Source organism: Eschrichtius robustus, chromosome 10, assembly GCF_028021215.1.
Source record: "Eschrichtius robustus isolate mEscRob2 chromosome 10, mEscRob2.pri, whole genome shotgun sequence".
NCBI classification, from domain to species: Eukaryota; Metazoa; Chordata; class Mammalia; order Artiodactyla; family Eschrichtiidae; genus Eschrichtius; species Eschrichtius robustus.
This window is the reverse complement of record NC_090833.1, coordinates 111,608,063-111,678,632: the sequence shown is the minus strand read 5'-3', so window position 1 is coordinate 111,678,632 and position 70,570 is coordinate 111,608,063. Positions and strand designations below refer to the sequence as shown.

Here is a 70,570-nt window from a genome sequence, read left to right as displayed (position 1 = left end):
ATAACACATAGTAAGCACTCAATAAATGTCAGTTATTATTATACCATGGCTTGAAAGTATATTATTTTACAGACCCCCAAACTATCAAGAAATATTTATATTTGTTTATTTAGAAGCTTGTGTGATTTGGGGGAAGATTTTTAAGTCTCGCTGAGCCTCAGTTGCTTTATCTATAAAATGGGGCTAGGGATATGTTTCCTGCTTGCCTTAAAGGATCAAATGAAAATCACTTAAATAATCTGTAAACTTTAAAGTACCATACATAATAAAAAATCTCTGTTAAGACCAAATAATAAAACCTAAAAATTTAGAACTGTCCATCTTCTAGACTATCCACATCCCTACTGGATAACTAATATGTCATCAGGTGGATTTCAGTGCAGTGTTTATTTTTATTTTACTTTTTTTCAGTGCAGTGTTTAGAGTGAAGTTTTGTTTTTTTTTTAACATCTTTATTGGAGTATAATTCCTTTACAATGTTGTGTTAGTTTCTGCTGTATAACAAAGTGAATCAGCTATACGTTTACATATATCCCCATATCCCCTCCCTCTTGAGTCTCCCTCCCACCCTCCCTATCCCACCCCTCTAGCTGGTCACAAAGCACAGAGCTCTTCTCCCCATGCGATGCAGCTGCTTCCCACTAGCTATCTATTTGACATTTGGTAGTGTATATATGTCAGTGCTACTCTCTCACTTCGTCCCAGCTTACCCTTCCCTCTCCCCGTGTCCTCAATTCCATTCTCTACGTCTGCATCTTTATTCCTGTCCTGCCCCTAGGTTCTTCAGAACCTTTTTTTTTTTTTTAGATTCCATATATATCCGTTAGCATACGGTATTTGTTTTTCTCTTTCTGACTTACTGAGTGAAGATTTGTACATGCTAACGATGATATTGATTAGACCACATTAAGGAATGATAATAAGTTCTGGAAAAGAGCTAAGGAAACACCCACCATGATTTTCTTGGGTGTTGGTCCCTGGGTCTGATTGAAGAACCAGTCGTCATTCATGGCATAGCCCATCCATCATCCTGGCACCCTGTTTCCATTACGTCACACCCTCCCCTGGCCCACAGCACTTCTTACAGCACCAATCACAGTCCTTTGGGCTTCTGTTTAATGCCTGCCTTCTAAATTAGACTTTGTGAATGCCTCAAGGGAAGGGGCTTTTTTTTTTTTTCATCTTTGTATCTTCAGGACCCATCTCAGCACTTGGAACGTATTCTAATATGCAGTAGAGCTTCCTCTTCTTTTGAATGAATGAATGAATCAGAGAGAACCCAAATATAAGAAAAGGCCTACTTATCCACTTCCCCCTAATATCTCGCTGCCATAAAGAGTAATCAGTTTAATTTACCAGGACTATAGTAGAAAGATGCCATTTATACCAAAAGCCAGTGTTATTCTATGTACTGATTATCGATCCCTATCCAATACTATGGGGTCAACAAGGCACATTGATCTAATGTTTAATATTGTATTACATCTAAGATGCCCAAAATGAAATAATTTACTCTTTTTTATTTCCCATATTTCAGGAAGTCTTTCCCCTTTAAGGGCTGCCAATTTTCAGCAATAATAAGTGGTTAACTTAGCAGAGATTCTCAGAGGAAGCAAGGAGACCTGAGATTGAATTTTGCCCCATCTTCTTGCCTCCAGGTACGCACGCTTGTGTTTAAGGAGATTCAGGACAGGATTACTAAGAGAGAAAGGAAATCAAACACATTGAGGAAGCCAAAGTCACTTAAGGGTGCCAAATAGTTTGTTGTTACTAAAATCATCTGTTTGAAGAGAAGAGGCCCCTTGGTATTCAGGAAATCATGGGTTGAAGTCTCCCACCCGTTGGGTTGAACTGTTGGGTTTGGTCTCTTGGATTTCAAAGTTTCTTTGGCTCCTTAAGCCTTGAGTGATAACATTTCCGTGTGATAAACTCAGCTCATCTCCTATGGTTAATTAACCAACCACAAATATTTCTGTGTCAGTCCAACTCCCTGGAGAGAAATGCAAGGCCAAAACATTTCCTCTTGTTGAGAACCAAGGATGGCCATAATCATGGCAGAGCCTCTTATTTGAACACATTCGCAATTGGCTTTGGTTAAAGAAGTAAAAAGAGAAGCAACTCTCCTAACCATAAGGCACTTTAGCACAATGGGTACGCACACGCAGTGCTGGCAGTGAGATAGGCTTGGGTTCGAATCCAAGGCTCCCCAGATGGGGATCATATGGTCACCATTCCACGCCTGGACTTCCGGTATGGAGACACAGATCTTTTGGATTCTTTTATTTCAACCCCAGACTCCCAAAAGGGGGTGGGAGGGGAGGAGAGAGAGAGAAAGAGAGGTCTGTTGTTTTTAAAAACATTTTGGGGGCCACAGCCTCCTTTGAGAATCTGACGAAACTACAGACACCTCCCCCCGCAAACACACTTATGTGCATACATGTCCAATTGTGTGCTCATTCTCAGGACCCTTCTTCCCCAAAACCCTCACAACGATTCATGGACCTCTGATTAAGAATCTTGGTTTAGACTATGGGACAAATGAGGCCAAAGCCTTGGGTTTTGTTTCCTTATGAATCATTTCATTTCACAGAGAGGAAAGTCTGTTTTCCGGCCAAGGACCACATCAGTAACCCTGGTCAGCGAATATAGTTGCTGACAACGAGGGAGCTAGATGAGAGGATGAAAACTCAGGCCACTATCACCACGGCTTCAAATGCAAGTCCAAGTCCACCCCACTCCACCCCCAAATAAGCATTCCGTCTCCCTATATAACTGTCGTTCCTTGGACGGACTAGGAAAGAATACTCTTTGGCTGACTGATGTAGTTCAGAATGACTTTGCAAGCTACATGTTATTTTGTTTTTAATCACAGCCCTCTAGGATGTTAAAAAAAAAAGGAAACTAAATGTCCAGTTTGAAATAGAGTTAACACAATGAGATATTATGCAGCTTCAAAAATGATCACCGTGAAGACATGTAGCCATGGGAAAGATGCTTATGTTAAGATGAAAAAAAGAAAGCAAGGAAAAAACCTCCAGAATCCAAAGGTCTCTGTCCCTTATGATTCCAGCAATGAGAAGCTGCATCGTATGAACCAAGACAAGCAAGTCTTGGGTAGAAATCAGAGGTTAGTGGAATTATTGATGGCTCATATCTATTTCCAAAAATTTTTTGGTATTATATGATTCTTATAGTTTTAAAGAAAGGAGGGAAATGATAAATCTGTACAAAATCAGCCTATTCTTCCAAATGGCTGTGGCGGATCTCCTGCTTCTAAGTGGCCCGGCCCTTTCTGTGGCTTCCCTTGTGAGCAGGTGGAGAAGGAAGGCCCCCGGCGGACCTGGTCAGAGCTCCGCAGACCTCACGGAGCACAAAACCCCAGGCTGCAACTGAAAGAGCAGAGAGAGCGCATCCTCATCCCTAGGCCTGGGTCCTCGTCATCCGAGTCTGGGCTGACAGGGAGACTGGTTCCCGCAAACGGCAGGAGGAATTTCAAGTCTAAATGGACGTGCGTGACCTTCTGCGTTTTAGATTCCCCCCACCCACAAGCAGAGTCGGAAGTAAAGGACACACCCAGGTGACAGACCACTCCCCTGCCAAGCTGGAAATAGACACAGGGTCCCTGCAGGGTCCGCGTGGGTCCTGGGAGTTTAGCTACTCTCACAACAGCCACCAAGAGAAAATTGCCAAGGATCTTCCTGCAGTGCAACCAGCTGGGGGGCGGGGCGGGGTGGCAGCAGCTTCATCAATAAGGACTTGACCTTCTTAAGGTCATGGTCAGCACACTAGTCATTAGCATGGAGGCTCCGCAGCCCAGCTCTGACCTCAGGCCTGGCTCACGTCCCTCAGGCGAGCTCCTAACCGCCTCCCTCTCATCTCTGCAGCCCTGCAGCTGGGGGTGTCGTGAACAGCGAGAGCCGCCATCACTGCATCCTGCACATGTGGCTTTTCCTTCCCAAAGCGCTCAGCACGTGCAGGGCTGCCCTCCTTCTGCAGCTCCTCCACCGAGGCTCTGCTGGCCCCTAGAGAGATGAGTGGCTACCTCGTCTGATGGCCCCGAAGCCCGTGGCAGGACCTGGGTGACAGCCCCGTCACAGACAGGTCAGATAGGGGTGGGCACAGTGGGTGCACATCTGACCTCACAGAGACTCTCGTTGCCGCGCCCTCGGGGCCTCGCATGAGTCTGGCTTAGCGCACGTGGGTGTGGATGCCAGGATGTGGCACCCTGACAGCCCTGACCAGGGGCAGAGGCTGGAATAAGACATCCCAGCAGCGGCCTGCGTGGATTGATGAGGAGGATCAGATAGGCCGCCTCAAAGGCCTGATTCCCTTGAGCTCCCCACCCCCAAACTTGGACCCAACCCTGGAGAAAGGGGGAGGGTGCTGAGCTCACTGGGGGTTTTTCCACTACCCAGCAGAAACAAAGATGCTCAGACTAGATGTTCTGTTTTTGCACACTGAGTGCGGCTGAGATTCATACCCTCCCACATGGGTCCACACTCTGTCCTGACCCCCCTGAGCCCACCAGACGTCCTTCCAGAGGCAGCAATACCTTCATCATAAACTTGCTCAACCCGTGCTGCTACCTTCTGTGGAGCTGGTGTCCTTGTCAACAATTTCAAAGGTTCCCCTTAGCGTCATTGTTCTCACAAGCAGGACATTCTTCTTCTTCTTTATTTGGGGGGCGATGATAAATGAGCCAAATACTTATTCCTGAGTGTTCCCAGGCTGTGTGGCCTTGGGAAGGTAAAAGAGAATAAAGCAAGGAGACAAGCTCAGCACTGCGCTGCCCTCCCCTTAGCTTGGCAAGCGCAGCATGGGAAAGCTTCAAGGCAGTCTTAAGGCCAGACAGACAGAAGTGAAGAGTGACGAGGTCCAGCCCGAGGGCCAGGACAGTCACCGATGATCTGTGTGACCTTGTGAAAGGTACTCTGCTCTCTGGGTGTGTGGCTGGGAGTTGGCGATACAACTGGGGTGTGTAAATGGGACCTGGGATGGAGACCGTGCCACCCAGCTTGAAGCCCAAAGCGCTTTCTCTTAAGCTCCCTGTTGGGCTCCATGGAGGGAGCCACTAGCCAGGCCCGGGCGGAGGGGAACGGCCATAAGAAGCTCACGAGATTTTAGAGCTGGACCTTCAAGGATCCACAGGGGCTCTCCCTGGGAAGATGGGCATTTCAGGCAGAGAAGAGGATTTAGCAAAAGCTCTGAGTTGTGATGGGCACAGGGAGCCCTCAGGGACAGGACCCCTGGGCCCAGTGAGCCTGGATGTGGACGCCAGGAGGGGAGCTGGGGAAGGAGACCCAGACTGTCTCGTCTCTGTTCTCAGGCATCAAGGAGCCAACAGAGATTTTACCCTGAGTGGTGACAGGGCCACATCTGACCTTTAGAAAGACCTCACCGGCCACATGCAGGAGGGACTGGCGTGAAAGAGACTGGAAGCAGACAGATGAGCTCCCAGGGTGTGCAGTCATCCAGGCTGGAGTGGGGGGACCTGCGCTAAAGCGATGGAGACCTGGGGGCGCACTTGAGAAGGAGAAGTCAGTGTGATCCCAGCGCTGCCCTCACACAGGGAAGCCTGGGGGAGCTCCGGCCGTCCTCGGCCTTTGTTACGACTCCTGCTTCCCCTGCACTTCAGGGCTCCTTTGTAGGAGCAGAGTCTCCTCCCGGAGATGCCAGGGGAGCTGGCCACCTTAGCGGGAGATGGGAGGAAGGAATGGCAGGGCACCCGGGGATTTCAGACCCGGCCTCTCCTGCGGAGTGTGGAGTCAGGCCGAGGAGCACCAGCCCCCGTGGACGGGTGGGCCTTGCACCCCCATCCTCCCCTCTGACCTGCCCACAGCCCAGTCCCAGCCCCGTGCTCCCACAAACACGCCGGGCCCGGCTCTGGGTCGGGGAGTGGTGGTGGGTGCTCTCGGCCCTCCCAAGACCCACTCGGAGCAGAAGAAGACATGTCTTGCCATCTGATGACAGAAAACATTGTGCGGTAGAAAGTAGGAAGCAGGAGAAGGACTTTGGGGAAGAGGTGCTCCAGCGACTAGATTTCTCCAGAATAGATGAGGCCTGGAGATCTCTTTATGGGGCAGAATGGATTCATTCACTTCTGTTGCAAGTGCAATTTGTTGTGCTGGGTGGTTTCTTGGTGTTGTTGACAAGTGTGTGTGTGTGTGTGTGTGTGTCTGTCCATGTGTACGTATGAGCCGGTGTGTCTCTGTGTGTGCTTGTGTGTCTGTGTGTGCGTCTATGTGTGCGTGTGTGTATGTGAGCACACCTACATCAACAAGCCCCTTGCCTTCAACAGATTTTCTTTTTCGTCTTTCTAGTATAAAATTCTTAAAACAGGGTCCAAAAAGGACTACCCCCCCAAACACTGCCTGCCGGCAAGGTCCAGCCTCCTGAGGCTAAAACGTCAAGGGGTCCTGTCTCAGGGGTGGGAGATGGGGGCACGCTCCCCAGTCACAGGGCCCCAGGGAGCAGCCATCACCACACGGGAAACATCTTTTGAGCACCTGCTCAGGGGAGATTGGCTAGTGGTCCCTCCCACCTGCAATGAGCTGAAAGTATTTAACCAAGAGAATTCATCAAAGACCTTAAAGATAAAACTTCTGACAACATCATACGCCTGGACAAAACCAGCTCCTGAGGCCCGTGTCTCTCTCCAGCCCTTCTCACACCTTTCCCTTCCCTTCATTGTCAAGGGCCTTTCCGATCAACAGGACGAGAAGGACCACACGTGGTGACGGTGACCCTTTCACAGGCAGGCAGCCTCCGCGGCAGTTCTGATGGCACACAAACAGACGGGAGGAGGGCAGGGTGCACGTCACGAGAGAGTGGCTTTCTGTGCAGGCTGCAGGTAGAGGTTCCACGCGCCAGGATGAATGTGGCGGAGCCATTTGCACGGATGCAGCAAATGCCGAGTTGCACCCACCTCGGTCCACCTGCGCGTCCCTCAAGGGGCCTCGAGGAGAAAGGTGTTAAACCCTCCCGACGCCACCAAAGTGTGACCTTCCTATGAGCAAACTCTTGTGCAAGCAAATGAGATCCTCCTAAAGACCAGAAGGAGGGAGACAGTCACAGGGCCTGTCCCCTCGGCTCTGGGCCAGGAGCCTCTCTGGGGGTGTTATTTTCGCTTCCCGTTTGCGAGTTCTCGGAGGGCACTTGTCTTGGTGACAATGTGGCGTGGAGGACCCTGGGAACTCCATCTGACCAGGAGGGGAGGGTGGGAGTGGGCGCCTCTCACTGGCTGCCCAGGTGGGAGCAGCCTCAGCGGGGGTCAGGCCGCGGCAGAAATATGGGCTCGATGAGCCCCATCCCTCCTCCGCACCTGTGACAGGGCCACCGGGCCCGGTTGTCAGGAGTGACATCTGCAATCTCAGCCTTGACCGCTGGGAGCCACAGCACTGTGTCCTGCACTGAGCCCCGGGCCCCTCTAGGAAGCGTCTCCGCCCACACTTCTAGGTGACACGAGTGGCAAAGGCCTCCCCTGCGGGGGCCACCTTGCCTCATTCTTGGAGCAGGTCCCAGGAGCACACGGAAAAGCTGCCTTCTCCCCTTGGAAGTCAAACAGAAGCCAATCCTTCCCGTGCCAGCAGCCCCAAACCTTCCTCCTTTGATGAAATCTGATGAAAGCTATAAACGATCTTTGCTCAAGACCTGTCCATTCCACAAAAGCTTGCATGCAAGTTCAGGGAGGTCACAGGGTCCATGAAACTCAGCAGGGGTCCATGATCTCCAAGACTTAGGTCGCCAGGTGCAGCAACAGGTGCAGAGACACGCCTGATGTGGGGAGAGGGTCTCCATCCAGGGCCCTGCACCCCTCCTTTTTCCCTGCCACCAAGCACACAGCAGGACCACTGGATCCCTGGGCTTCTTCTGCCAGGCTTGGGACTCAGGAGAGCCCAGGAGGCAGGTTGGTCTCTACTTGGCCCTGCTCAGCAAAGCCCAGATACAGACAAGGCGCAGATCTGTACTTTGGCACTGAGATATTATGCCTCTCAGGCAGCCATGTGCTGGAGCCAGCTCACGCTGGTTTGTAAGAGCCAGTTGTTAAATTTGGGGGGTATTTGTGAGCGGTTTGTTAAGTACATTGTTATTCAAAATTAAAATGTACAAAATTAAAATTACATAAAATATAATTAAATGACGTTAAAAACGGAGGTAATACACACTCAAGCCTCATCACTTCCTAGATATTTTACTCTTGTCTCTGCTCCAGAAGTTATTTATATCAGTTGTACCTGTAGGGTGGACACAGTATAACAGTGTGCTACCTCGCCTCTTTCCAGCCTCCCAGCTTCGTGTTCAGCCAAGTCACGTTGGCGGCCTGAAATCAGCTATGGCGAGAGTGTTTACACCACAGGAATAGGCAAGGGCTACACATCTGGGGTTGATCTGTTGCGCTGATTTTCCCAACTTAAGACAGTGATGGAGAAAATGTTGATAATGTTGATTTCATTTAAAAATATTTGTAGCTGTGAATAGCACCCCCCAAAATGGGGAAAAATTTTAAAGTAATAAAAAACTATTTTCCAATTTAGTAAAGAAGTGGGTCACCACGCAGACTAACAAGTGCAGTTCCGACACGTCTTTGTGGTTTCAGTCTGATCTTACTTCTTGGCATAAATGAAAATATCAGTGAAGTTCATGTGCATCTATTGGCAACCATAGCTTGACTTTGGATACAAGGGTTTGGCAAAAGTCCACAAAAGCATTCTATGGAGAATCAATGGGCTATATGGTATTTATAAGAAAGGGTATTGTATATATTAATGTTTGTAAATTATGCATCATACATCCTTCATACCAGTAAAACTGTTGATTAACTTATATGTGTGAATGTGTATATTTGCTTCACGGAAAGCTGGTGGTTAAGCATGTGCCAGCACGTCCCTGCTCTCAGCCCTGAAGATGCCTGTCTTAACCTGACACATCCCTGACAGCACTGACAGGTGCCAGGGAGTCTGCCAGACCGACCGACAGACAGACAGACGGACACCACAAAATAGAACTGGTTCTTTCTCATTAGGAAAAGGAGACTTCAGCCTTTCCCATATAGCCACCCAAATAAAATCATAAAATGGCTTATCACTCTTGGTCCTATCTTCAAATGCAATACTTTTTAATTTTAATTTTTTAATATTTATTTATTTTATTTTGCTGTGCCGGGTCTTAGTTGCGGCACGTGGGATCTTTGTTGCTGTGTTCAGGATCTTCGTTGCAGCATGTGGGATCTTTGGTTGCGGCATGTAGACTCTTAATTGCGGCATGCATGTGGGATCTAGCTCCCCAACCAGGGATTAAACCCGGGCCACCTGTGTTGGGAGCACAGAGTCTTAACCACTTGACCGCCAGGGAAGTCCCCAAGTGCAATGCTTTTTTTAAAAAAATAAATTTATTTTTTAAAAGTCCCATTTACTTTAGAAATGGTAGGAATAAAAAGAATCTTACCATGAAATAATTTTATATAATCTCTGTAACAATAGAGGCTAGAATAACTGTAAAAACAGACAGTTGAAACAGGCTATTTGTCTAAGTATAATAGACTCACAGCTGGATATCTCACAATAGATTGGCCCTCTTGTTAAAAAAATAAAGAAATGGCCTATGCTTTGTACACAGAGAGGGAGCTAATTCTTATTGAGTACCCTCACCATGCATCAAGCTCTTTCCAAAACACTGTCTTGTTTTTGTTTACTTATTTATTCATTTTCTGATGTTTCCAAAAAGATTTGGGGCCACTTATAAAAATAAATATGAAATAATAGGAGAGAAAAATAGACAAAGATATCAGACCAAAGGGTAAGTTAGGGCAGGAAAGCAAATTTGACAGTAAGGCAGGTTCACAGAAATACAGACCCTGAGATGGGGCTCCCCAACTGCTAATATGGTTAGATGGAAATTTGGCTCTAAGTGTCCTGGAGTCTGAAGCAGCGGGTGGGAAATGACCCGTTGGAAGAGTTGGCATCTGCTGCTCGGGCGAAGAGCGGGTCTCCCGGGTCTGGAGTCTGAGAGTAATTCTCCCAAGGCTCCTTTTAGGGTGGTGCTGAGTGCAGTGGTGGGCGGCGGTCTCAACAGCATTGTAGCAACGATGCCACAGTGAAGGGCCTGCCTTGTTTCTTACAGGAGCCTTGTGTCCTTGCCAAGCTGGGCGTCCCGGCCTGATTCAGGAATGTGGTTCCCTGAACAGCCCAGGCACTGAGATCCAGACACAAGCTCTCAGCCCAATAAGCTCGACACAGGGGGAGCACCCAAAGTACCTAGATTTCATGTTTCTCAATCTTATTAAACCCATTTCCTCTTTTGAGAAACCAAATCACACTCTCCCTTTTCAAGATTTCAAGATAAATGTTGTGCATACAAATAAATCTAAGAAGTTACAAATGTGAAATGTGCCTTTTCAAATTACAACGACTCCTTTTACACGGAGAATTGATTCTTCCATGAAGCATTGAATAGAATCTAGATGGAAATATTGTGTCCTCCTCAGCTTCAATTCACCAAAGAATTAGGGCTTTGGAGTTTAATTCTTATAACATTGTGATGTGCTATTGTCAACAAATAAAGAAATGAGACCTAAGGGTATAAGTCCCCTACTGAGATAGGTGAGGCTGGCAGTATAGTGTGAGGTCAAACAGTTGTTATTTCAGGAAGACATTTGGTGACATGCCTGAGGTCCAACAGCCAGGAAGCGGCAGGACTGAACCTTGAACTTGGGCCCTCCGTTCCACAAGCCCAGGCATCCAACCTCTCAGCTATAGGACCTCTCAGCCACGGCTGCTTTGTCTCTCTCCTATGCCCAAGTCCCTTCCCCTGCCTTGTACATACAGCACACTGAGATAAAATTAAATAATCCTTCCTAACCATCGGACTTGGAGAGTCCAAATATTTCAGGGTGGACGGATCCTTTTGGGAATCTGATGAAAGCCGTAAATGCTCTTTGCAGAAGAATGCATGCGTCCACACAGTTCAGGGAGCTCACGGATCCCGTGAAACCTAAGAGGGGTCTGTGGTCTCGAGGTCAGAACTCCTGACTTAATCCATTAAACACAGTGCATCTCATACCCGTGCAGACACACGTGAACATACTCGACCATCCCCTGCACCTGAGCGATCCTGAGAGGGTGAGCCTCTTTAAATTCTGTACCCTCGCAGCCCCACTTGCCTCACCCTGGTCCTGGCGCAGCAGCCCAGGTAACAAGGTGTGCAAAGAGACCAGCAGAGAGTGGCCTTGACAAGGCACCCGAGATAACTTCTTTCTACCCCCATGGTTTTAGGAAGCATCAGGCCTTTGGTGAGGGGGCACCCACAAGCCACACAGTGGCCCATGGGGAGCCGAGGGGCCATGGCAGAGCCTCCGTGCGCCAATCATCTTGTTCAATTTAGTTCTCACTTCTGTACCTGGAGCTGGGTGCAACTGTTCCCGCTTTACAGAGAGCTAGGTCATTTGCTCGACCCTCCCAGATCCCCCATAAGTGGCACAGCCTGGTCGCAGAGCAGGATTGGCTGGCCCCAAGGCCCAGCACCTTCCCCTGGTCTACTCTGCCTTGCAGGAGCAGAACACGCTGAAGACCTAGTGACACCCCATCTCCTTCTGCAAGGGCCCCCGTTAAAGCCCCGCTGTGGCCATGGTCCCGGAGTCCACTGTGACTAAGGGTGATCGTGAAATCTCACATGCTTTTCCTCCTTCCAGCTTTCTTCCTCATGTCTTAAGCTTTATTTGCATTCAAGAATGTGTCCTTGTTTCTCTCCCTCAAGAACCACTCCACAGGGAATTCACTCTGCGCCGGGCACTGTTCTGGGTGCTGGGACCCAGAGGGGAGGGAGGAAGGGCCTGGTCCCTGCCCTGGAGGAGCCCAGGTCCAGAGGCGCAGCAGACCAGCAAGCAAATAGCCCTAAGCATGTGCTGGAGGCCATGGGGACACATGGATGGGTTTGGGCACTGGTGACAGAAGAGAAGACATTGGTGCTGATCCTGAGAATCAGGACAAGCGGGACTTGCCTGGATGAGGAAGGGGGGAGGGGCCCCAGTCAGAGGGCCCAGCAGGAGCGTGGACCCGTGGAGGAGGTCCAGAAGCAGTGAGGGAGCCGGAGATATGACAGGGAAGGGACTGTAGGCCCAGTGGTAATCTCCGCTCTTTAATTTTGATCTTCATCTAAGTGATGTGATTTTCATCTAAACGCTGTCTCCCCACAGCTTCATAATTCTTTCTTCTTTCTCATCTGCTTCCACAGCGTTTCTCTAATCTGGCTGAGATATCACCTTCGAACAAGGGCACACCTGCTCTGCCGGGCCTGTGGGGTGTGCGTGTATGTGTGTGTGTGTGTGTGTGTGTTTGTGTGTGTGTGTTGGGGAGGTCAGGCTTCTCTGTCTCCCTGGTACCTTTCCAAACACCTGACCCTTACAAGCAAGGATGTCGCCCCTGGTGGTCTCATCTGAATGCTGCAGATTCTAGGGCAGTGCAGGAGCTGGCTCTTCAGGAGCCCCAGTCCGGCTCTGCATCCCTCTGGAGATGCTCTGCTCACGGGAGAGCGCTGGCCAGCACAGCTCACTGCTGCTTGGCTGACCACAGATTCTGTGGGGATGGCTGAGCTCAGGATGGCAGAGTTCATCGGGTATTCCATGCCGGGTCTGGGCCCTCCCTGGCCTCCACGCTCGGCCTCCTACTTCCTCACCGGTGAGGGGCCAGTTGTGGGTAGCTAGGCATGTGCTGGGGGGCCCAGGAGCCTGAACCAGCGCAGTGAGCTCTGCTAGGAGACAGAGGTGGGGTATCGGCCCTAAGTCCCCTGACACAGAGTGAGGGCTCAAAAAATGTGTGTTGCATGAAAAAAATAAATGAATCATGAGAAATACCACGCGGAGAGGGAAATAAGGAGCTTTCTGGGAATAAGGTGGGGAGCCGGGAGAGAGGATGGCAAAAAATGCAAGAGGCTTGCTGGGTTCCAGAATGCTCAAAGAGAGGATGGGACCCCCGGGCCATGGAAGCCAGTTTTCCTAAGCATGCTCAGGTTTTGACCATTTCTGCTCCAAGGCAGGATAAGCATAGTTTTGTTTTGTTTTGTTTTTTTAGCTTTTTACTTTGGAATAACTTTAGGTTTACAGAAAAATTACAAAGATAGGATAGAGACTTCCCATACATCCTTCACCCAGCTTCCCCTAATGTTGGCTTCTTTCCTAACCATGGTACATTTGCCAGAACTAAGAAAGGCACATCAGTACAATGATAGTCATTAAACTCCAGACTTTATTTAGACTTCACCTATTTTTCACTAGTGACTTTGAGGTTGTTGTTGTTCCAGAATCCAATCCAGCCCGGATGTGAATTCTGGATTTAGTTGTCATGTCTCCTTCCTCTCCTCTGATGTGTGACGGTTTCCCCATCTTTACTCATTTGTCATGACCTTGACAATCTAGAAGGTCAAATAGTCTGTAGACTGTCCCTCAATTTGGGTTTGTCTGATGTTTTCTTATGACTAGACTGGGATTATGGGTTTGGGGGAAGAATAGCACACAGGTGAAGTACTTTTCTCCTTGCAGACAAAGTTATGCAATAAATACAATATGTCTTATCCCTGGAGATGTTAACCTTGACTTTGTGGCCAGGATTCTCCACTATAGTGTTGCCGTTTTTCCCTTTCCATACACTCTACTAAGTCCAGTTCTCACTTAAGCTGAGGGGAATCAAGCTCCCTTCTGGGAGGGAGGAGTATCAACATATATTACATGGAATTCTCTATAACTACAGAAGCGCGGTGATAACTCTTTAGTTCATTGGCAATGTGGGCAGTTGAGGCTAAACACAGTGGTAAACACAGTTAGGAAATGACTAGAAAAGTTGTCAAAATCCTAGAATTTTTAAAATCCTTTCAAAATATGTTGTCAACTGTTCTTTCCTTTTCACAGTTGGTCAGATAGATCTCTTAGCCCAAAAGGTCATCGTTAAACCTATTCCATCACCCTACCCCCAAATGTCTGAAAAATGGAAAACCTTATTTAAAAAAAAAAACAACCAAAAATGAAACAAAAGCAACAGCCAATCATTGACCTTGAGCCAGACACCCCCGCGCATCACCGCTGGCCTCCATCAGCTCTGCACCGTGGTACCTTTACTCTCACTTATAGGGAGGCTCTTGCCTGGAGCCCACAGCTGCCGTGAGAGCCCACGCATCTCGCCACCACCCACCCCAGCCTCCTCCTGTCTTTCCTCCGTGGCACATTCACCACCTTTTCCAGCTTAGAAAGCCTGAGAAGCAGAATCTACCCTGGATGGATGAACTTTTATAAATCAAAAAACTCTCTAAAACAGAAATGAACAAACAAAAGGGCAATCTGTTCATAGCTGTGGCTCGGATCCTAAGAATGTCTTCTCTCTCCGCCCATAACCCCCATAGCGATGTTCCTGCCCGGTCTCCCACCCACAGGCCTCCGGGCACTGTTGGCACCATTTGAGGAAATGAGATGTTCGGGAAGGCGGAGACTGCATCTTACCTTGGCAGTGCTCAGCGGCCGCTCACCATAGCTCTTCAGGTCCCCGCGCCTTGTGGGGCAGTGTCCATCCAGCTACAGCCAGCAGCTCGGAAGCAATCCCAAAACAGGAGCCCATCCCAGGTGTCTCAATCAGTTCAGTAGCTCGTAGCTTCCTGCTGACGATGGCAATCACCCGGCCGAGGTGGCAGGCTCCCCGGTCTGTGGTCACAGCTGCCCCCAAGGAGCCCCGCCCCTCCCGCCAAGCCCTTCAAAAGCTTCCGTGGGCTCACTGGGTCCAGGAAAAAGCCTGTGAGGCAGGACCACAAGCAGCTGGTCTTTGTCTGGGCCTGGGCCACATCGGTAACAATGCCCCTCTGCCACTGGGAAATTTTCTCATGGGGTTTTGATTTAACAACACAGATGTTGTTTTTCCTGCAGCAAGCCTGGCAGAGTCAGTAACCTCCAAGCTAACTCTGCAAGGTATTGCGCTCTGCTTTGCAGCGTTTGTCTTCAAGGCAAGAAGGAGCTTGGGCTCTGCTGCCTTGTGCCATCTGGGTGAGCAGGGTGGCCATTCTGCCAGGCTTGCTGGTTTTTTCTTGTCTTCCAGATAGTCCTGATGATACCTAGCCCATGGGATACTAAGAGCACAAATGATAGAATGAGTGAGAGGCGGCACAGAATTAGCTAATTCCCTTGTTTCTAGCACCCTAGCCACTCCTTGATTTTGATCTCAGAGCCTCTTCAATTGTGCTGTTTCACTCAGCTATGAAAACTCAGAGGAGCAGAGAATGAAGCAGGTGATGGGGAAGGACCCTAACACCTAGAGTGGTGAGGTGCTGTCCTGTACCACACCGGCGGAGGGACCAATGGGACCAAGAAGGTTGCTGAGATGACCTCTGGAGACTTGCTGGTCCACCCAGACATGGTGAGCCACTGGTCACCTGCTTTCTGATGCACAGACAAAAGGGAGCCAATGGGTGGCCTCCTCTCCTGCCTGTATGTCTGGGAACCTCAGTGAGGGTGCGGCAGGGATAGAATTCAGGCAGGTCTGCTTCTACTCCTGCCCTGGGACCACAGTCCAGAATTTCAGCTTCCTTATGGAGTTTCTCTCCTTGGATTTTAGGACCAAGACAATAATTCTCTGTGAGCTCCTGGTAGGAAAGAGCTTTTGGACAGATGTTCATGGCATCAGCAGCGGCAACATGGAGTTCGTGGGTTCTAAGGCTCCTTGGAAACAGTCTGCTTCATTTCTCCCAAAAGGTTTTTTGTGAGAATAAATGGGTTAACATATAAAAAGTCTCTATAACAGTACTTAACACGTAGTGAACTTCAAATAACTGGTAGCTGATGCGAATATGCCTAATCTAAGTCCCAAATCTGATCTTTTAAAAAAACTGCTTTGTCTTCTTCCATCCTTGAGAGCAAAGGGCCCAGAACAGGGCCCAGAACCAGCTGTGCTGAGTGAATCATAGGTGTTATTATTTTTGTATTCACTTCCTGACACTTGAGAGTTGGATCTAAACATTTAAACACAAGTTCAAGGACTCCCAAGCTTATGATTTAAAAGTTACTATTTGAGATGAGATGATTCAGTCTTGTTGTTTCAATTCAGTTAACACAGCAAACTTTGGTGACTGTTCGCTCTAAGCACACACCAGAGGCTGGGGATACGGATATAATAGGCACGGCTCTCCTCTGAGGGACTCAGTCTAAGGAGCTTGGGAAGGGGTCTGGTAGACAGACAAGTATCATGGGATGTGGTAAGTGCAGCCATAGACGCCTCAACAAGGCACAGTATTAGAGCAGAGGCAGGAACAATAACTCCATCAGTGATTATTGGGGGGTGTTACCAAGGAGACGGCTTTGAACATGGTTTATCACTAAGGATCCTGCAAATTCTCAGAGGCAGACACCTGGGTTGAGTCTTTTACTAACCAAGGGTCCAGTGATGCTGTCTGAATTACATCTAATTTTTTTTTTAATCTGTGGGGTTTGAATCTGTGAGTTTTGAAGAACTTTAAATACTTGGACCCAAGGATACAGAGAATACAGCAGGGAGCAGGAAATCCACCTTTCTAAAGAGAAAATCCATTTCCTCAAACTCCAGCTGATCTATTCAAGGTTAGGGTGAGAGGGGATGTGAGAAGTTTGCAGGGAAGGGAGTTTAGGTAAGCTGGGTTTTACATGATCTGGGAAAAAAAAAAACTTCACCTTTCTGTCCACCCCCAACAGACAGGGGTCGGAAAAAAAACCAAAAATGTATTCCAGCAGCCACTCAGAAAAGAACAAGGAAATGACCTTGCTCTTGAGTTTCAGTTGTCTAAGCAGAAGTGAAAGTTACTTTCTGCCACTTTCACCCTGACAGAGTCATAGAATCCATGAAAAAGGCAGAGGGAGGTAGGGGGCGAGGCAGGGCAGAAGATGGGCAGCGGCAAGATGTGTTAGGTGAGGCTAGGGGTGTCCTTAGAAGAAACTTTTGTTAGAGAACCCTGGAGAGGGCTCCCAGGGCTGCGCTGAGATTAAACCCCAGCTCTGAAACCCCCAGCTCGGTGTTCAGCCTCGCTGGCTCCCCCATTTATTTTTGCACATTTAAAGTGATTTATGCAAAATTCGGAGCTATCCTTCTATGTGTTTGCACCAGCCTTCTGACATCAGTACATTTCTGAAAAAATCAAAAGCTGTGGGCAATAGAATATTTGAAAGGAAGAAACATTGAAATAATCCAGTCCAAGATTCACTTAGGAATGGTTGTATGAGAAGCTGGTCAATTTCCCCCTGAAAAAAACAAGTAGAAAAACCAGATAAAGTTGTTAAAACCCACCATTTAAAGGCACTGGAACATGACCAAAGGCAGAACAACAAATTGAGAAGTGTTTAATCTTGAAAAACTGCTCTTGCATCAGAATGGCCATGAGTCTGTGGTCTTCTTGCTTGGAGTTTCTATCCCTCGCTCCCACACGTTAGCTTGGGTGATGAGAACCACAGCTTTACTTGTGGGAATGATGGACTTGTTTGAGGGCTGTTAGTGAAAACCAACAGCCAGGTGGAGGTGACAGATCTGATCTGGAATGGGGAGGTGAAAACCTGCCATTTATGGGTTAAAAGGTCATGGAATCAGTTCAAGACCAAAGTGAAAAATTGCAGCTTTTCTGGCTTGAGAATATAACTTCTGTTCAGAGTGGCCTGCAGATCACCCAGGAATGTAATGGGGGTAAATCCTGGAAGTAAGTTAAGACAGCCCCCAAAGGGCTGAAATAATAAACTCCCCACATGTCCCTCACTGACTCCTAAAATACACACGAGTCACAGAGACCAGAAAGAGTCCAGCAAAAAATGAAAACCAAAGGAAACCTAAGAACTTACTGTAGATTTGAATTTGTTCCTCCAATCATACACAGCTTGGGCAGCGGAAGGTAGAAGGCTCACATGTTCAATGTCGCTGAGCATAACCTCTCTCCAAATTAAATAGTGCACAAATAGGGAATACCCTTAGGGAGCCAGACTAAAAAACAGAGTAAATTACTAAAAGTAAAAACTACACAGTGATATCAATGGCTGCACACCATGGAGGAGACCAACTTTGCAATTCAAGTGCAGAAAAGTTAATAAAGCAAAACACATCTTTCAGGCAAATGAAACAGAATTCAGATATAAAACAGAATTCACTGCAATGTCCAATTTTCAGCTAGAAATTACTAGACACACAAAGAAACAAGAAATTCTGACCAGAAAAAAATCAACATTATGATGCCACATGGATCCAGATGCTGGATTTAGCAGACAAAAGCTTCAAAGCAGCTCCTATAGTTATGTTCGAGAAATTAAAAGAAAATATACTCAAAGAATTAAAGGAATTTATGCTAAGAATGTGTCAACAATAAGGGAACCTCAACAGAAAAATGGGAGTTGTAAAGAAGAATCAAGTGGAATTTCTAGAGTTGAAAACTACAAAAACTGAGTATTTGTTTTTCTCTTTCTGACTTACTTCACTCTGTATGACAGACTCTAGGTCCATCTACCTCACTACAAATAACTCAATTTCGTTTCTTTTTATGGCTGAGTAATATTCCATTGTATATATGTGCCACATCTTCTTTATCCATTCATCTGTCGATGGACACTTAGGTTGCTTCCACGTCCTGGCTATTGTAAATAGAGCTGCAATGAACATTGTGGTACATGACTCTTTTTGAATTATGGTTTTCTCAGGGTATATGCCCAGTAGTGGGATTGCTGTCATATGGTAGTTCTATTTTTAGTTTTGGAAGGAACGTCCATACTGTTCTCCATAGTGGCTGTATCAATTTACATTCGCACCAACAGTGCAGGAGGGTTCCCTTTTCTCCACACCCTCTCCGGCATTTATTGTTTGTAGATTTGTTGATGATGGCCATTCTGACTGGTGTGAGGTGATACCTCATTGTAGTTTTGATTTGCATTTCTCTAATGATTAATGATGTTGAGCATTCTCTCATGTGTTTGTTGGCAATCTGTATATCTTCTTTGGAGAAATGTCTATCAAGGTCTTCTGCCCATTTTTGGATTGGGTTGTTTGTTTTTTTGATATTGAGCTGCATGAGCTGCTTGTAAATTTTGGAGATTAATCCTCTGTCAGTTGCTTCGTTTGCAAATATTTTCTCCCATTCTGAGGGTTGTCTTTTTGTCTTGTTTATGTTCCTCTGCTGTGCAAAGGCTTTTAAGTTTCATTAGGTTCCATTTGTTTATTTTTGTTTTTATTTCCATGAAATGACATATTTAAAGTGCTAAAAGAACTGTCACCTAAGAATTTGCTATCCAATAAAACTATCCTTTAAAAAATGGAGGTGAAAGAAATACTTTTCCAGATAAATAAAACAGAGAATTTGTTTCTATCTGACTAATACTATGGAAAAAACTAAAGGAAGTCGTTCTAACTGGAAGAAAATTATACCAGATGGTAACCAGTTGACAAAAGGAAATGAAAAGCACTGGCAATGGCAAGCATGTAAGTAAATTTAAGAATATATAATAATAAAAAAAGAATACATAATGATATATTATCTTCTCTTAACTTAACAAAAACATATGATTGCTCAAAGCAGAAATTATACATCATACTGTGGGTTTGTAGCACATATAAATATATATGCCAATAATAGCACAAAAGAGGGGGTAGTGAGAAATGGAGCTACATTGTGCAGAGTTTCTTTTTTTTTTAATTTTATTTATTTATTTATTTTTGGCTGAGTTGGGTCTCCGTTGCTGCTCGAGGCTTTTCTCTAGTTGAGGCGAACGGGAACTACTCTTCGTTGTGGTGCAAGGGCTTCTCATTGCGGTGGCTTCTCTTGTTGCAGAGCATGTGTTCTACGTGCACAGGCTTCAGTAGTTGTGGCTCGTGGGCTCAGTAGTTGTGGCTCGTGGACTCTAGAGCACAGGCTCAGTAGTTGTGGCGCATGGGCTTAGTTGTTCCGCAGCATGTGGGATCTTCCCAGATCGGGGATTGAACCCATGTCCCCTGCATTGGCAAGTGGGTAATTAACAACTGCACCACCAGGGAAGTCCCCAGAGTTTCTTTTTGTCACCAAAAAATCAGTATTAATTTAAAGTAGATTGTGATAAATTGAAGAGGCATACTGTAATCACTAGAGCAAACATAAAGGAAAGAAACTGAAGAAAGTTAAAAAAGTAAAGAGGAGAAGTGATCTCAGCAAGTTAGCACACTAGGAAGTCCCAATGCTTGTCCTTCACACACACACACACACACACACACACACACACACAAACTAATAAAGAACTACAAACAGATGAAATAGCATAGCACTGGCAGAGCTCTGAATGAAAGAAAGAACTTGCAGCAACTCAGTGGGGCACAAAACCCAAGGATGACTGCATAGAAAAGCGTAGGAGGCATCTTCCTGGGATCACCGCATCCCCCAGTCTGGCACAGCTCAGTGGCAAGAGGGATGCCCTCAGCAGGACCTTCCCACATGGGGGAGGGGAGATCAGGAGGACCACAGCAGCCCTTGTCACCACTGAGACACCAAAAGCTTTCACCACTGAGGACTTCCACAGGGTTTGCTGACACTGACCCCAGCAAACGGAGATGCTTGGAATCCATACTACTGTGTCTCCCTGGAGAAGAAGCCACTGCTGTGCTCCCTGCCTTGAAAGGAGCTGCCATTGCATCCCCCCCAGGGCCAGAGCTGCCATGTCCCCACTCCATCCTCCCCTCTCCAAAACAGTTGTACCCACGGCCAAGACCCTAGCTCAGAAGCCACTCTGTATACACTTGACATTGGCACCACCAGCACCACAGCAAGTTCACTGTGCCCTGAACCTCAGAGCCATAGTCACTCCATGTGTGCCTGCATCTTGGACACCAGTATCATTGTCACAGCAAGCACGCCTGCACCCTGGATCTGGAGGCCACAGCCACCCTGCACATGCCAGACCTGGTCCTATGACCACGGCACACACGACTGCACCTCAGACTCCAGTGCCACCATGGTAGTGAACATGCCTTCATGCCAAACCCAGCACCGAGAGGGATCTTCTTGACCACAACATCCTCCTGTGGGTAATAAAGAGAACCAGAGCATCCCAGCAGCCTTCTCCAAAGAGGACCCCAGCCAACTCTCACCACCACCAAAAACACCCACTGAGTGTTCAGCATGATGGATAAAATAAAGTATACTACTGCATCACAGAATTTCAGAACAATGAAGTAAAGAGAATACCCATCCACAGGCCTCCAGAGAGAAAAACAGGGGACAGAAGACCAATGACCAAAATACAATAGCTTTGGACTCCTCAAAGTAATCATGGAAGCCAGAAAATAATGGAACAATGTCTCCAAAATTCTAAGGAAAAGTTATCTCCAACTTAGAATTCTGTCTTAAGCCAAACTATTAATTAGGAGTGAGAGTAGAATAAAGACATTTTGGGGCATTCAAGGTCTCAAAACATTGGTTCCACGTTGCCTTTCTCAGGAAGGGACTCGGTGATGTGCACCATTAAAACGAAAAAAGAAATCAAGGAAGAAAAAGACTTGAGATCCAAGAAAGAGAACAGCCAAGATGAGAGAGGTGAAAAAGATTCCCAAGAAAATAATGAAGAGAAATCTCAAGAAAATAACTGTGATGCAGGCTTAGGAACAACCCATGCATTTTGGAGTAGGTCAGAGGGCCCTGGGGGATTTCTTCAAGAAGGTGATATTATCATGTTGCCCAATATATTCGAATGTATTAAGAAGAGACTTACACAACTAGGGACAACTAGCTTGGAGGGTTGAATTAATGATAAACATACAGATAATGAAGCAAATGAAAAAGTAAGTCAATTATATCCAGGGAAAGTTTATTATTGTGTTTGAAAAAAAAAGTATAGCATACTACATGGCTCAGCTGTGAGTAGAATTTTCGTAATCATAATACAGACACTGAACACTTATAAAAATTACATGGCTCTCCTGGAGAGATGGTGAGATAAGAAGGGTGTGCTGGAGAGATTGAAAAGAGCTAAATTTGCTTCATAATAAGAAATCAAAAAGTCATGTCTGAAACTGAAAAAAATCAAGAAGTAGCAATCTAAACATGCTACTGATATTTGGCGAAATGGGGGTAAATGTCACAAGCATCTGCTGAAATTTCTGAAAGTACGGGCTCTGGGGAGCAGAAAAGAGCAGGCAGCCGGCAGAGGCAAAGGAGACCTTTTTTCATGGCAAGCCTCTCTGAGTCTTCAGACTACATACATGTATGACCCTGAGAGACACTGAAACTAGATTTAAAAAAAAAGGAGAAAGAGAGAGAGAGAGAGAGAGAACAGGATGACACAGGTTATGGGGCGGGGGTTAGGGGGTGGGGGAGAGCTTCTGTACTCACAGGTGGACTATTGCCCAGAAGCAAAGGGAGATTCTGGGACGGCAGCCCTGAAAAAAATCTTGAGGCAGCAAGGAAATGTGATTTTTAGCAGTCATCCAGAAGTTCACCAAATTGCAGTCTTATCCCTAATCCTTGGGAACTCCAATAGGAAAAGGACTTGTTTTTTCAGAAATAGCTCCATTCAAAACTGGAGAGGGTACAGGGCCCATCATTAAGGCTTTGAAAGTCATAACCCCTGGGCCCTAGAGGAGGTGCCTGCAGACAAAAGGCCTGGGAAGCACACAGCAATGGCTTCCAAACTTTTTTTATTGTGACCTGCAATTTACATTACAACCCAGTACACACATGTAAATAACTAAATCCAAAATTTCACCCCAAATTACCTATTCTTACCTTTCATTTATTCTACTGTGTTCTATTCCTATCCCTTCCCCTTTCTTCTGTGTGCTTTGTTTTATTTCATTTTTTAAATGCTGGTTTTGACCTACTAAATTACTACCACTCAGACATCAAGCTTACAAAGCCCAAAACACTGGTGGGAAACATCTCGAAGGGACTTCTGTGAGTCTGGGAAGCACTGGTCCCAGAAGAGAGAGCACAGGGGCAGCTAAGAGTTAAAATCTCAGTGTTGTAAACTTGTTGGCTGTGAGATTCTAGTTGCATCACCTAACCTCCCGGGCCTCAACTTCCTTGTCTCTAAAACTAAGATAACAAAACCCAGCTCTTCAGGTTCTGGAGACGACAGGTCTGCAGAGTGCCTGGCCCTCAAAAGGTCCTCAAAGATGTTCTTTTCTTATAAGTCAAAGGCATGATGCCCCAGTAACATAGACCCTTATGAGCGAGTCCTCACGTGTCCTTGAAATAGCTTAGTGGTCGAGACCTTGGCGTCTGGAGCAAGACAGTCTGGTCAAACCCTGCAACAGACATTTAAAGCACAGACAACTGGGGCAAGTTGCCCGACCTAGCTGGGGAGGACAATAATACCTGTCTCTTAGGGTTTTGTGAGGATTCAATGAGCTGACATAGACAAAGCATTTTGAATGGTTCCTGACCCGTGAACGTCGTGTAGGCGTTTACCAGTATCACTGTGATCGTGTTGGCTGGACACATGAAACAAGTGACAGTGAGGCAGGCCCCACGGCTCCCGGGAGGGCATGAGCCTGGACGTGTGGCGTGTCCCCACGGGCACAGCTGCACTGTGGTTTGCAGTCAGAGACTACGCTGACAGCATTAAACCTTTGCACTTCATTTTCTTAGGATGGCCTGTTGTATCCACTGCCTCCCAGATAAAAATTGGATGTCACAGGAAGGCTCTCCAGGCACTTGTGAGCATGCGTTCTCCCAGCCAGGAACCTCACTGCAAGTTGGTGTTTAACAGTTCCATTCCTGGCTAAGGCCTTCCCCAAAGCCCCTGGCCTCACCCTGGAGGTGAGGAGAGCGTGGCTATGTCAGAAAAACTTAGCGCCGGATCCACCGCTGACGAGCAGTGGCCTTGGTCAAGTGACTTCAGTCCTCTGATTTCTAATTTTCTCCTTTTCAAAACGGGGTAGCGATCTCTAGTCTGAAGTAGGGCTGTTATTAAGAATAAATGTGAACGTTTGTAAAAAGCCCGGCACACAGTCAGAAAGCCCGTTCCCTCTCCTTATTCTGAGTAAGGAAGAGATTCAAAAACCAAGAGCCTCTATTACCATGACCTTCTCCTGCCTGTCTAAACATTGGGGCATCCCTGGGTGTGGGCTTTGCTGTTTACAAAGCATGTTTATGATCGTGATCGTACTTTGAGTTCTCAACAGACAGCCCAGCGAGAGAGAACTCCTCACCTACTTCTTACAGATACAGACATTGACTGCCCAATCCACGCGGCTTAGCAGGGCAGCCCCAGGACTCTGGCCCTTGTCCTGCACTGACTTATTCTGTGCCTCTGGACAAAAGGCTGCAGGACCCTGAGCTTCACCTACAAATTCCAGGGAATGGACTTGGTGATTTCTGAAGTCCTCCTAAAGTCTGCGTATTCTGTACATCTCAGAGTTCTGTGGATGGAATTAGTTTTTGGCTGAACTGTGTCCCTCAAAAATTCGTATGTTGAAACCCTAACATCCAGGACCTCAGAATGTGACTGTATTTGCAGATAGGGCCTTTACAGAGGTGATTAAATTAGGATAAGGTCATTAGGGTCGGCCCCAGTCTAATCTGACTGGCATCCTCATAAGAAGTGGAAATGTAGACACACAAAAAGAGACACAGGCCGTGCACATGCACAGAGGAAAGGCCACGAGGACACAGGGAGAAGGAGGCCGTCTGCAAGCCAGGGAGAGAGGCCTCAGAAGGAACCAACCCTGCTAACCTCTTAATCTTGGACTTCCAGCCTCCAGAACTAAGAGAAAATAAACGTCTGTTGTTGAAGCCACTAGTCTGATTTACTTTGTTATGGCAGCTGAGCAGACCAATGTCACTACTGTGACATTCAACTATGGATGGTCCCAGGCCAAGCGCTGTTGAGGTTAAGTTGACCACCACCGTCTGAGTCACTAGACTAAACAGTTTGGGGCAATCTGTGGAAGATCGTGGAAGTTGTTGTTTTTAGCTTTGCTTTGGTGTTTGTTTCGCTGGTTTCTATGTGCCTCCCCAGATTTCCCTTCCCTCTTCTTCTGGTAAGAGATGTGCTGCCCGGTCACAGGGAAGGGCGATGGCTCCTGGCCATAATACCCACCTTTCTGACAACAAAGATTGGCCTGCGGAGAGGTCTGGGGCCCCAGCACGGCCAACAAGAGCACCCCTGGGGTGGCCGTGCAGATGATGGTAATGACAGCTGACTTTGATGGCACGTTGCTGTGGTCACCTACTGTTTTTAGCCCTGTACAGCCATTATTTCCTTGCGTTCTCAGACAATTCTATGAGGTGGTTTATTTTCTATTCCTTGAGAGGCTAAGTGACTTGCCTAAGTCACAAGGTGGTAAAAAGGCTGAGCCGGGATGGATACGCAGAGAGTCTGGCTCCGGCGCCCGTGCTCTCTGCTGAGGACACTAAGCTGGGACCACTGGTGGGTGTTTTCTCACTGCACAGAGGAGGCCTGTTTGCAGTCAGAGAGGCTGGGTCATTCGGGGTGATTGTGCCCAAAGAACAAGGCAGACGCGCCATATTTGAAAACCGAATGGGAGGCAAAGGGATAATATTGGCCTCCTCTCTTCTCCACGGGCTTCCTCTGCCAGCACTGAGAGGGGACTGGCCCCTGGGTCCCCTCGAAGCCCCTCAGCGTGAGCTGTTCCCTGTGGGACCCTTGGGCAGGTCGTAGCTCACCTGCCCCCGGGCAAGGGTAAAGATCCCAACTCAGCCGACAGCCCCAGGTCCCTCCTTAACTGGCCTTCCTGCCCCTCGGTTGCAAAGGGAGATACAGTTACCCACAAGACAGAGTGCCCATGGGCTTTAACCACGAGCCCACGGTCTCCTATCGGGGAAGGAGCAGGTGCTCATTAGGGACCCCCATCATTTTAGTGCAGCTGAGACAATGGCGCGCCTTCCTTGAATTGCTAAGATGTTTCTCTATCCCAGAGTTCACCGACCCTGCCTGTATCACCAGAACCCAAACCTACACTTTTCACACCTGGGCCAAGGGTGAGAGCTGCCTTGCAGAGTCTCTGGGATACTCTGGGCACCCTTTCCCAGGGGCCAGCACCCTCTCTGTCTTCTAAAGCTCCCTCAGGAAAAGGGCTTTCCCCCGCCCTGGGAATCTCCGCACACCGGGATCCGAGGCCTCGAAGGGTCTGAACTGCTCAAAGCCAGGCCCCCAATCAAAACACCCAGCACCTCCATCTATGAGGCCTTTGGGCTGGGGCGGTGTCCGCTTGCCTCTACACAGCCACTGCCCCCTACGAAAGAGGGAAAAATGCCCGAGCAGAGAATAAGATGTCCAGAGTCACTGACACCTCAGTGGACAGTAGTCTGTGGCTGCGTCCCTACTGGTCAGCTGACTGGGAGCCAGGCTGTGGATCCAGGAGGTAACGGATGTGGATTTTGTGCTGAGAAGTGGGAACGGCCCCAGAGCCACCTGCAGAGGAAGTTTGGGGTCAGCACTGGGGTGCTCACGGCACTTGGGCGGGGATGGGGGTGTTTGAGGGCATTTGAAAGGGGATGGGTGGGTGGGAGGTGTGTAAAGAGCTCTGGAAACCTGCGTCCACACCTCAGGAGACCTTCACCGTGTGTGAGCCCCTCTTATCTGCTCTGCAGCTCGCGCCACGCTCCGAAATGGGGCGCCTGACTATCCTCACCTCATCCCCACTGGGAGTCAACTCAGGGTCTCTGACCTCACATGTCCAAGACCAGTATCTCAATTTTCCCTCCCAGACCCACTCGTCCCCCAAATCAATGAATCAACACCACCACTGACTCTGTAGCTCCATCCAAAATGCCCAGAAGTCATCCTCTCCATCTCTTTTCCCCAGTCACAGTGGGTCCTATGTGCTCCATTTCCACGAGATCTGGCATCTGCCCGCTCACGGCCACCCCAGCGCTCTCACCCCGCACAAGGCATCACTGGCCTGGACGGTGGCATTCTCTGGACACTCTCCCAACCCCGGTTCTCTCCCTGAGTCACCCTGTTTTGTTTTCTGGATGGTACTTATCTGTAAGTAAAGTTACCGTGTTGATCGGTTTATCTGATGGTTACTGCCCGTCCCCTTCGCTGACTAGAATACAGGTCAGCCCCACAAGAAAGGGCCTTACCGTTCTCGTCTGTCACTCCGTCCCCAGGGTCTCCAGCAGTCCTTGGCACACCGAAGGTGCTCGGTCATAGTTGCTGAATGACTGAAGAATCCTCGTCTGGGTCCTACCGTCCCCATTTTCCAGGGTTCAGAGAAGGAAAGAGATCTGCTCGGGCTGCCAGCTGGCGAACAGGAACACCAGGACTGGATCCCGGGGCCCCTGACCCACAGGCCAGTCCGCTTTCCTCTCCAGTGCACCGCCTCCTAGAAAACTCTTCCCAGACCTCCAACCCACAAGCCCACTAATGACCGGCTTGAGCTGAAAGCAGCTGTTCCGGGAGCTTCAAACCCTGAAGGCTGAGCTGCCGCAAATCAGACTCTCTCTGTAGTTTAAAGAGAGATCAGCAACGTCTGCAGCTTGGCAACTCGGGGCCCTCCCTGGACCCCTGAGGGGTCACCCCGGCCTGCTGTGGCCACCCCTGATGGGACACGGCTGAGTCAGTGGAAGGGCTTTTGGGGCTGAGTGCCCAGGACAGTCCTGGGCCCCATGCAGGACAGTAGCAGAAGCTGAGACCAAGCCTGGTGACTCAGTGGAACCCAGAGCAGGAGCTCGAAGGCCCAGGGGGAGCAGGGAGAAGGCACAGGCTGCCTGGGTCTTTGGGGCCCCAGCCCTCCTCCCAGGCTTCCAAGAGGGGGATCGCCCCTGCTCTGCCCTCAGTACCCTCCACTTAACTCATTTCTTTCCCCGGACTCTGGTCCTGCCTCAGCCCTGCCCCACATTCCAGCTTAAAACAGTCTCCCAAACAGGACACACGGGAGTTTCTAGCCTACTCAGGGGCCTACAGCCAGAGCGGCCTAAGTTCTCGCTCACCTGCTTCAGCATTGGGAGGGACCACCTCCACACACAGGACTGAATTCCAGGCCCAGAAAGGTACGGGGTAGGGGACATCTTGCATGGCTCTGCCCCTGCTTGGCACACACACTCCAGACACCCAGGTGCAAACACCTCAGCCCCTGGGCCTTGAGGAAAGGTGGGGCAGGTTGTGGAATTTTCCCAAGTCATAAATGGAAAACATTTTAATGTCCCGAGCTCAGCAGCCAGGTTCCCATGCAGGCTGTGGGGCACTTAGGGAAGTGCCCACTCTCTCCTCGGCCTCTCCATCTGCAGAAAGGACAGAGCAAAGTTGACCCTTCGCTGATTTCCTGCAAAAGGAGATGGTATAATCTACTACCGTCTTTTAGCTCCTGAGAAAAGAAGATTGATCACACAGGCCCTTTAATGACAGGGGAGAGAGAGCCCCTGCTGTCTTTCTGTAAGTCAGTGTCAGGGAGGCTAGTGGTAGCCAGACCACGTCCCAGGTGAACTAAGTGAGCCACGTCGACTCGTGCCTAGGACGGGAGAGGACAGACGACCCAGCTCTCAAACTACCCACCCCGTCACCAGCGGCCCATCCGGGACACTCTGGCATCCCTGGCTTAGTTTGTTGCCTTCCATTTCTTCTTTGGCAGAGGAAACTAGACACAAGGGTTTATAAGAATGTGTGCTCATTCATTCATTCATTTGTTCACTTATGCAAGCATCATTGATTAGTCACCCTCTGTGTCCCAGTCCTGTGCTGGCATTAGGAACATTTCCAGGGATGGAAATGAATAAGACACCACCCCTGACCTCGCAGGCTTGGAATCTATTAGGAGAGACAGACAACAGGTTGGTGACCTCAGAGTGAAGTGTCAAGAGTAGCATTTTGTCTCGGGTGACAGGGAAGCGTAGATGAGCGGTACTGATTCAGGTTAAAGGGGTGGTTACTGGGGAGAGGAAAGAGGGTAATAGAATCCACAATACACGTCGGGAAAGATTAGAGAATCGATGTATTCTAGGGCCTGCAAATAGGTACATCAGACCAGATTTATTAACATCTTCTCTACTCCCTTCCAACACTTAAGTAGATCATACAAGTGTAATTATCTAGCCCAGAGCCTAGTGTTTTGCAGGTACTAGATATGTTTGCATGGGCATGTTGGTATGTGAGCGGGTTTTAGAAAGCTAATGGTTCTTCTGAAGGCAAGATGTCTTTTGTAAAGACATAATGCAGAATAAGATGTTTGGGTTTTTAAAAAATATTTATTTATTTATTTATTTATTTATTTTGGCTGCACTGGGTCTTAGTTACAGTATGCAGGATCTTTAGCTGCAGCATGTGGGATTTTTTTTTTTTTTTTCAGTTGTAGCATGTGGACTTCTTAGTTGCGGTATCAGGGACCCAGTTCCCCAACCAGGGATTGAACCCAGGGTCCCTGCATTGGGATTAAAAGTTTGGATCACAGCTGTATTTTAAACTTGGCTTCTGCCTGATTTCTTTTGGGCTCCATCTGATTTCTCTTAGACTCTGAGTCCCATAAGACTGCATTGTTTGCTTAGCTGGACTTCAGGGTAAGAGGGGCCAGTTGGGTGGGCTTGGGTGGGGGGAGGATTTTATAGTTCCTCTAAGATGCTGTTCTCTCCCAACTGCCAATGCATTATTTTTCCCCCTTGGAAAACTTCAAAGATAATCCACCCCCTTCAGCGTACGAGTCCTGACTTGCAAGGATGCAGAAATGTCCACAGGGGAAACTGGCTTGGAAAACTGAGGTCAGGTCCAAGGAGAACAGGGTGGGTCCTACAGAGAGAGCGTAGTGAGTCTGCCTCACTCGGGGTGTGCCAAGGCAGGAGGCACTCGCTGCAGAATTCCCAGCCCCAGGCTGACCTGACCCTTCTTGTGACAGCTAAACCACCTGGCCTGCATGGACCACGGCCTTCCTGAGGGGCAGGGGGAAGAGTCAGGCTGTTAGGTGGTCCTGGTAGTGTCCTGGTCACTCACATAGCTCATGACTCCGGGATGCCAGGCCACTGAGGAAGAATATATCCCACCGTCTCAGTCCATTCAAGCTGTTCTAAGAAAATAGCACAGATTGCGTGGCTTATAAACAATAGAACTTTATTTCTCACAGTTCTGGAGGCTGGAAGTCCAAGATCAAAGCACAAGCAGATTCGGTGTCTGGTGAGGGCCTGCATCCTGGTTCATAGCTGGTGTCTTCTTGCTCCGTCTTCATGGGGCAGAAGGAGTGAGGGAGCACTGTACGGTCTCTTTATAAAGGCACTAATCCCATTCATGAGGGCTCCATCCTCATGACCTAGTCACCTCCCAAAGGCCCCAGCTCCTAACACCATCACAGTGGGGATTAGGACTTCAACATATGAGTTTTGGGGGGGGTACGTTCAGACCATAGAACCATTCTGAATATTTTCCTTCTCTTCTCTTTTCCTCCTTTCTTCTCCTCCCCCTCCTTCCCCTCCTCCTCTTCCACCTTCTCCTCTTTCTTTTCCTCTCTCTCCCCCTTCCCCCTTCTCATAAGCCTATGGCATCATCACAGCAACCATTTTCAAGGAGGGCTGATTCTGTTTCTAAACATTTTGATCCTATAATGAAGCATTTACCTGAAAGTGACTCACAGGGGGTTCTGCAGAAGTAATTTCTCTGTGTGTTCACCATCTGTCACCCGTCCCTTGGTTTCCCACATCCTTGAGAGCATTAGTAGGCCCATCTCAGGGTGCCTCTCCCTGTCTGCTGCCGGTCTGTCCTTGGACCAGAAACAGTCCTAGTCATGAGATGGTAGTCAGGGTAGTGGCAGGCTGCGTCCCCGCCAGGAAGTGCCCTGAGTCTGTGCCTGAGGACTGTGGCTGAACCACAGGGTATGTTGTTCTGCTCCGTGCTCTGTCCTATTTTCCTCGTGTCAGGTTCCAAACAGAGCTACTTCATGTTCAAGGAAGACAAACAAGGCAGCTAAGACATTCAGGAATCCTGCCAGCTTGATTGTTTCTTATTTGCTCATGCTGTGGTTTAGGCTAGAATGAGCAACACGCACGACCTTTCTCAGATGGGGCACAATCAGAGAATCAGTTGGCACACAGATATGGTAAAAAAACACATCATTTATTGGGTTCCTACTCTGTGCCAAACTTCTGTCAGGCATTTTATAGGCATTGCTTCTAATCCTCACTACGACCCATAGTGGGAGGCATTGTTACCCTTGATGTGTAGGTGAGGAAACTGAGGCTCAGAAGGGTTAGATATTTGCCCAAAGCAGCCCAACAGCAAGTGGCAGAGCCAGGATCAGACCCAAGGTTCCCAAAGCCCGAACTGGGCACTCAGTATACTTCGTCCCCTCCTGGCTGGTCAGGATGGGGTGGGAGAGAAAGTGTGTATCCCATTTGCTTCAACTTCTATGGGGACAGTCAGTTTGAGTTGATTTGGGGAGAGCAGTGAAGTATAAGGGAAATTAGGGAGGTCTGTCCTTGCAGTACAATTCTTGGAAAGGGGGTGAACATGAAGACCCACAGACTGGTTTCCCCCAGAATCCCTCCCCAGTGATGGATAACAAGCATGCCGTTACCTTTTTTGACTTGGCCCTGTTTCTGCCTCTAAAGCCCATGCTTATGGTCTAGGTCTTCTTAGTGATAGAAAGATCAACTTTATCCCTGTATGTGACAACTTCTCCTGACACCCATCCTTGGCCTCTGTATCATTAGAGATTGGCTGGTGGAAATGAAAAGAATAAAGTCATCAGCCACTAAGAGCACTGCCGAGTTCGTGAAGCAACTGGGAATCGGCCGTGCTTCCATCAGGGGCAGACTTCTGCGGCAGGCCCTAGACTTCCTCATCCTGCCTTCTGGTCGGGAGCACCTCACCCCACCCCACCCGCCAGATTAAAGCAAGGCAGAGAACAAGCAGGCGCTACCCAAGATATGGGGGTACAGCCTTGCCCGTGAGTGTCTCACCTGCTGGCTCTCACCCCAGCCTCATTGCAAACCCACAGGACTCTTTCTCTCTGTCTAGCTGGCCTTGACCTCTTGCTGACCCAGACTTGAAGTATCTGCCAGGCCCTGCCACTTTGCAGCTTCTGGTCCTGCCTTCTGCCCAGCATGATACATTCTATTTGGTGGGTGGGGAGGATCATGGAATCCTGGGTCAGGAGGTGCCAGAGCTTGAACCTCTCGTTCCAGTGATTTGACAAAGGTCTAATCAGTAACAGAGCCAGGACTGGAGCCGGGATCTCCCGGTTCCTATCCAAGGCTCTTTCCATCGTTCAAAGGAGGTGAGATGATGCTTAGAAGAATCTAGAAGGCTCTCCTCTGACCATCAGAGCTGCTTCACCGCCATCATTAGTGGCATCGTTTCTGCTTTCCTTCCAGAGCTGGGAGTGCCAGGGAGGGCTCATTCCAGCTGTCACTCAAATGTGCTGGTGCTGGGCCTGGAAATACTCTGCAGCATCTTCTAGATGGTGAGTCTTACAAATGTCCATAAGATAAAAGTGCAAACTCTGCAGGACAAGCCACGGTGGAGAGGAGAGTGACCGAGTGACAAGAGTTCACACTTGCGTGCAGTGTCCTGGGCTTCTTAAACAAACCAGCAAGCCGGGCCTGTAATCAGGCCCACCCTCAATGTTCGAGAGGTCTAAAGCCAACACATAAATGGAGGCCCACGTGCCATGTGTCCAAATATTTGAGAGTTGTAAACGAAGCTAACAAACTCTTAGACAATGTTTGTTCTTTCCTCTTGCCTGGACAAACATATCTTTATAACAACCTCAAAGGCAGGTTTCAATTCCAAATCCTTGGACTCCTGGAACGCCAGGGGCAGGGAGGTGAGGTCTCAGCCCCACCCGTGGCCTTCCCCCTTTCCTTTCTGACCTGAGGACCCTTGCGCTTATGCAGGAGAAGCCCCATCCTGAGAGTCCAACCTTCACCCACACTCCAGAGACCAGGAAAGAGGCCTGCACAGGCCCAGATGCTGGCCACTTGGGCAGGAAATTCCTGGATCCTGGATGCTTAGAGCACAGAATAGGGAAGGAATGGATTTGGAGTGGGCACGTTCTCTGGCCTCATGGCCCCCTTACCTGGAGGAGGCCCAGAGCAGGGCTCTCTAAAGCGTGGGGTCCAAGGCAGGCCCTCTTGCCCATGTATAAGGCTAGTACTACTAAAATGATTTCCATTTTACAGATGAAGTAACTATAACTAAAACTTGAGGGACGCCATACAGGCACACGCCAGTCGCAGAAGAGCTAGGGCTTCAACCTGAGCCTGCCGGCCTTCAGATCCCCTGCTGTGCCCCTTCCCCCAACACCGCTCTCCCCGCGGTCCAGCATCCCCTGGGAAACGCAGTGAGCCACTCCCTGCCAGGCTCTCAACACTTCTTGCCGCTAGCAAGATGGAAACAATCTCTTTATTGGTCTCCTTTCCTCCCGTCTTGTCCCCTCATCCATCCAGGTTTTCTAAGACACAATAGCCGTGACCCTCATCCTTCTTAACCCCCTGCCTTCAGGGTCATGTTCAAAGACCTCACCTTGGCCCATCATGCCCCCTTGCACTCTTCCTCTCAGCCATGGTCAAGCCCCTTCTGGCCTGAACACACTCTTGCAAATGCTGTTCCTCTCCTGCCACGCTCCTTGTCAGGCCTCCCTGCTGCCTCTCCTAGCCAGCTCCCTCGTCCTCCTCAGCTGGGCTTAGACGGCATCTGTCACCTGCCCAACTCCAGTTCTAAGGTGGATGCTCTTTGTTAATTACTTCCTACACCAATAAACGGCAGGCACCGCACCCGATACTTAGCACCGGCTGGTACAGAGCGAGCCGCCCATAAATGCTCATTGACCCCCCTGGGCTCCCTACAGGATGGCAAGCTGGTCCCCACGTCCCTTCAGTGCTTCTGCCTGAGTCAACCTCTTCTGAGAGATAAGGGCAGCAAAGAGCCATTGTCCTTGCCAACATCAATGCCTCCAAATGACAAACACTTCCTGGATCCTCTTAAAATGCCGGGTCCATGATGGAAAAGTCCCTCCCAAAGGCAGATGGTAGAAACTAGAGGACTCTGGCCGGGGACTTCGAGCTCTAATCGCTCCCTGGAGCAGGGGAGGGTGTCATCACCCTCCATGTCTTCCGGAAATAGAGCCAAACAGAAATTTCTTCTTTCCTTCCTTCTCTCATTCAGTGAATGGGGACCAAATTTTCATCACCAGGAGGGATACACAGGAGCCTCAGACAAAGGAGTTTGTCCCTGAGTAGCTTAAAAAGGCTGGTGGGAACAGGTAAGACTAATTTAGAGAGTGCTTTGTGCTGTGGGAGCTGAAGACAGCAGAGACCCATCCCAGGTGTGCATTCTTAGCATTCCCTGGGGGAAAGGCAAGTCCTTACAATGGTCTGTCAGGTCCATGGGATCTGCCAGCACCCCTGCCCTGTCACCTCCCTGGCATCATCTCCCACAACTCTCATCACCCACCCCTCACCCCCGCACCGCACTCCCGCACGAGGCACCCCTGCGCAGGCACGTGTGCCCACAAGGTGCCTTCGCATTGGCTGTTCCCTCTGCCTGGAACACCCTTCCTCCCCTCACCCCCTGACCAACTCCCTCATCTCCTTCAAATCTCTGCTCACAAGTCACCTTATTCATGAGGTCATCCCTGGCCATCGCACATGGATCGAGCGCATTGTGGTTACTGAGGCTGCCTTGCCCATTGCTTGGAGGGACCACGGGGTCAGCGCGGTGCAGAACAAAGTGCCCTAGATTCGGGGTCAGACCAGCTGGCTGACTCTGAGTAAGCCCCCTAACCTCTCCAAGTTCGGTGTCCTCACAGGTAAGGTAGGGAGAATAGTTCTTGAGTGCCCTATTTCACAGGACTTCTGCAGGATCAAAGGAGACAATGCCTCACTCATCTTGCCTCTTGAAGATTAAATTGGATCCATAGGACTGATCCAAAAGGCAACTTTAGAATCAGTGTGCTGTCACCAAGTCCAGACTCACTCTCCCAGGCTCGGCCCAATGTTCCCTGATCCGAAGGGCCACTGGAGGGGAAGAGCTCCCAGGTGGCCCGGCTGCTCTGGGCTCCAGCCCAGCCTCACAGCACCTCATATAAAAGACAGCTCCATTCAGAGCAGGAGACATCAGGTATGTACTCCAAACACGGGGCCATCTTCTCTTTGTCACAGTGTTTCTTGACATTGCTAATTACAAAAACTATTCGCTGCAGAAAATGTAAAAAATTAATGCAAGTCTGTAGAAGAAATGTAAATCCTCTGTTATTGTGCCATCCAGAGAAAAACCACAGCTAATATTTGCATATACCCTCCCAATCGTTTTTCTACACATATAAAAGAATTAGATATTGTTAGAATTAAAGCTTTCATCATGTCTTATTTACTTTGACATTCGATGTTCCAGTCTTATTTATTTAGCATGAGATCATTAGCATTTTCCTATGTCATCAAATTTTTGTTGAGAATGTTATTTGGATGGCTACATGCTATCCTGTGCTAGAGCGCGAGCTATAACACAGTTGACCCCGTCACATGGTTAGGCAGTAGACTTGAGACTGTTGCAGCAGAGATCGGGCTCTTCTTCCTCGTCTTGCTCGTCTCTGCCTTGCCGACTCTCCTGGTCCTCATCCAGGCCTGTATGTACCAGGAAGAATGGGTAGCAGGGGGCAGAGACCCTGCCTGCCGTGGACAGGCTGCCTGTCTATGTGAAGACAGAAGACAATGTACTCGCAAGAAGCAGGAGCTCCATGCCGAATGAGGGGCTGGGAGGGTGAAGATGGGAGAGAGCATTTCCAGAAGGGGTGGGACGGCTCCACTAAGGAGACACTGGAGCATTTGCCACATGCTGGGGCTGGAATACACTGGTGAGCAGTGGGGCAAACGCTGAGTATTCAGCCAGGGTCGTGTGGCCAAGGGCAGCCAGACCAGGAGGATGCCGAGTTCCTGAGTGGGACCACGTCTTCTGCCTGCAGACATGATTCCTGCCCCTCAAAGCCTACAGCCTCGGAGGCAGACAGATACTAATCAAATAGCCTCACAAATAAAGATAAAATGACAACTGGCCCAGGAAGGAGAGGATCACCTAGGTTCCCTCAGGAGGCAGAAGTGCGGCCCGCCCCGTGCCGGAGGAGCAGGTGTAGAAGGACCTGGAAGAGCATCGGTCTGGAGGGCGGAGCGTCAAGCTAGGCCAAGCCCAAGAGGTAGGCAGAGCCAGACCACATGGGCCTGGTGGCCATGTTGGGTTTTGATCCTGGAAGGGATGGGAGCTGTTGGGGGTCTGTAAGCAGAGAGAAGCCAGGATGGGCTTTCCATGCTGCAGCGTTTGCTCTGGCTATGGAGGAAGGGCTGGCTCAGGGGAAGAGGTGGGGAACCAAGAGCGGGTGCAGGGCCGTGAGCAAGGGGCTGGTGCTGGAGCTGGGGCGAGGCCACGTGAGCCAGGGCAGTGGCACAGGGGATGGGAAGAAGTGGAAGAATTGGATCCATATTTAGCAGCTAGAGTCCAGAGGCTGGGTCAATGCTGTGACTCTCCAGAAAACCCCTGTTCGAGTACACTTGCTGGTTTAGCACCACCAGCCCGTTCGCATGAAGAGGTGCTCCCATTAGTGGGATGCCTCCTTAGACAAAGTCCTTAGCGGACGTCCTAGAGAAGAGGGAAGGAAGGAAGTGGGACAGGGCCCAGATGGGGAGTTGCAGTGAAGGACACGGGCACCAGGGGGCAGCACAAGGGTCTCAGGCACAGTGGGGGCCGAGTCCCACAGAAAACAAGGCCAGCCACCTTGGGTCACGTCACTTTGCAGTGTGTACACCTACCCTGGAAATAACGACGCCTGCCCTGCACCCCCAGTGCTGTTGTGAGCATGGCAGATGAGATAACTTTGAAGGACCCTGCAAACCCCAAGAGTCTGGGAAAAGAACTTGGCCATGTCTAGGCTGCGGCAAGAGTAAGGCAAGCTTCCAGTAGTCAGCCCTGGGGGACAGAGGTCCCAGGAGGAAGCAGAACACCCCTCACCCCCTCCCTCCCCTACCCCCATCTGAACTGGAGTCCCCTGTCTGCCGTCAGAACTGATCCTAAAGGCCAAGCTGTGGTTAGTGGGGGAAACACACGGTCTGGGGCAGGCCCCCCTGGGCTACTCCCATCTGGTCTGGGAGACAGATCTGGAAGAACGTCTGTTTCTACTTCTCCTCTCTGAGCCTCAGTTTCCTCATCTGTAAGCTGGGGATGCCCACATCTGCCCCACCGAGTGGCTGTGACGGTGTTGTGGCACGTGCTAGGCACTCAGTATGGGCCTTGCTGCTGGCAGCTGGAACTCAAGCCGCTGGTGGGTGGAGTGTAGGCTCTCAGCCTGCCGATACCGCTGCAAGGGGGTTCTCCTGCCCCCTCCACGCAGGCAAACTGCTGACAGTGGCGAAGCCACGTAGGCACGTTTGGAGGAAAACTGCTTTGGTTTCGGTTTTCTGCGTTTTCGTTTTGCTTTGTTTTTTGTTTTTTTAAAGTCTATTTGGGTTTGGTTTCGTCTAGGGTTTGGCCATCGCGTGTGCTTTGATTCTACTTGCGGCAGGGCGGCTGCGCTGGTTCGGGTCCTGGCCGGGAACGAGTCGCTGGAAGGGCTTTAGGACCCGGAGCGCGTCTTCTGGCCTGGCGCGTCCCCGTCCCCGGAGCCGCGGGCGGAGAGACTTGAATGAGAGGCTGGAGGGGATCGCGACTGAAAGGCTCGCGGTGGAATAGCTCCGCCGTCGCCAGGCAACCGCCCTGACGCAACGCAAAAAAAAAAAAAAAAAAAATCCCTTAAAAAAAAGAATAGTGCTGAGAATTCCCAGGAGCAAGAGAGAAAGGGAGGCAGAAGCCGGCTCAGCCTCGAAGCGGGGGCCTTGGGCTGCGGACGAGCGGGGAGCCCGCGTCGAAAGGAGGAGGCGGGGACCTCGGTGACACCCCTGGATTGGGCCTCGGAGCGCCCGGGAAGGTGGGTTTGCGGCAGGGCGGGGACGATCCCAGGTCTGGGGGCCGGACCGGGGGTGATGTGTCTGTGGCCGGTGGCACTGCCAGGGGAGGGGGCTCGGGGCGCCGCAGGTCCCCAGAGCTGGCAGTGGTGGGGAGCAGCCCAGTCCGGGGCTGGGGGAGCACGGACCCCAATGCGCCCTGAAGCGGACACCGCCCCCCCCCACCAGCCCGCAGGAGATGAGGTCCTGCCTCACCCGCTCCTGGGGGCATGCTCCCCTCAGGGGGAGCGGAACAGCTCGGCTGGACTCCCATCTCCCATATCCTGGCTGGCCCCTTCCAGGGATAAGATCTGGGTGGAGATGTGAGGTTTGAGGTGTGAAAGGGAGGAGCCCCACTCAGTCTCTCCGGGTCTACTCCCAGACTGCTGGTCACCTCCAAGCCCACCTGGTCCCCTCTGCCTACTTCAGGCTCAACGATGTGGTTATTCCTGCCCCAAGGGTGCAATCCCTAACTCAGGAGAAGTGACCCAGGGCACTTGGGCCCGAGGGTGCTCTGAAAGGCTGAGGCCAGTGTGATCAGAGGGAACTGTACAGCCAGAAGGGCCCCGGGGAATGAGAGGGTCAGCCCTGCGGCTGGGCACCCAGGTCACTGGGAGAAGGCGGGAAGGTCTGTGGCCCGAGGCCAGGGGGCAGGTGTCTCTGTGCACCAAGTCGGATTGGCTGTTCTGCTTTTTAAAAAATCCCTTATTGCTTGTATCTTTCTTTCATTCCCTGTCCCTCCGGAGAAGATCTGGAAGGTGGGTAGGTTCCAGGTCGGTGGATCACGGCCAGCCACTGTCTTAAACCCATAGGCGCGTTCTCCCAGATTAAGTTTCCACCAGCTCCCAGCGGTTCCTGGTGAATCCCAGGTGGAATGAGCCCAGATCCCACCAACAGGGCAATCCCCAAAGCGCCCGAGGGAGGCGTGGCTCTAAAGCAGCTTCCTTCCCGATGCCCCAGAGACAGTCCTGCCTCCCACCAGGCGGGATGGAGAGTGGAGAGCTGGGCAAAGTCCAGGGAGAGCAGAGGTGGCCTGACCGCGTCTGCAGGGTGGGAGCTTCTGCTAGCGGAGTTTTAAGGGGCTGGCAAAGCAGCCGCAAGCTGTTCTCAGAGTGCATGACGATGAGGGCTCTTCTTTCCTGAGTGCACTTGCCAGTCAGGCACTGCTTGAGAACCCTTCACACCCGGCGGTCATTTGATTCCCACAATCACCCTTTGCGGAAACATTATACCCCCATTTTGCCAATGGGTCTCCGAGAGATTCAGTAACTTGGTGCAGCTCATGGGGCTGGTGAAAAGAGCAGAGAGATTCAGCCAACGTGCTGACTCCTAAGGCAGTGCTCTCAAAGGAAGGCTGCCTTTGGACATCTGAGCAGAGAGGCCAGAGAGGGGGAAGAAACCAGTCAGACCCAGACCAAAAGACAGCTGGGGGACGGGGCTTGTCCTGTGACCTGGGGACATCCCTGGCACCTCGAGGGCCCTGTGGAGCCAGGAAAGCAGCCAGGCTCTGCCTTCGACCTGGCTGGCTTCAGCCCTGCTCCCCTGAAGCCGAGAGAGAGAAGGGTCCTCCCTCACCCCCCTTTTCCTCCTTGAAGACCCCCAACTTCTCATGCACTCGCTCCTGTCTTGTCCTCCCAATTACATGCGTGGATTTCCACTAAATTAACAGTCCCACCTCCGTGTCTACCCGCTTGGTCTCCTTCCAATATGGACTCTGGCAGGGAAGTAAATTAAGGCAGCGCCTAACTATTGCTGAGAGACACCCACTGAGCCCTAGGCCAGCGAGGACGAAACTGCTTGTCGGGCTCCTCACCCACACACGCAGGCGGCTTTCTTCAGGTGAATTTTGCCCATGGACAACTCCCTCAGCCCCACAGGAGCGTCTGGAATTCCCAGAACCCTCTGGGAGCTGCGCTCTCCCCGGCAATCGCTCTTTGCCTGCCTGGGGCATAGAGCTATTTGCAAAGGTGGAAGATGAATGATAATCGGAGCAGCTTGCTCCCTGGCTTGTAGACTAGGGGGACAGAGTTCTCACTCACAAATTGGAGACCCTCTAGGATTAACCAGGATGGCTCTTAATAGGCGCATGTACCCTGGGATTTGGACTGGGGCGAGGAGAAAGGAAGGAAAGGCAAATTCTGAAGAAGACCTCGAAGAGGCGAGCATGGGCTAAACGGAGGGCAGTGGGCATGCGGACCCGGAAGGATCTGGAGTTGGGCAAGGGGTGTAGAAGGAGCTTTGCCATCAGCCTGTAGAGTTTGAGCCGCCACAGGGGGTCAAGTTGCCGACAAGAGTTAGGAAGACTGCAAATGTCAGCTTCTACGTGGCTAGGACAGCTGCCCTGGTGCATGAAAGCCCGGTGCTTCCCCACTCTGCCCCCCAGCCCCTCCATGCTTGTCTCTGGAGAGGTGTGGGAGCGGAAGGAGAGAAGAGGACAGAGAAATGGAGAGGAGAAGTTACAAGTGTGCGCTGCCCCACTCCCGGCTCCTTTCCTCCTGAATGCTACCCGACGGTCCCCCCCCAGCTATGCTCGCCCATGAAAAGCTCCTTAAGGAAGGGAACGCAGAGCACAGCAGCTGGCCTCCCTGCGGGCACACCCCTCCAGGAAGGTGGGGGGGCAGTGAGCTCCCCAGCGTCAGGGGCCGCTTCACTCCTGGCCCCTGCCCAGCAGCCTTGGCAGAGCCCTGGGGAGGGGTGGGGTTCAGCTTCTCCCGGGGCACAGACTGAGCTCCCGCTTCTTCAAGGCCGTCTCTCCAGTATGGCCAGAAATTCCCCTCGGGTATCCTGATACACATGTGGGAGCTGGTCGTGGGTTCCCAGAGACTTTGTCATAGGGCTCGTCCCTTGGGACCTGGAAGGCCCAGCCCAGAGCCGATTTCCAGGTACATAATGGGCCCAGACGGTGACCTCCACAGAGGCCACAGCTCAGGGCCCACTGAAGGCTGAGCTGTGTTTCCTCATTCCAGGAAGCCAGCAGGGCCTGAGTGTGAGCCGGGCACTTCAGCCGCAGAAGGCCAGCTGGGGTGGTCCAGGGTGATGAGTGTGCAGGAAGGTACTAGATCAGGATCCTTGAGCGGGAGGCCACTTCAGGCCCTGGTCGCCCCTGTCCATCATCAAGTTAAAGTGACACTATCTCCCTCGTCCTGTGAGCATTTCCATGTGCCTCACCCAGGGGACACCGCCTTACTGTACACTGTCCTACTAGTTTGGTCCAAACTCTTAGGTTCTGTTGTGTTGTTGTTTGTTTACTTGTTTGATGGCAGCCACTGACAACTTTGAGGAAGGTGAGAGCAAACCTCCCTATCAGGCCGGATGGAAATAAGCCTCAGACTGAATTCTGCCACACACCTAGACATTTTTTGAACACTGTTTATTTGCCAACGGGTCCAGCAGAGTTCACACGGCCTGTTCTGTGGGCTCAGTGAAGTCATAGCCATCTGTCTCTCTAGGAGCCCCGACCATATCTCCCCCCGAGGTCTCACCAGATGCTTTCACTCTGCTCCTTCAAGAGTCAAGAGTGTCTCAAAATTCGTTTGGCCCGCATATCTTGAATACCTCTGTTTTCACCTAGGAGAATGCGCTTCTAACGTTTACTCTGCCCGTTCTCAAATGTCTGGTGCTGAGCGGTAAGAAAGACAGCCAAGCGCTTCCCAGAGCCCCCTCTGCAGAGGGGACCCTACACCAGGCTGCCAGTGCCAGCCGGGGTTGGGGTGTCCCTCGTTGAATGCGGCTGGCTGCAGCTGGCCCGCTGATACCACACAGAACATCTCATGTCTGTGAAGGGTTTTAAGATCAATCATTGACATCCCACCAAGGAAGCAAGACAATGGCCCTGTCCTCAAGGAGTGCAGTGTCTGATCAGAGCTGCCGACGAGAAAAGACCACTCGTGCAGCCCAGAGTCCTGGACAGACAACAGAGTGATGTCCTGCGCATTCCGGAGTGCACAGAAACGTGTGGGCTAACTTTAGTGGTTCTGCAGCCAAGGAGAGGTCCAGCCAAGTGCTGTCATGGGCAGGAGGTGACCGTCCTGTTAGAGGCCTAACTAAGAATTCACATACACTCTATCTCATCGGATCCTTCCAAGGCTTTGCAGTTGATTCCACTATGATCCCAAGGTCATAGAATTAGTAAGTCGCCGGGCTGGGCTATCAACCCACGTCCACCAACACCCATCCCTGCCCCATCCCTAACCTGCTCCATCTCTTTCTCCGGCTCCCGATTCCTACCCTCTGTGAAGTGTGAACCCAGGCAGCTCAGCAGCCCAGCTACGTTCAGCTCAACTGACCTGAGAAGGGAGCAGGGGCACACACCCTACTTTCTGTTCTCCTTGGGCCCCAGAGGGGGTGCAGGGCTGCACTTTGGATGAGCTGCAGACAGAGCTGGAATGGCCCCTCTCTCCCACATCCTTACGACGGGCCCTGCCCAAACACAGGGCAACTCTGAGGGCCCTCCAACCCCCTGAGAGGTCAGCACGCCCAAACAGACTATGCAGGTGAGGTGACCTACATAAGTGAGTGAAACTTCTTAGGAAGTCCTAGCCAAACCGTTGGGCTCTGGAACTTTCGATGCAGAGTAAAACAGAAAGCCAATCGTCCCAACAGTCTCCCATTTGAGCCGGAGCTGGTTGCTTCTGCATATTCGAAGTTGGAGCCCGTTATTCTGTGGACTCGGACAGTCCTAACTCTGCCTTGGATGGGGGCCGAGACAAATGCCAATCAGGAGGCACTTTGGTGGGGCGGACGTACCCCACGGGGGAGGATGTATAGCCCCAGCGTCTTTAGCTGTGAAATGGTGCCTGAGTTTCGCTCAGCTGTGAAACGTTCCCTGTTCTTAGAGCCAGAGCACCGGCCCGAACTGCCTTCTGCTTTGATCTCTGCAAATTGCTTTAAAGGCCACTCTGTGTCTGCTTTCTCCGCCCTAATCCCCGTTGCCATGGCCTTTGGCCAGAAGAGTCCTGCGGTCACATGCAGCAGTTGGCCGGGCGGCGACAGGCTGCCTCACGCATCCTGAGCATCTGCCTTGTCAGGGTTCTCACGGAGGAGAATCTCTGCCTCGGACTCTGCATTTCCCATGGCTCATCCCCCCACTGCCCCCGTGGGACCCTCCGATTCTCAGGCACCTTCCTCCCGGCCTGTCGGGGTGGAGCAGCCCTTTCCCAGGGCCTCGCGGCCTTGGGAGGGACACGGCGGCGACGCCGGGTGACCCGGCAGGCCCCCCGCTCCTTTCAGCGAGGCAGTAAATTAGATCTGTGGCTCCTGGGAGCCAGGGCCTCTTCCCGACCCACAGGGACGCACAACTCTTTCTTGGCGGTTTTCTCAGCCACCTCTTTCACTGGGCGAAAACGATAGGGAAGTTCTCCCCATCCCCAGCCTCGCGGCAGGAGGCCCGCGCGCAGTTCTCTGCGGCAGGGAGCAGGGCCCATCAATTATTCAACGTGGACCGAGCACTTTGTGCAGAGGCCTTAACAAGTATTTTTATAGACTCTTGTCTCACGAGGTCCCAGAGAGACAGAGCAAGGTTTCTAGACAATGGAAGCTGCACTTGGAGTGCGAAGACGCGGGTCTAAGCCCAGCCAGCTCCCCGAACAGAGCTGTGTGACCCCAGGCAAGCCTTGCAACGTCTCTGGTTTGTGATTTCTCTGAGGTCTAACTCTCAGGAAAGCCGCTCCAGCCCAGGCCATCGAAAGTGGGGAAAACGTTTGTAAACGGCAGTGTGATTTCCTAATGTTTGTGATTGCTCCTGTGATTCCAGGTGTGGACGCGGGAGCTCTGAGTGATAAGCTGAGCCATGGCCATTAGCACAGGACGTTGCAAACCGAACTTCACCGAGAGGAACGCCTGAGAGAACGCTGGTGAGTGGGTTCCTGTGCCCCCTGCCCCCTGTGGGTGCGATTCCATGACGAGGTGACAACCCCAACGGGTGCTGTGGTCTAGGCTCTGTGCTTATTGGGGAGGAAGGAAGTGTCAAGGCTGTTCCACCCAAACCATGCATTTCACAGGGGAGAAAAAGAGCCCTGAGGGGAAGTGAGTGGCCGCAGTCACTGGGCTGGGGGTGAGCATGGGGTCCCTGGAGCTGACGCCCCGGTCAGGGACTCCTGTTTCCCACCCGGGTTGGGCCTGTCCAAAACGGTGGCCCCATTCCCCTTCCCTAGCAGCAGTGCTGGGACTCCTGGAGCAGGCAGTGGGGGAGTGAGAATCGCAGCCCCCTGGGCCTCTCACCCCCGGTATAGAGGGCTGTAGAATGAGGTGGTGTTTGAACTAGGCTCAGAGACTCATCAAATGCAAACCTGAGGCTACGGGGAAAGGCTAAAACATCAAGTTGAGACCAGTCTCCCAAACCACCCCGGCCCCCCACTCAGACTCGCTAGAAACATTCTGACCTTGAAGCTGCAGGAGGTCTTCTACTGGGCAGGAAACCATCTGGAGGTGTGAATTTGTTCACTAGCTCACAGCACCGCCATCCTCAGCATTTATTGAACGTCTGCTGTTTGCAGAGCCCTGTGCTCAGGACACAAAAGAGAAAGGAATGCGCTTCCCATCGAGGAGCTAGACAGTGGTCAGGGAGCCAGACACTCCCACGGTTCAAGGTCATACAGACCAGGGTGCCGTGTGCGTGACAGAGGCCAATGCTGGAAGCAGTCAGAGAATGGCCTGGAAGGTGGGGTATCCTGGAGGGGTTTGGCCAGCCCTCAGATGAGCTTCAAAGCAGAGCTGTAGACCCAGTGAGAAGGGAGTTCCCCGAAGGGCCTGTGATGGACAAAGGGATAAAACCGACTGCCCAGAAAGTCCTCCTTCTTTCATTCATCCAATCACTCATTCATTCATCCAACAAGTTTACTGAGCACCTACTATGTGCCAGGCACTGTTCTGAGTGCTAGGATCACAGCAGTGAACAAGAGAAAGTCACTGCCCTCAGGGGACTTACATTCAATGTGTAACATCCTAGTTCTGTGAGTGAGGAGAGCTATGAAGAAAAAGGAAGCAGGGACATCTCAGTGGGCTGGTCAGAGCTGGTCTCTGTGGAGGTGATGTGTGAACAGCTGCGTGAGATCAGGGAGAAGCCAGTTGATGGAGCAAGGCATGAGGGCGGGAGCACAGCCTCAGGCTCTTAGAGGAAATGGCTGGAGTCTCACAATGGTTTGTGGCAGGAGGAATGATCCAGGCAGCAAACGGGTGGCTTCCAGGAAGTGGAAAGCGGAGGGCTCTCCTGGTGGCAGCTCGCAGCCCCTGCAGGCGTGCCCTCCCCTGAGGGGTACATCACCGGTGCATGGGAGGAACCCAGGTACCACTCCACTTCCCTCACTAGCATCCCAGAGCACACACGCAACAATAAAGCCCCCCCCACACACACCCCCCATCCCAGCTCAGTTTGCCCCCGCCGTGCACGCACAGTTTGTACCCAGGGTCCTGTCTCTGCACCATGCCTTCCCCGCCCCCCCCCGCCCCCATCTCTGGCACTCCCAACACCAGCTCTGACCAAGACCTGGAATAAAGATGAGCTGGGAAAGATGATCTGTGAAGGGCCAGACCAGCGGGTGTCCCCTCCTGCTTCGGTCACCATGGCAACCTCAGAGGAGGCGAGCAAACACGTTCTCTGGCAGCTCCTGGAAGCGCCCTGGTGACCGTGGGCCGCAGGGCTTTGTCCCCCAGCCTCTCAACCCCGGTCGTTAGGGCTCCCGTGAGTCTACAGAACACAGATGGGATTTCACAGCCTCCATCGGCCACCGGAGGTCAGTCCTGAGGCCCAGCCCTGCGCGCTCAGTTTAAGATAAACATCGGGGTTTTACGATTAAACCTAAAAAAGCCTGCCTCGTCCCAGCTCCACCTCCTTGTCCCAGACCTACTGACCTGTCACCCACCTGGAACGAAGAGGGACTCACTGCTTTAGAAAAGGAAAGCAAAAGGTTCAGGTGTGAACCGTGGCCTGAGCCACCCTGAAAGCTTGTAAAAAGCAGTGCAGACGCTGGAGCCCTCTCCCCCCCGCCCGCTCTGACCTCAGCCCGGCGGTAGCTGCAGGGTGGACGCTGCAACACCTCATTTCGAAAGAGGGGCCGGCTGAGACCCAGACAGGCGAGGCGAGGTGACTCCCCAAGTCTCAGAGCTCCCGCCGGAGAGGGGCTCCGGTCCCAGAGGACAGACCCGCAGCCCGGGAAGCAGGGGTCCCCTTTGTCCTCAGCCCTGGCAGCCCCTGAGCCACTCTCAGGTCACGGCCTGTGGGTAGAAGGTGGGGATGCGTGGCCCTGCCGAGAGCTGGCAGGCGGGCCTGGCCCGGCTGAGGCCGCCGTGGGTGCCGTCCCTCCCTTCCTGCAGCCCCTGCTCTCAAGACGCTGGGCGGCCCCTGAGCCCTGGGCCCGAGTCCCTCCAGTGAGCGTTTGAGGCCTGGTGACACATGTAACACACCCACAGAGCGGCTCTCTTTGGGGGACTGATGGGTCGGGCCCATCAGCCAGGGGCCTGAGGCCCACAGAGGTAGAAGGCAGATGAGCTGGGGCAGCAGCAAGCGCGGCAGCGGACACAGAGCCAGCGGCCCTGCCCTCACACCCCCTGCCCCGGGGAGTGGGCCCCGCTGCTGGCTCTGTGTCCTGCGGGGACATTTCTGCAGTGAAGAGTCGGCTACGCTGTGGCGAGGCCCTCCCGGGATCTGAATTTCCTCAGCAAGGCAGGTCTGGCAGGGGTGGGGTGTCTTAAGGGTCCGTTCCTGCCTTTACCAACCCCGCCCGCGCCCCCTGTGTGTTACCCACTGCTCTGCTGCTGCGGGCCAGGGCCGGGCTGCACAGCGAGCCGGGCCTCACACGCGTGGGCAAAGCAGTCTGCGCTGCGTGTATCACCAAGCCTAAACCCAGGGCGAGTCAGCTTATGCATGAGGACCCACGGGTGGCACTTCTGCTGGAAGGAGCGACATACGTGTCAATTTATCCCTGTGGAAAACTGTTACTACATCCTCATCAAGCGTTGCCTGTAGTAGATCGTAATTTAAGAAACATATCAGGGACTTCCCTGGTGGTCCAGTGGTAAAGAATCCGCCTTCCAATGCAGGGGACGCGGGTTCCATCCCTGGTCGGGGAACTAAGATCCCACCTGCCGTGGGGCAACTAAGCCCACGCGCCACAACTAGAGAGAGAAAACCCCCATGCCACAACTAGAGAGAAGCCCACGCGCCGCAACGAAGATCACGCATGCTGCAATTAAGACCTGACGCAGCCAAAAATAAATAAATAAATATTTTTTTTAAAAAAAGACAAGAAACATATCAACTATGAATGTAGATGGACTCTTAGTAAAAGCTTCTTTGAGTCCACAATGGTCATCCGCTCTCTGGTTCTCAATTGGAGGTGGCACCCTCTAAGGGACACGTGGAGATGGGGGGACGGAGCCTCTTTTGGTATTCAGGTTGTTTTATGACACTGCTTAGCTCTCACGTCATATGCTTTGCCTCCCCAAATGAACTGTATGTTCCCCCTCATTTCAGTCAGCGCTCTTGGCTATAAGCAACAGAAAGCAGTGTTATCGTAAGGTGTACACAGAATTGGCAGGAGGTAGAGACCCAAGAGAGAAAACAGGCAGAATTGGGGCAGCTCAGAAAACCGAGAGGCGAGAGGGCCCGTAGTGATCTGTCTGAGACCCACTCATCGGGGCACTAGGTTTTTATTCACACAAACACCCCCGCCCGGAACACTTCTGACACCAGATGTGTGAGTTTCCCACCCCAAACGATCCTCCAGTTCTCTGCAGACACCAACTGGGTGTTCTACGATTTAACTCAATTTTGACACTATCCACGTAAAGGTAGCGTCAGATCCCACAAGTTAAGGGCTCAGTCCCACAAGACTGTCCCCCACTTCACACACCAATTGCAAGTCCCAGGTTGTCACCTGAAATTCTGACCAACTGGCTGTAAACCAGGAATTGCCCACAACCCCTTCCTCAGATTCAGTCATCTGTTAAATAGCTCACAAAACTCAGGGAAGCATTTAGTACTTGTATTTACCACCCACATGAAGAGGTCCATAGGGGGAGGGGTGCAGAGCTCCCGTGCCCCCTCCAGGCGTGCCATCCCCCCAGCACCTCCGCGTGCTCACCAACCTGGAAGCTCTCAGAAGCCCTTCAGTTGGGGTTTTATGGAGACCTCACTGCATAGGCATGATTGATTAAATCATTGGTGGTTGGCGATTAGGTCAACCTCCAGCCCCTCTCTCCTCCCCAGAGGTCAGGGATGGGGCTGGAAGTTCCAACCCTCTCATCACGGGTTGGTTCCCCTGGCAACCAGCCCCCATCCTGAGTGGTTTCCAACAGTCACCTCATTAACATAAACTCAGGTGTGGTAGAAGGGGGCCTCTTATTAATAACAGACGACACTCTTTCCACCTGAATGCCCTGGAGCTGTTTCAAGAAGTGGGAAGAAAACTGAGATACTCTAACAAAAAATACTCTTATTGCTTTCATCATGTAGAAAATTACAAGAGTTTTAGGAGCTCTGTGTCAGGAACCAGGGATGGAGACCAAATACATATTTCTCACTATATTACAATATTACCCTCCCACAGTCCTTCAGTAAGGATGGTTTGCCTAAAATGACGCCACATCCCCTGCACTTGACATCTTCCTCCAAGGCTCAACGTCCCTCCATCCTGGCCTCACATGCCCCAGACTCAGAATCCTGGGCCTGAGCATCTGATTGGCCAAGCTCAAGTCTCATGCTCAACTGTCAACAAATATCCACTGTGTCATTTTATGTTCTTTGTCCAACACACGCTTATGTTGGTTCCAAATGTCAGGAACCCGGTTCAAAGTAGGAGGATATATAAAGGCTCTATAATCAAGGTCAGGTGGAACTGCTTCCCACAGGGCCCAGTTGAGGGCCTCAAGCTATCTCATCTGCTTGGCTTCGTTTGCTAGGCAGACCCTCTCCCTGCGGTGAGCAGCGGGGCCACGGCCGGCTTCTGGGTGGTTCTGACACAGCCACCCAGGGGGGCTCTGATGGGCCAGTTTGAGTCATGTGGCCACCCTGAGGCGAGAGCTGTGACTTCCTCACAGGAAACAGAAATGCTCTTTCCAGGGGAGGGAGGGGACACTGGGCAGAAGTCACCTCACCTCACGATGCTGGACCTGGAGGAGGTGGCCGAGCTGTCCCTCTCCGTGTGCCAGCTCCCAGTCCTGCCACCTGATGCAGGGTCTCCTAGGGCCTGACAGCCTGTGTCCAGGCGCCCGAGGTCAGGGCAGGTCTCGTGAGGACAGGCGGGGAAGCCCAGCTCCCCTCTGCCTCGCTGAGCCCATCCAGATGCGGGGGGTGAGGCAACCGTGCTCTTTGCTTGTTCACTCACAAACATTTAAAGAGAGCAGCTTGGCCCCTAAGGGCTGGGGGTTCCAGGGTGCAGAGCCTGGTCCTCGCCCTCTTGAAGCTCAGAGTCCGACAGAGGAGACCATGGAGAAAGTTCCTGGTAGAAATGCTGTGGCCTGAGAGGGCCGCTGAGCCCAGCGTTATGAGCCAGCCTGGAGCCGGACTGCAGGGTTTCGAATCCCACCTTCGCACTTAGTTCTGTGACCCCGGGCAAGCTACTCAGCCTCTCTGTGCCTCAAGTCTCCTCATCTGGGTCATGGAGACAAGAATCATATTGCCTCGTGGGGGCACTGTGAGGATTAAATGTGTTCGTGCACATTAGCTCTTAGAACAATGCCTGGAATGACCCGCTCTGAGTAAGCGTCAGCTAATATTGTTGGGATGACATAATTGTTTCCCCGATGTGGTCTCGTTGCATCCCGGGGGCACACACAGCTTGGGCAAGTCAAGGAAAACTTGAAGGGGAAAATCCCTGAGAACTGAGGCAGAGAAGGGAGGGAAGGGCATTCTAGGCTGAGGGAACAGCTTGTGCAAAGTCACGGGGGCCGTGACAGGGCCTGGTACTCAGTGTTGGAAGGATTGCGTATCATGGAGAAGAAACGAGAACCCCGTACTGGAAGGAGCAGGCCCGAGCCTGGGGATCCAGACGGGGAGAGAGTGGCTTCGAGTTTCTTAGGAAAACGTAGGGCAAGAGGGAGGAAGGGAGTGAGTGTCCCTTGAGAGAGGGAGGGAGAGACAGAGAGAGTGAGACAGAGAATGGGTCAGCGCATCCTTCCCTGCCCTCGGAGCCCATCTAGGAAGTGGGTTTGGAAGTTGTCCAAGTGGACGGATTAGGTCATGATGAGATAGGGTGTTGGCCGAATGACGGGGCTGCGCCCACCTGGCTCCCCCAGCAGCTGGGGGAATTAGCTCATGGCTGGCACGGCAATCTGCGTGGCAGCAACGGTGCGCCCAGAGCGAGCCAGGAGCATGTTTGGACAGCAGTCCTTGTGTGCTGCGTGGGTCCCGAGTGCTGGCACATTGCTGCTGCAGGAAGGCTGACGTGCCCCCGGGGGTTGTCTTCTGCTTCACGAATTTCGTGTTCCCCTGCAGCCCGGTGGCCTGCCTGGCGGGGCATGCCTGGGCCTGGTCGGATTACCATCTGGCCTTGTTTTTCCGGATGCCTCAGGCCCCAGGTCTGGCAGCATCCTGTGGCTTCCCTCCTCGGGCTCTCTGCCTCTGCCACGTCCCCAGTGAGTGTCACTTTGTCTAGGGCTTACTGTAGACCAGGCACTGTGAAGGACTCGATATTTGTCACTTTATGTAATATTCAAAATGACCTGTGAGGTTGATGTTATTACCCTGGGGCTGTGGCTTCGTGAGCCAGGGACCTGGGCAGCCCACAGGGCCCTTGAAAATCTTTTTTTCTTTTTTTAAATTAATTTATTTAATTTATTTATTTTGGCCGCATTGGGTCTTCATTGCTGCGCGCAGGCTTTCTCTAGTTGCGGCGAGCGGGGGCTGCTCTTCGTTGCGGTGCGCGGGCTTCTCATTGCGGTGGCTTCTCTTGTTGCGGAGCACGGGCTCTAGGCATGCAAGCTTCAGTAGTTGTGGCTCACGGGCTCAGTACTTGTGGCACACGGCTCAGTAGTTGTGGCGCACGGGCTTAGTTGCTCCACGACATGTGGGATCTTCCCGGACCAGGGCTTGAACCCGTGTCCCCTGCACTGGCAGGCGGATTCTTAACTACTGCGCCACCAGGGAAACCTGAAAATCTTTTTAGTTAGTACTTTTTAACGAGGCGCCCTGATTGCATTTTGCACCAACCCCAGCAAATTGCATAGCTCGTCCTGGTTCTCCCCACTTGTCAGGAGAAGACACAGAAGCACAGAGTGGTCATGCCCAAGATCACAGAACTGGGACCCTGGGGGGCTGACCCCAAGGCCTATGCCCTTTACTAGAAAGAGGCTGACCCGAGTCCCTCAACCTTCCCAGCCTCGATTTTGCCATTCTCGAAATGGGGTGACCCCTCCTGCTTCTCGGGGCAGCTCTGAGGCTGGAGAGAGGACGTGCACACTCGCTAAAGCTCAGCCGATCAAGGATCAGCGCCGCTGATTCTCAGCGCACTGGCGTTCCCGCCAGTGTTTCCAAGCCATCCTGACGCCTTCTATGCAGGTCTTCTCTGAACTGATTTAGAAGCCACTAATTAAAATAAGCTCCCCCTGCCCCCCGCCCCCTGCCCAGGAGGCAGCTACAAGAAAGCAGTCGTAGCTGTCCCCTCCACACCGCCCCCTACCCCGCCGCACTGAAGGAAGGCCCTTCCTAACAGGTCCTCCCTCCCTCTGCAGGCAGGGTGCAGGTGGTGGAAAGGGGGAGGGAGACAGACATCCCAGAAGCTTCTTCTGCTCACAAATCTCAGGGCTCATCTGCGACTAGATCTTCTCCAAAAAGCTTCGCTGGAAATAACCAGCGCTCCTGGTCAGTGGAGGACGCCCTGTAGGTTAAAACCACCCCGGCACACTCCAAACAGACTCTGGCACCTCAGCAAAGAGGCAGACGGCGCCTGGGAGGGGCCTCAGACTGCGGCTAATAGGTCTTTAGATTTGGAGAGATTCTTAAGAGGCCTGTGTGACGGTGAGGCCGCACAGAAGACCCCCATGAGAATACCCCAGATTTGCAGGGCATGCTAAGCCTGCAGAGGGTACATACAAACCTTAGTTCTGCCGCTCCCCCAAACCTAGGAGGTTGGTATTATCACCCCCATTTTACAGGTGAGGAAACTGAGGCTCAGCAAGCCTGGCAGCACCTACGGCTGGACCATCTGATCCCAAGTCTAGTGTTTCTGTCTCAAGACCAGCGGTTCTCAACCCTGGTCATCTCAGGTTACTTGGGGAGCTTTAAAATATGCTGATGCCTAAGTCCGGCCACAGACTTCCTGAATCAGGACCCCTGGGATGGCCATGGGACTTGTGTTTGTGGAGGTTCCTCAGGGGATTCTCATGCGTGTGGCTGGAGGCAAGAGCCAGGTTTCTGTGCTGTTGGTTGGGGTGGAAGATTTCTTCTCATTCCCGGGGCCAGGCGCAGAGCATCCCTCTGGTCAGATGCCACTGCAGGAAGGGGTTGCAGGAACCATCCAGAAAGACAGCAAGCTCAGCTCTTCTTGAGTAGTTCCAAGCCTCAGTGAGAGAGGAGCCCACAGTCTCCCTGGTGGCCCAGCCTGCCCACCATCGCCCCATGCCTGGTCCCCATCACCCCAGACAAGCAATCACAACTCTTAGTTTCAGCTTTTCTCCTCAGGCACACACAAGTCAATAAAAATCTCTTCCTTCCCCGCCTTTTCCACACCAAGGGCGGCATCCTCTCCAGGCTGCGAATATATATTTTGTTTCATGTACGCTTTATCTTGGACATTGTTCCAGACTGATTCAGTCTTTTTCACGGCTGCACGCCCTCAGCACAGATTTTTAAAGCTCACCCTGAAAGCCAAGGGCTCCTCTCCTTGGCCCAAGTCAAATGTCTCCTACTCTGATGGCCCATCTCCACCTGCCGGACGCCGTGGGATATGGAGGCTGGGAGCCCAGGGCCTAATTCTGGCTCAGAGCTACTCCTCTGCCTTGTGACTCCTAATTATGGGGCAAGGGCCTGGCTCACACCTCCTCCCAGGGGGTGGGAAGGCCAAAGCGGATCAGAAGACTGCAGCCCCGGCCGGGGAGGCGCTGCTGTGTGGGCGTTTTAGGTGAATGTGAGAACCATCTTTCTAGAAGATGAGTCACCGCCTCGCTCCGTTTAACAATCCGCCCGAGTGCAGTCGGCTCTCCCTCAGCTGCTGCAGGTTTACTTGCTTCCTCCTCTGACGAGGTGAGAGATAAGGTGCTGTTCTTGGGGAAGGAAGCTGGGAGTGTGCAGCTGGGAGTGTGCAGGAGGACTTGCCCCGAAGGGCTGGAGCCTAGGACGGGGCTGTGGTGGACGGGGCGGGGCGGGGTCGGGGGGTCCCTGGACCCAAGGCTCACCTGCGTCTGCATGGGGACCCCCTCCGCCCCTCCAGACAGCCTGCGCTCAGAGAGGCCTGAGACCGGCTCTGTCCTTGCTAATCACTGGGAGCTCTTGGGTGAGTCATTTAACCTCTGGAGACTCAGGCTCCTCGTGTGTAAAATGGGGACAAAAAGAAGTAATTACAGACTTGCAGTGAGGAGTAAATGAGATAATAGAGGTGGAAACATTTCATAAATGGTGAGACAGTGTACAAAGTCAATACTTTTATGATTAACTTTTTTGCATGGACTTAGGGCGTTGAAGTAGCCTCTCTTCCAGTCCTGAACTAGCAGCCAGCAGCCCCGTGTCTCCCTGAGCCTCAGTGTCGCCTTCTGAGGCCGCATCGAGGGGAGGGATCAGCGCTGACATGGTTCCAATCCTTCCTGCAGGCCTCACACCAGCCAGCAGCTTCTCGCCGCCTGCCCTTCCCTGTGCAGAGGGGGCTCTGTCCCGCACCCCCTCCAGTCTTCCATCTGCCTTCACCTCCAGCACTGACAGATCTTCTTGGCAAAGCTGCCTCCAAAGATTCCTGCTAACGCTTGTCTGTTCCTGCCTCTTGCAAAGCGTGGCGCCCACAGCATCTTAAACCCAGATTGTCTGCAGCTGCTCCGGTGGACACTGCAGCTCACCCTTCCTCCCTCTGGACTCCGGGAGCTGCGCCCGTCCTAGCGATGCCCTCGGGAGCCTCGGCCCCAGCTGGATGAGACCCTTCCGGAGCAGGACCCGACCTTGCCACCCACCAAGACTCCCACGGTGCCCTCCACCACCTCCCATGTCTGGCTGCCCAGGCAGGTTCTAGCATGTCTGTGCCCCAGATCCGAGTAGAAGACGCAACCAGTGGGGAGGAAGGGCCGGCAGGAGCAGCCCCGCCTCCCGACGACCACCTCCGGAGCCTGAAGGCCCTCACGGAGAAACTGAGGCTGGAGACCCGCAGGCCCTCCTACCTAGAATGGCAGGCCAGGCTGGAGGAGCAGACGTGGCCCTTCCCGAGGCCGGTGGCCGGGCAGCGGGGCCGCGTGGAGGAGGAGCCCTCGCTCCCCCCAGGAGCACCCAGGCGGCACCCTCCACCTAATGGGATGGCCAGCCAGGATGACGGGGCCCCGTCCACTGGCAAGCTGGAGGGCTTTGAGAGCATCGACGAAGCGATAGCCTGGCTCCGGAAGGAACTGGTAAGTAAGTGGCTGTCCCTCCAGGGAGCCCCAGAAAAGATGCCGTTCTCTCTCTGTCTCTGTCTCTGTCTCCACCCCTCTGTCTCTCCGTCTCTGTCTCTCCCCCATCTCTCCCCCTCCCAACTGCACATTTTCCTGTTTAGTCAGGGGTGGGCCTCATTACTGTGTGGGTATATGTGGTCCATGTGCCCGTCAGCCCCCAACCAAAGGTCCTTGTGGAGAGCCTGAGCCCGTGTTTTTTATTTTTAATTTTTGGCCACGCCTTGCAGCATGTGGGATCTTAGTACCCCGACCAGGGATGGAACCCTCACCCCCTGCATTGGAAGTGTGGAGTCTTAACCACTGGACCGCCAGGGAAGTCCCCCTGAGCCTGTGTTTTGAAGGCGTCCCCAGCCTTCCCCAATGCCACTCCTGGCATCAGAGTCCCACGCACTCCTTCCTGGATTGTGACTGCGCCCTTCCTCTCTGAATGCCTGTCGCCCTGCCACCTGCCCAAGCTGCCGGCCGCTCCTGTGGCCTTTCATGCAGCAGGCAGCCCCGCCCCACGGCGCTGCTCTGGGCAGCGGGGCTGCGTGGGGCAAGCACAGGGCAGCGCGGGCGCTGCTGTAAGTAGCTCGGGCTCAGCCCAGCAGCGCTCTGCCCACACTGACGGGTGTACAGGGAGCTGCCCAGGGGTAGCGTGGCTGATCAGGCCCGGCGGGGGGGAAGGCTTTGGGCTGAGGCTCGGAGGCTGAGTAGGAAACTGCCCAGAAGTTAGAGCTGGGAGGGCATCCAGGTGGAATAAGTGTGAGCCCTGAGCGTGCGTTGGGAGCTGGGGCCAGCAGCTCGGCCTTTTTTCTGCCCGCGGGCACGGCAGGCTCCCATCAGGGGCGTCGCTCAGCACATGAGAAGGGGGTTGGCGTGCAGAGCTGTGTGCCCGTCGCCCAGGGGAGAATCACTGGTCCTGGGCATGGTGGTGTCTCAGCAGAGCCAGCTGTGATGCTAATCATGTGCTTTCAACTCCTGCGCCACCCAGCCCATCACCTGCGGCCCAGGTCACAGCTGCCCAGTCGGGCCACTCTGGCCACAGGTGAGCCAGCAACCAAGGGCCAACCGCCTTCCAGAGCCTCCAGTAATTCCTGGTCCCACAGGGTAGGCAGAGGCCTGCCTGGTTTGCTGGGCAGAATCCTGAAAAATAAATCGCCTTGGGGGCCTGGAATTCCTTGTGAGTTAAGATAAAGAACTGGGGCCAGGAGGGCTCAGGGACTCAAGTATCTGATTAATCAGACATCTTTTTTGGTTTTAATCTTTGATGTTGAGGCTGTTTCTCAAAACACATGTCTCCACTATGTCTGTCCTGGTAACTGGAGTGTTAGTTGCTTGCAGAGAAGACACGGCCCCTGGGGGTTCGCGCCGCGTCTCCAGACTCCCCATTGCCACTGGGTGCTCTCGGGGCATGTAAGAGGTGAGGACGGATGGACACAAAGCTGCTCTTTAAATCCTTGAGGCTGCACTGCTTTGATTTGTTTTCATAAAGAGGAACAAAAAAATAGTCCCATCAATCAAGGATTCAGTTTGTTGGCTTTGGGTTCATTTGAGGTTTGATTGCTTCTGGGAGTGGAGGCTTTTACTTTCTAAGTAAGTTAGCATCCCTCGTGGGTCCCCGTTGGGGGTGGAAATCAGAGAAGGAGTTTCCTGGGTGTGAACCAGTAGGGCATTCTCTCAAGTTGTCGCCCACCTCCTCCGGATGAGAGCCGCCTCTCAACCCTGGCTGTATGTTACACTTACCTGGGAAGCCTTGAAACCCCCAAATCCCAGACTACACCCCAGACCGGTCAAGCCAACATCTGGGGGTGGGACCCGGTGTCAGTAGTTTTTCAAGCTATTCTCAAAGTACAGCCTGGGTTGAGAACCACTGCCATAGACCTACAGGCCGTGCTCATTTTTCTTGCCAAGCCCATTGCAAGCCAAGCAGCACGAACTGCCCCGGCCGGAGTGCACTGGCTGAGGGGAGGAAGGTGGACCAGGCCAAGGGCACCCAGGGGTGACGTTTGGAGTCATACTCCACAGGCAGGGAGAGGAGTGTTAATCGTCGGGACTAACGTGGCTGCCTAAGGCTGTTGTAAATAAGTACAGGGAACATTGGCATTGTTAATAATGCTTTATATTTGCATATTTCCCCCCTTTCCATGCCACTTCTCTGCGCTACCAAAGGTGGGTAATAAGCATAATAATAATAATATCAAGATTTGTTACCAATTGAGTGATTACTGTGTGCCAGGTGTTTCACATGCATGACTTACCTCTTCTGAGTGTCACATCACCTTCCTGTTGCCCCGTTTTACAGAAGAGGAAACTGAGGCTCAGAGGGGAATGTAGCAATAAGTGAGAGGGTAGAAATTTGACCAGTGGCTTGTCTGGTTGCCTCACCCAGGCTCTTCTTAGCCACTGTACTACATAGCGTCTTCCAGAGGCCGTTGATTTTGTTCCGTGACTTCACAAAGATGTCGGCAGTCAATAGGTGGGGCAGAGGGAGAAACAAAGTTGAGAGTCCAGCTCTCACGCTGTGGTCTCTTTTGTTCCTACAGCAGACCTGTGCGATTGCTGTTATGTCTCCATTATACAGATGAGTAAACTGAGGTTCGTAGAGTCAGACGACCTGCCTAGAATAATATGACTAGTAAGTGGTGAACTCAGCCTTCACCTGTGAGAGTAGAGCTTTGGGGAGAAAGGCAGGGGGTGAGAGGTGTCCCTCCCACAGGGCCCCATCGGGCAGGCCTCCTCCAGCTGCAGGTAGAGAAACTCTCAGAGCAAAGACTCTCCAACTCTAAGGGGAAGATTCTGATCTTGTTAAAATGAAGATTCTGATCCTACAGGTCTGGGATGGGGTCCGTGATTCCGGATTTCCAACAAGCGCCAAGGTAGTGCTTGCTATACTGCTGGTATACTTTGAGAATCAAGGACTGAAAGGCAGGCAAGACTGGGGTCAGAGAACCAAGAAGGGACCTCAGAGGGAACCCCCAAGGGTCCCCAAGCCTGTGCCCTAAACCCCGTCCCTGCTGTAACTGTCCTTTGGGCTTGGGCTCAGCCAGTGGGCTCCGGGGATGAAGTCACATCATCCCACACCGAATGGTCCAAGAGCTGAATTAGTCCAGAAGACTTTAAGTCTGAGGTCAGAGAGGCCCAAATGCAAACCAGCAAGCAGGCCAACTGAAACGTGCAGTTCTGCCCGCTTCTGAGATTAAAGAGTAACAAAGGCAACCTATAAAATCCTTTGACTGACTTGAAAACAGAGTTGAACATTTGATCAACACGCCCATGCTCCTGTTTTAAGTCTCAGTCAAAACATTAAACTTCACATCATTGTTTTCCCTAATTCGTCATCTGTTAACTCATTGAAGGTGTCATTAAAAATTAACCTGTTTTTTAAAAATAGTGATTTCAAAAGTGGTTTCAAATAACCTTTGCTTTATTTTAAGCCCAGAGTCAAGTTTTCTCTATACCCAGGCAGGCTCTCTCTACCGATTTATCAGACCCATGTGCAAATTTGTCTTTTCTCTTGATGTGGCCAAGGAAACATGAAAAATCTGTAATTCAGTCAGCTGTGTAGCTGTTTGCTCCACATGATGCCAAACTCAATTGGCTGGTAGTTCGGGCTCAGTCGTGGGTTTGTGCCCTGAACGGGTCTCTGACCATCAAGAGCTTATACCGGAGCAGTTGATGAAACCAGCGAGGTTCACGTTGTCAACGCTGACCCTCCTAGAGGCAGGCGATGTCGGGTCTGGAGGATGGGTGGTCCACCCCTATCTCCTAGGAGGTTAGCTCAAAGGCAGAGAGTGACTGCCTGAATCTTGGCTTATTTCCAAGGCCAGAGAGGGTCCTAGCAGCTCCCTCAGGGTCCACCCTTCCTCTCAGCTTTCACTGCAGGGAAAGCGCAGTCGCTCCTGACACCCCCAGGGACCTGCAAGTAGAGGGTTCTCCTTCAGAGTCACACGTTGGGGGTACAAGGAAGGTGGGAATCCTTAAGCCCTGTTGGCACTGCTCCTCCAGCCAGAAAGGCTTGACCTTCATCTCCCTGTGTATTCAGGAAAGGTGTCACCATCCGGCCATGGCAGGCAGGGCTGCCGCCTCTGTGCCCGGCAGCTTCGGGCCACCTGACTCCCCAGGCTGAGACCCGGCATCGTTTTCTGGGGAGACCGACTCAGAGCCTAGTGAAGTGGCCCTCTGCAACTCTGCTTGATCCAGGCTGCTCCCGCTGCCAGAGGCCACAGCCTCCAGCTTTCCACCTTCAGGGTGGCCTCACTAGGTCCAAGTGGCCTGGAGTGGGGCTGGGGCAATGCTTCAGGAAGGGGTGAGCTAGAAAGGACTTGGCCCTGAAGCTGTGGGTCTCAGCCCTCTAGCTGAGCCTGAAATTCAGAACATATCACAAACCTCTGATTGCGTTTGGCCCCAGAGCTTGCAGCCCGAGAGAAAAAGGGACACTCCCTTCTGCCTCTCTCTTTAGTCCTGCTAAAACGCTCCCCTTGCCAACCTGAAGGATAAAGAAAAGGGAGAAATCGTCTACTTGGCCTGTGCGGTGCCAAAACTAAAACCAAAACAAAACATTCCAGCTTCCTAAGGCGTTGTCTTTGTGGCGAGAATCCGTGGGCGTCAACGGATATTTTTCTTTTAGCCTCATGCAGGTGTTTGATCCCCACAGACATAGCCCCCCGCCAAAAAGGTGTTTATGGTTGTTAGAAAAAGGGAAAGGAAACCTGACAAGTTTTAATTTTTCTAAGGCCTGCTGTGGCAGGAGGCCCGTAGCCCTGGACCCAGCTGGCCTCTCCGGGTTAACCCTCTCTTGCCTCTGCTGCCCGCTTGACAAGCACGTGACTGGTGTGTCCAGGCACAGCCCTCTGAGGCCACTGTTATCCACTGCTACTGAATGATAGCGGCCAAATGACAGTTCAAACTCACTGAGCATCTTCTGATGGGGATGGAGGTGAGAGGCGTGAAGGTGATAGCCACGTTAACCCCGCCCATCTGGGGGAGCATTTCATGGTCCTCAAGGCACGTTTACATACAGTATCTGAGTGAGACGGCTTGGAGGTATTTGCTATTCCCGTTTTACAGATCGGAAGACTGAGGCTCAGAAAGATGATGAGCCTGAGAGTCAGAGAGTTTAAGTGACTTGCCCAAGGTCATATGTAAGGGTGTGGCTAAGCCAAGACACAGACCTGCATCTCCTGGCTCTGGACCCAGATCTCTTTCCTTTGTACTGGGTACAGGTGCTCACATCAAATGTTCAAGTCAGTGGGCCCACGAGTTGTCAAAAAGCCTGCATTTAAAACTCTGCTGATTTCAGAACGGGGGGGGACTTCCCTGGTAGTCCAGTGGTTAAGACTCCAATCCTCCAATGCACGGGGCGCAAGTTCAATCCCTGGTCGGGGATCTAAGGTCGTGGTGCGGCCAAAAAAAAAAAAAACAAAATCAGGCCTTGATTTTAGAACGGGACACGTGTAAGCAGTCACAGAGAGTTATTAGCAACGCCTCATAACAACCCTATGGCAGGGATGGGAGCAGCCATGCCCGGTCCATAATGAGGATAATAACTTGCTCAGAGCTACCCAGGGAGCTGCTGGCTGAGCTGGGTTTGATGCACAAGAGTTTCTAGCCCTGGTGTCACTTTGCCCGAGGCTAGGTCTCCTCCATGTAGCTGGGGCTTTCCACCCATCCACTCCTGCAGGAGGAAGGCTATCTCGTTATTCTGGCCAGATACCGCCCTTTAGCGGTTACTAAAGAATTGCTAAACAAAGGGGCCCACAAAGGAAATACTCCAAAACATCAATGATCTTTATTTCTGGGAGCTGATACTATCCTTTGGACTTTTCCGTAGTTTCTGAAATTTCCAAAATAGAAATATATATGGTTAGGGAGAAAAAAAGATTATAAAAGTAAAAGACAAAAGACGGGAAAGAACTAAGCTCCTCTTCTTGCCAGTGTAATTGGCACACATGCCTCCCCTCATAGCTTCCAGATTAAATAAGGCATCGGATCTCCTAGAAAAAGATAAAAAATGAGATCTGCCATTGCCAGACATCCCCCACTCGGCATTAGGTGGGAACTGTTGACCAGTGGGATGAAGGTGGTTCCAAATCAGGAGATCCTGCCTGCTTTCCATCTCTTGGCCACCTTGCAATGCAGAGAAGAGGATGGGAGAGGGAAGGAGAAGACACCTGATGGCCGCACTTAACCAGAAGAGCAGCGCGAGGTGGTCCTGGGGCTGTAAGAGGCAGGCGGGCGTCCTTCGATCGAATTTGTTCGTTCAGTACGAGCAGTGTTGACAGAATGCCTGGGCTTAGGTGCTGGTGCCGGTGGGGACAGGGCCCTTGTCTTTATGGGGCCCCCCACTTTGTGGATGAGACAAACATGTAAACAGTGACACCGTGAGACAAGAGCTATGCTAGAGGAACAGTAAATGTAGTCCCCAAATGCTTTGGGGTGTGAGGCCCATGTTGAGCCATCACCGAGTGCCAGGCACGGTGGACTTTGAAATTAACCAAAGGGAAGTACACATCCCTAACTTCCTTAGCAACCAAATCCACGTCTCCAAGCCTTGACATTAGCCTTCTCCTTATTCCCATTCCCATTGTCCTGTAATAATTAAAACCCGGCTCCTTGGAGGGGCACCCTCCCAGCTGTGGTAACTACCTTCCAGGCTAGTGTGTCGTGACTGCTGGATCAGGCACCCAGTGCATTGGGTAAAACCACGGCTCCCTCCCAGCCCTCTGTGGAAATTCAGATGCCGTAAGGCTGGGACTTCACATGTGCCTGCAGGTGATTCTAATGTGACAGGGCCAGTAACCGGTCACAGGTGGAGTCAGCAAAGCATGCAGTTTGTAACTAGATTAGACGTCCCGTCAAGTTCTACCTCATCCTGGCTGTGTGAGTTTAGGAAACCCCGTTAGCCTGGCCCTGGGTTTTGTCATTGTAAAGCGGAGATTATACATCCTACCCGGCAGTGGGTTGTGACGGGACAGTGAGGAGGGCACAGAGGGCAGAGGGCACCTGCTGGGCTCCTGAGGTGGGCAGGCACTATGCACACACATCCATGTGCCTCTTCTATGGTGGCACTATTACTACCCCCACTTTATGGGTGAGGAAACTGAGGTAAAGTGACTCGCCTGTGATCAACCAGCAGAGCAGGGATTGGAGCCCAGATCTGCCGGCCTCAGAACCCCTGCTGCCCAGCCAAGGGCTCCCGAGGTCAGAAGAGGTGAAGGCGCTTCGTGGTTCACGAGGTTTTGGGCCGTCAAAACCTCAAACGTAGTTCATGAGTTGAGCAGTCAACACGCTGTCTCAACTCCTGGAACTTTGGGCTGTCGTTCTCCAGTGTTTCCCGATTCTGCACTCTTTCAGGCACTCTCCTGCCTCTGAGAAGGACGCTCGTTATCCTGACACAGAGGGTGGCACACAGGGCCTCGGGACTGTTCACGTCCGAGGTGCCCCTGGGCTGGACTGTCCGTTTCTGAGGGGTGCGTTATTTTACAGGCTCTGGACCCACCCTTGCCCTGGGGCTCCTCCAGGGGCTGAAAAGCCGGCACTGCCCCGAGGTGTCGGCTGTGTCCCCAGGCTCAGGCGTGAGCCAGACTCAGCCTCGAGCTGACAAAAGCCAGGGAAAGGCCACCGAGGCTCCCGCCAGGTGGCTAAGCCCTTGGCAGCAGGGAGATGGTTTCCAGAGCTGCACCGAGGGTCTGGCACTTGGGGGGCACCGCTCCCGGCCGCTGGCAGGGCCAGGCCAGGCCCCGAGGTGCCCAGGAGCCGGGGAGGGGCCCGGGTGGCAGGCGGCCCTGGCTTCTCTACCTCCCACGTGGCTCCCCCCCCAGGGCGGGTGCCCCCCACCTCCACCCCCCGGCACAGGGACTGAGGAGGACAAAGCCTCCTCCTGCCAGAGCAACTGCTTCTCGCAGTGCTGGTAACAACTATGGACGGAGCCATCGGTGCTCAGGAAGGAACCCAAGGGGTGGTGAGCCTTCACTTTCCAGCCAGAGAGGGAGATGGGTGGAGAGGTGCTGCGAGTGTCCGCTAGCAGCTGCTGCTCGTGGGCTCCCCCTGCCCGCTCTGGCCTCTCCCACGCTCCGGCCGGCGGCCCCACGTCGGTGCTGGCCACACTGCATGGCGCTCAGCAGTCCCCGAGGTTTCCTGAGCACCCAGGGTGTGCTCAGACTCACCCCCTAGCTCTGGCACGTGAAGCGGAGCCAGGTCACGGACACCCCACGGGCACAACAGACACCCTCCTGAGATGGGCCCTGAGTCCAGCCCAGCCCTGAGGCTGCTGTGAGGCCCCTCCCGGGATGAAGCCCAAACCATCATTCCCCCTAAGGAGGCAGGTTCCAGGGTAACGGAGTGTGAAATGACTTGGGAGAGCTAATGGCCTTGCTCACACTTGCAGAGAACAGATTTGCTTCACTTCCTTTTGAAGGCACAGGTGGGAATCTATATATAGAAACCGCAGGTGCAGGGGCGCCTTAATCACTCATAGGAGACCTAGTTCCACAGGGCTCGCTTCCTGACTCTTGGGCAGCGAGGGTTCCTGGCTGGTTCCTGGGCTCACTCGGTGTCAGATGTGAAACTCCCAGCCCATCCGTTTCCAAGCCGGGGAGCCCAGAACCCAAGAAAAGTCTAGAAGTCCCAACATAGGTGCTCCAGGGGTCTTCTGGGGGCTCCCTAAGGATGCCAGGCACCTCAGCCCTGTTCGATCACATTTGACAACGGCCCTGGCTAGAGCTGGTCTCCACGCAATCCCTTAATGAAGCGCTACTCCTGCCTGCGCTGGTGGGTGCTCCCTGCAGGTGGAAGTTCAGGAGGCAACCCAGGGAGCTCACGGCAGAGCAGGAAGTGCCGGGGGGTCTCGTCTCTGTCTACTCTCTCGCCTAGAGACACCCCAGCAGGAGAGGTGGGGGGCCAGCCCTCCCTGCAGTCTTGCTTGGGGCTCAGGGGGAATAGCTGTGCTGTGGGCCCCACTCCAGCAGCCTGGCATGGGGGGCACCATCCCGGGGCTAGCTGTTGCCCAGCAAGGCCCCCACTTGCTGTCCAGGGCAGCGGCAGGGAAGTTGGGGAAGTCCCCGGCCCACCCTGCGGGCCTGAACCCATCGTGTCCAAGCTGAGGACACCCCCGCCTGGGAGATGCCTCACGGCAAATGCTGAGGTGCTTCGGCGTTACTGGCTCTGTGACTCTGGACAGACCACTTGGTGACAAGATGCCAGTACTGCCCTACCAGCCCAGACGGCCGTACTTGGTATTGATAACAATGTGAAGGGCGACACAGGTGTCAGGTGTGAGCAATCACCCCCGAAGTGTGTGGGAAGCATGAGTTGGTGACTAGTTCTGCTCCAGGCAGTTGGGGAACAAAGGAGAATCACACTGTCCTCCAGAACTCCTAAACCTAGTAGGAGAGATAAGAATGTCGTATGGGAAATAAGAAAAAATAACTGACGGCTTAGCTCTGACTATGAAGAATGGATAAAGTGGAACTAATATTTGTGGAACCCCATGTCCCGGACCAAGTGTCTTATATATGTTTTATTTATTTAATTCTCAGAACAGACATTATTATTGAGCCCATTTCACAGATGAGGAAATTGAGGCTCAGGCAGCTTGAGCAACTTGCCCAGAGGGGCACCTCCAGTGAGTGGTGGTGAAGCACTTTGGACCCACAAGCCAATGCTCTGTTCATTCTACTCGAGGCCTCTCCCCAGGCCTGGAGGGTAGCCTGGGTGGGAAAGTCAGGGATGGTGTCCTAGGATTGTCCCACCTGTGGAAAATCAAGACCTGGCTCTAGGAGGATTGAATTCATTCATTCATTCATTCAACCAATGCCTTTTTTTTTTTAACTTAAAAAATATATTACTTTATTCCAACTTGTGTTTCCACCTCAGCCAATGCCTTTTGAGCACCAGGCCTGATCTCTCCTGCGTGTCTTACTGTCTGGTGAGGAGACAGGCAATGCTGTGTGTAGGTGTTGCCGTAAGAGGTATCTATGGTTGGGGTGTCACCCAGCCTGCAGGGATGGGGGGCAAGGGCTGAGCTGGGCATGTGGATGATGGCGTGGGAAGGAGTGGTTCTGGGGGAGGGGACACAGACCCAGCGTGGCTGCCACAAGGCGCCAGGGGCTCAGTATGGGAGTTCAAGGCTGGAGAGAGCAAGGGAGCCAGGAGGGCCGGCTGTACCTTTGACAGGTTTGAAGAAGGGGAGAAACCTGGCCTCTGGCCTCTTGACTGCAGGGCTGAGTGCAGAGAGTGGGAGGGGGGCAGGGAGGCGTGAAAGGATACCGAGGTGCGGGCTGACAGGTGAACGTGGGTGTGCTCACCTGGGCCTGTCTTTCCCGTCTCTCCCCTCTCACAGAATTCCTTTCTTGGGTGTACGGCTTCTAGGGCTCCGTCACGTCCAGGATGCAACCTTATGGGGTGGGGGGAGGTGACGAGCATCCTCTTTCCACAAAGGGGTGACATCTCCTGCCCCGGGCCACTCGTCTCCTTATAGGCTGAACTGGGACTGTCTTCATCCATTCAGGCCGCTGCAGCAAACTACCTCCGACTGGGCGGCTGATAAACCACAGACATTCAATTATCACAGTTCTGGAGGCTAGAGGTCTGGGATCAGGGTCCCAGCATGGTCAGGGGAGGGTCCTCTTCCGAGTTAAAGACTTCTCGCTGCATCCTCACATGATGCAGAGGGACGAGGGGACTCTCTGGGGTCTCTTTTATAAGAATAGTAATCCTATCATGAGGGCTTTACCTGCATGACCGCATCACCTCCCAAAGGCCCACCTCCTAATACCAACACACTGGGCTTTAGGGTTTCAACATATGAATTTGAGGGGGACACAAAGATTCAGACCAAAGCAGACTAGAACCCAGAGCCTCTGGGGACAGACCTGGGGGCCTTCAGAATGCACCACCCTGTCTTTCCCAAAGGTCAGCCTCACCTGTGCAGGTGGCAGTTTGGCCTAGGACCTTCCAAGTTTGAAAACCGAAGACTTTATCATATAGTATGTAGAGCTTGACTCTTGCCATTGGGGACAGAGAGTCCCTGCTGGGGCCTGAAGCACCCCCTGCTCTCTGTCCTGGCTCTGGGGCTCTGCTCTGACTTTCCCTCCCGGCAGACAATGGCTCCAGGGGCATCAGGAGAACCCAGATTCAGCCTGTACCTGCCCCAGCGCCAAGATTGGGGCTGCAGAGCAAGCGGAGGCCGAAAAACATGTTCCAGCCTCTGCCTGAGTCAACAGCATCCCCTGGAAATCAATTCACAAACCCAGTTTGGTTTCTAGGGGGTATTTGAAAAAAAAATTTAATTTTTCCCAGCATCTGAGGTTGTCATCCAGCAGCACACCTCAGTGACAACCCTCACTTTCTTTCCTCACAGCCTGACTCTGGCTGTTTCTCAGAGGCCAAACCCAAGATCAAATAATGAATCATGTTTTATCCAGGCTTCTATTTCTACACAATGCTGATTAAAACAATAACTGGACGTTTAGTTGAGCTAAGTCATGAGACAGGTTATGAAAACTCTTCCCATGGTTCAAGATTAAGTCTCATAGAGAAGGGCGCATGTTCTGAGAAATGGCCTGGATTTTATACCCAGTCTCTCTTCAGCATCAATCAGAGACTAACTGTAGCTGTCGGGCTGGGATAGCTTAGATTCCAGCCTCAGAAATCGGGATTGAACAAAATGCCCTTGATCACCTTGGGATTTTTGTTTTCCTGTCTGCCTGGATACTGTCCATTCCAAGAGCTGTAAGAAGCAAATAGATCATAAGTAATGCACCATATAAACTGAACAACATTGGCCAAAGAAAAGTAAGAATTTCACCACATAGGTCCTTTCTCTCCAGGCCTAGGTGCAGAATGTTGAAATTGGGCAGGGCCTCCCAGTTTTGAGCCTTTATGAAAAAGACTTAGACGCTGGCCCTAAAACCTGGCCCTGGTGACTCAACTATCAACATGAGTTTAATGCTCTCCCTGGCAAAGGCTCAGCTGTGGGATATGCCGATTTCAATCCCCCCTCCCAGGGTGGCCTGTTGCCTCTGCAGGATAAAGTTACTTGTAGGATTCTCAGAGGCGCGGCCTGTCACTCCAGCAATCCTCTAGTTGCGGTATAGTATTTGGTGAAAGGGTGTGTTCCCACGGGGTGAGAAAGCACAGGCACCACGGCGGTGGCAGCTGACCCGTGGCCCTGTTGCAATAGCTGTGCTGTGGTCAGTGCTTGGCTGTAGCCAACACACGTTTGATTCTCTGAGTCAGATAAGAACGGCTCTTAGGAGAGGCTGGTTGTTTCTAAGGTGGAAGGTGAAACCCCAAGGGAGGGAAGAAGTGACTAAAGGCAGTAATCAAGCTGCTCTGCAAGAGGAAGAGGGAGATTTCTTGGGTTTTGCTTGCAGGGATAAGGGGGCGTGAGGGGCGGTGAGGCTCTGAGAGTGGGGAGGGGCTAGAAAGGGAGCGTCAGGGAGGGTGGCGGTCGGGAAACTCAGGACAGAAGAATCTAAGCGTGTAAGTGGTTTGCTGTGATGTCTCTTTATCCGAGTCCCATGGATCACTAGTGATTTCCTGGAGAATTAAAAGAGGGGCTGACTCCTGCCTCTGGACTGACTGGAATAAAAACATTTACTGGCTGCAGTAAAATGGTGCAGAGAACAGTATGGCGGTTCCTCAAAAAATTCCGCATAGTATTAGCATAGGATCCAGCAATTCCACTTCTGGGTATACTTCCAAAAGAAGTGAAAGCAGGGACTTGAACACATACTGTGCACCTGTGTTCACAGCAGCATTATTCACAAGAGCCAAGAGGTGGAAGCGGCCCAGACATCCATCCATGGATGAAAGGATAAGCCAAATGCGATGTATACGTTCAGTGGGATATAATTCAGCCTTAGAAAGGAAATTCTAACATGTGCTACAACGTGGATGAACCTTGAGGCCATTATGCTGAGTGAAATATGGTAGTCACAAAACGGTAAATACTGTACTGATTCCACTTACACGAGGTAATTGGATAGTCAAATTCACAGAGACAGAAAGTAGCATAGTGATTGCCAGGGGCTGGGGGGAGGGAAAATGGGGAGTTATTATTTAATGGAGACAGAGTTCCAATTTTGCAAGATGAAAAGAGTTCTGAAGATGGTTGGTGGTAACAGTTGCACAACAATGTAGAAGTACTTAATGCCACTGAACTGTACACTTCAAAATGGTTAAGATGGTAAAATTTTATGTTCTGTGTATTTTAACACAATTGAAAAAATCCTGGGGGAAAAAAGCCTCTTAGCCCTGCACATTTTGCTCAGGTTTCTTCGGGGGCTGAGAAAACTCATTTCTATATGGATTTGGCTTGATTACAGTGGAGTTACCTCTTAAGTGGGGACTCAGTTTAGGGTTTAAGGTGTGGAGTCCCCCTTGGAAAATTCCTGAGTGGCCCACAGAGTAGGTGGGAAGGGGGCCAACACTGCTGCTTTTCCTTGTAGCCCTGGAACAAACACTGTGTCTTTGAGCATCAGGTACAATGTGGATTTACATTCATCAATCATAACAAAATACGTCTGGCAAGCCAGTCCTAGGGTGGGCTGCTCACGCTGTGATGGGCCCTCAGGACCCTCAGGAAACAGAATGATCAGCCTCTTCTGGTGTTGGGCTCCAACAAGTGGAGGGACATTACCTTCCCCACTGGAAGCCGCTTCCTGCCCCTTATGCAGAGGCGAACGCCTCCAAGCTCAATGGGTGTGTGAGGTGGCTCCACCGAGGTGGCCTTTGTCCAGCCCAAGGAACCTGGACAGATGCCTTACTATCAAACCCCCCCCCCCACCCCTTTCAGCTGACTCTGATGGGTTTTCAACACTAAATTGTTCTCTGACCTTGGACCAGACCTATTGGCCATAGAAAAATGGCCCCTTTCCCCCACCAGGCCTCCCTGCTGACCACATCTCACAGGTACTTCCAGACACCTGCTCAAAACTGAAATTCTCCAACTTAAAAGGATATTTTCAGATTGAAGATGCAATTCCTGAGGCCAATTCCTTGGTTCACATCTAAGCCATAGGGTTCCTAGCTTTCAAAGAGATATATCTTCAAATTACAGGATACCCCAAAGAGAAGTGGTTCAAGCCAAACTCACAGAAGACCATATTAAATAAAGCAGTGGTGTGAGCTGGCACTGACTTTCAGACAAATTGGACCCCCATCTCCTTCAGAAGGGCTTAGGCAGCACCTAGCCCAGTTCTAGGCATGGCTGGAGGCTCCAAATAAGTGAGTGAATGACCAGCTGCCCTCTGGTGAGCCCGCCAGCATTGGTTTGGCACTATTCTAGATCAATGCAATTTCTGATTGGCAATACATTTGGGTTGTGATGCCCAAGGATTGAGAAGTAAACTAATGAACAGGACGCTATGAATTTTAACCCCGTTTTGCCATTAAATACTTTGCTGATCTCCAGGCAAGACTTTCTATCTTGGTTTTTCTCACCTATAAACTCTGTATAAAAGAGATCTGTAGAAGTACATCAAAACATGGAAGAGAGAAAACAGAGCAATGAAATGCTTATTGGTGAAGTCGCTAATTTTTCTACCCCGAAATGCACTTGGTTCCAAGCCCGAATTCTTAAATGTTTAACATGCATTTAAGACAGACATTCTTAAGAATGCAGACATTCTTAAATGTTTAAAAAATAATGTGACTGCATACCCACCACCCAACATAAGATACAAAACATCATCAATAGAGTTGAAGCCCCTGAATACCTTCCCCAATTTCAGTCCCTCCTTCCTGCCCAAAGGCAGCCGTGCTCCTGAATCTGGACAAACGTGATAGCCACTACGCTACAGAAACGACGCCTGAATTTGGTTATTTATCATTCCCATGCAATTCTTTATACCCTTACTCCATTTATATATATCTGTAAACAATGAGACACCCGGAAATACCTTTAAGCCAGGACTGACACGCATGTCTTCCAGAAGAATTTTGACACAGTATCTAGCTTAGCACAAAGCATTGTTTGGCAAGCACATCCTTATTTGTCACCCCACTCTCTGAGTCTTTTCACCTACCTCCCTGAGCTGGGAACGGGCTACTCTCTCTAGGTGGACCCCAAATGGTGATGCAAGCCCTTCATTAGGTCTCCTGTTAACGGGCCTGGGCGGGTCCGGGACTATGGAGCTGAAGCACCGACCCCCCCACCCCTCTCCCCGGCCCAGCTCGGCGCTGACGCCTCCCCCATCTTCCCTCGCAGACGGAGATGCGGCTTCAGGACCAGCAGCTGGCCCGGCAGCTCATGCGCCTGCGCAGTGACATCCACAAGCTGAAGATCGAGCAGACCTGCGACCTCCACCGGCGGATGCTCAACGACGCCACCTACGAGCTGGAGGAGCGGGACGAGCTGTCCGACCTCTTCTGCGACGCCCCGCTCGCCTCCTCCTTCAGCCTCTCCGCGCCACTCAAGCTCATTGGGGTCACCAAGATGAACATCAACTCCCGCAGGTTTTCTCTGTGCTGAGAAGCCCTAGACGGGGCGGTGGAGCCGGAACGAGGGTTTGGGGGGTGGACGGGGGTGGGGGCGGGGCGTGGGAAGGAAGCTGAGGCCCAGCTACCCAGAGTGGGTCTCCCCGAAGGCAGGGCGTCCCCAGGACCTGTGACACGTGCTCTCAGGGCCCAGCTGTGGAGCTCCGTGTCCCCATGCCTGGCCCTGGTTTAATACCCAAAGAGTCCTGCAGAAGGGCTGCTGCATCCGTTGTTCATTGAGACCTGGGTCCCCAGGGCACACGTCTCATCCTCCCGTTAGTGACCCACATTCCTGTTTCCGGACTCACTGGTGCTATGACCTGGGAACCCAAAGGGGGACCAAAGCTGTGATTCTTGCACAAGGCTTCCCCAGGGGCACCGACCCCCAGGGGCACCGACCCCAGGGGGAGGTGATTAGATGTCAGCCCCGCGCCCATGTCACTGTTGCTGTCCTCTAAGTACTGGCTCAAGTTCACCCTAAGTGGGTGACTCAGCAGCCTTGACAGGGACCCACCAGCAAAGGCAGACCAAAAGGAATAACACGTGGAGCTTGGGGAAGCAGGCCCCAGAGCCGCAGCCAGTGCCCGGGATGAGGTCTTCGACCTCGGCCCTACAAGCGCGGGGTACACTGTTGCCTGTGTGTGGTCCCACCAGTGTAGCTGGGGGGCAGCAGGCACAACCGCCCTCTGCCGCCCGCTCTGGCCACATA

General features: G+C 51.9%; 1 protein-coding gene and 1 long non-coding RNA gene across 2 annotated transcripts; both read left to right on the top strand.

The window, feature by feature from the left end:
* Nucleotides 1-37,706: 37,706 nt before the first annotated feature.
* LOC137770275 (uncharacterized) lies at nt 37,707-53,646 on the top strand. Its single transcript, XR_011075162.1, has 3 exons — nt 37,707-37,823; nt 43,592-43,691; nt 53,578-53,646. It is a non-coding gene; the product is annotated as an uncharacterized lncRNA (long non-coding RNA).
* A 41-nt stretch (nt 53,647-53,687) lies between these two features.
* On the top strand, nt 53,688-69,856 carry FAM167A (family with sequence similarity 167 member A). Its single transcript, XM_068553434.1, has 2 exons — nt 53,688-54,357; nt 69,593-69,856. Exons 1-2 carry the CDS (start codon nt 53,989-53,991, stop codon nt 69,854-69,856), a joined length of 633 nt encoding a protein of 210 aa, XP_068409535.1. The 5' UTR covers nt 53,688-53,988.
* The last annotated feature ends 714 nt before the right edge of the window (nt 69,857-70,570 follow it).

Excerpts from the sequence above, each read along its gene's own strand:
- FAM167A (XM_068553434.1), top strand. The coding sequence starts at position 53,989 with ATGTCTGTGCCCCAGATCCGAGTAGAAGACGCAACCAGTGGGGAGGAA. Across the intron at positions 54,358-69,592 it reads CCTGGCTCCGGAAGGAACTG|ACGGAGATGCGGCTTCAGGA; the intron begins GTAAGTAAGTGG and ends CTTCCCTCGCAG.